General features: G+C 45.1%; 1 pseudogene across 1 annotated transcript; it reads left to right on the top strand.

The window, feature by feature from the left end:
- Nucleotides 1-9,155: 9,155 nt before the first annotated feature.
- Nucleotides 9,156-41,669, top strand: LOC308493229 (large ribosomal subunit protein eL43-like; annotated as a pseudogene). The gene is made up of 2 exons: nucleotides 9,156-9,258; nucleotides 41,329-41,669. The product of its transcript is annotated as a large ribosomal subunit protein eL43-like (transcript).
- The last annotated feature ends 21,108 nt before the right edge of the window (nucleotides 41,670-62,777 follow it).

The following is a 62,777-nucleotide window of genomic DNA, read 5'->3' on the forward strand; positions in this document are numbered from 1 at the left end:
CCTAACCCTAACCCTAACCCTAACCCCTAACCCTAACCCTAACCCTAACCCTAACCCTAACCCTAACTAACCAACCCTAACCCTAACCCTAACCCTAACCCTAACCCAACCCTAACCCTAACCCTAACCCTAACCCTAACCCTAACCCTAAACCCTAACCCCTAACCCTAACACCAACCCTAACCCTAACCCTAACCCTAACAACCAACCCTAACCCTAACCCTAACCTAACCCTAACCTCAACAACCCTACCCTAACCCTAACCCTAACCCTAACAACAACCCTAACCCTAACCCTAACCCTAACCTAACCCTAACCCTAACAACAACCCTAACCCTAACCCAAACCCTACCCTAACCCTAACCCTAACCCCTAACCCTAACAACAACCTAACCCTAACCCTACCCTAACAACAACCCTAACCTAACCCTAACCCTAACAACAACCCTAACCCCTACCCCTAACCCACCCCAACCCCACCCCAACCCCTAACCCCTAACCCCTAACCCTAACCCTAACCCCTAACCCCTAACCCTAACCCTAACCCTACCCTAACCCTAACCCTAAACAACCCTAAACCCTAACCCTACACCCTAACCCCTAACCCTAACCCTAACAACAACCCTAACAACAACCCTAACAACAACCCCTAACCCTAACAACAACCCTAACCCTAACCCTACCCTAACCCTAACCCTAACCCTAACCCCTAACCCCTAACCCTAACCCTAACCCCTAACAACAACCCTAACCCTAACACTAACAACAACCCTAACCCTAACAACAACCCTAACCCTAACCCTAACCCTTAACAACAACCCTAACCCTAACACTAACAACAACCCCTAACCCTAACAACAACCCTAACCCAATGTTAACCAAACTAAACCACAACTTAACTGTAACACTAAACCCTAACCATACACACATTGCAAACCATAACTAACATTCACCCTAACTCTCACCCACCTCTGGAGCTAAATAACCCTCACAGCTCACGGCGCAACAAAACCCACAGCTCTCGGCGCAACAAACCCACAGCTCTCGGCGCAACAAAACCCACAGCTCTCGGCGCAACAAACAACACAGCTCTCGGCGCAACAAACAACACAGCTCTCGGCGCAACAAACAACACAGCTCTCGGCGCAACAAACAACACAGCTCTCGGCGCAACGAACCCCACAGCTCTCGGCGCAACGAACGCCACAGCTCTCGGCGCAACGAACGCCACAGCTCTCAGCGCAACGAACGCCACAGCTCTCCGCACAACAAACCCCACAGCTCTCAGCGCAACGAACCCCACAGCTTTCGGCGCAACAAATCACACACAGTTTACAGTGCAACATAACTGCAACACAGCTAAGGAGCAGAATGAATCCCTCAACCATAGACAAGAAAAGTGTCACCCATTATTCTGGTGACAAATACACCAAGGACTTCAACGCAAAATAAGGCCCACCCAAGACTTTAGGGAAAGATCAGTCAAACTATCACTTGGGACATGGTGACTCACTGTGATTATGGTGGCCGTGTTTACCTTGAGAACTCCTGTGCTCAGGAGACTGATTGCCTTGCTGATGGCGAAAACCTCTGCTCTCCTGAGATTATGGCCATATTTATTATGCAAACCCGAGCTCTGGCTGGATTCAGGCAGCCGTGTTTATAGTGCAAAATACTGCTTCTGACAGTTTATGGTGGCCACGGCTGTCACAAGACTTTCTGCAATCGCGAATCTATAGCTACTTACTCTACAGACATTGGTGACTGTAGTCACCAATATACGCTCTTCATTATCAGGATAGAGCGTGGCATACATCCAGGTATACTCTAGGGACACATAGATGCCCTTAATTTTCCAGTGATCTTTGGACAGACTAAAGCACCTACTGCAAACTATCCTGAAGGGATCCATGAGGCGATTTATGAGCCTTTACCCCTTTAACTAAAAGAATTAAAACAACTGGTTTTGCAGTTTAGAGTCAATTCTCCGCATACCATCAGCCTTCTTAAAAGTATTGCTGATGGCAATCGGATGATTCCCACTGATAGAGAAGTTTTCGCTAAAGAATACCTAACTTCTTCTCAATACCTCCAATTTAAAACTTGGTGGATAGATGGTGCAGAGACACGAGAAAGGAAATCATGCTCGTAATACAGATATTTCTGCTGACCAGCTATTAGGGAAGAGACTTTTGATTGAATCACTGATCAGCTAGATATGAAAGAATTGGCAGTTGAACAATTAAAACAAATTTGTCTAGCAGCATGAAAAAGATTGAGATAGATGGTGAAATTCCCTCCTCTCTTCATAGATTTTACAAGGTCAACAAGAACCTTATTCAGATTTCCGTGCCATTTGCAAGAAGCCTTTAACAAATGGATCCTGCTGTCACAGATATTCTTTTTCACATTCTGGCTTTTGAGAATGCAAACTAAGAATGTAAAAGTGCCATTGCCACACAAAAAGGAAAAACTGATGGTATGAATACCTTAGGCTATGTCAAGAAGTGCGGACAGAAGACCATAAAGCTGCTGTGTTAGCTAATGCCACTAGAGAGGCAATTCAGGGAAACGACAAGTTTTCTGGCACATCCCATAAGTGTGGAAAGCCAGGACATAAACAGTTTTTTCCTTAACAGTTAAGGGAAAAAGCTCCTGGCTGCAAAGTCCTTCTCTGCCGTAGGGTCCTAAACAACCAGAGGTTTGTTCTTGTTGTAAAGAAGGAAACCACTGTGCCTCTAAATGCCAATCTAACTATCATTAAGATGGGACCGGTCTTATCATTAAGTCTGGCCGGCCCCAGACCCAGACAATAACAGAGGCGTTTGTGAGTCAGGCGGCACCTCAAATATACCAGAGGGTGCCTCCTCCTCAAACTTATCAGCTCAACAATTAACCCGTCACTGAGGGAAGCGCTGCATTTAATATCTGCACGGCTAAAGATGTTCTGATGCTTCCAGGGGAAACCCCCCTTTGTGTGCCCACGGGCATAATGGGACAAATCCCTCAAACTACAGCTGGACTTCTCCTTGGTCGCTCAAGCTTAACATCAAAAGGAGTTATAGTCCACACTGGAATAATAGATCCATAGTTCAAGAGAGCCATTCGAATTGAAAAGCTGTTGCCGGCTCTGGCTTTTCCCTTGCACCTGTTTGTGAGAGAACAAAGATCAGTTCTCTCCACTTATCTCAACGGTGCTGTTACAATATGAGACATGACCCTGAGAGGGTACATACCGCAAGACAACATGGGACCTTGCTCTTCGGCTGTTTACAAACAAAGGTTGATTGGAATAAACATTTTTCTGCTATGATGTATGACTCTCAAAGACTATGGAACTATGTTACTTTCTTGTATTTCTATACCTATCATTAAAAACCTCCAGTCGGCCTTATTGTGGGCTCCAGTCCTCTGAGACAGAGACTCCTGGGCTTCCAGAGATTTTAACTGCATTAAGTATGTTTGTTTCTTAAAAACTTAACCCAAGGTACCCCTTGTCACACCCTCACTGCCCTGAGCTGGGTGCGTCGGGTGACGGTGGATCTATGCACCACCCTGCCTTTGAAAGACCATGGCCACTTTCTCTGGTGAGACTGGTGGGCATGCCTCTCTCGTGACCCTCTGATTTCAAGAGTTCCTGGCAACTTGCTTTCTCATCGCCTGTTCTTGGTGGAGGGTGATCTCCCCATTTGTGGCATGACAGTGGCTCTTCCACAGAATTCGTGCAAGGCTGGATCATGAATCTCCATGAGCTTGTTAAACTCACATTCAGTTAGTTATGTGGGAAAATGGTCCGACAGGAATTGCTGACTTTCATTGGACCCAGAGAAACAATACATGGGAATAGTGCAAGATCAGTCCAACCTATCACTTGGGAGATGGTGACTCACTGTGATTATGGTGGCCGTGTTTACCATGTGAACTGTGCTCAGGAGACTGATTGCCTTGCTGATGGCGAGAACCTCTGGTCTCCTGAGGTTATGGCCATATTTATTATGCAAACCCGTGCTCTGGCTGGATTCTGGCAGCCATGTTTTTAACGCAAAATGCTGCTCCTGACAGTTTATGGTGGCCACAGCTGTCACATGACTTTCTGCAATCGCAAATCCATAGCTACTGACTCTAGAGACATTGGTGACTGTAGTCACCAATATACGCTCTTCATTATCAGCTATAGAGCATGGCATACATCCAGGTAATCTCTAAGGAGACAAAGATGCCCTTAATTTTCCAGTGATCTTAGGACAGACTGAAGCACCTAATGCAAACTATCCTGAGGGGATCCATCAGGCGATTTATGAGCCTTTCCCCTTTAAATCACTAAAAGAATTAAAACAAGTGACTTCGCAGTTTGGAGTCAATTGTCCCTATACCATTGGCCTTGTCAAAAGTATTGCTGATGGCAATCCGATGATTCCCGCTGATAGGCATGCTTTAGCGAAAACTTCTCTAACTCCTTCTCAATACCTCCAATTTAAAACTTGGTGGATTGATGGTGCAGAGACACGGGAAAGAAAATCATGCTCGTAATATAGATATTTCTGCTGACCAGATATTAAGAAAGGGACTTTGGACTTAGAGCAGTGATCAGCTAGATATGGAAGAATTGGCTGCTGAACAATTAAAACAAATTTGTCTAGCTGCATGAAAAAGATTGAGATAGATGGTGACACTCCCTCCTCACTTCATAGATTTTACAAGGTCCACAGGAATCTTATTCAGATTTCCTTGCCAGTTTGCAAAAAGCCGATAACAAACGAATCCTGCTGTTGCAGATATTATTTTTCAAATTATAGCTTTTTGAGAACTTAAACTAAGAATGTAATAGTGCCATTGCAAAAAAAAAAGGAAAAACTGATGGTATGAATACCTTAGGCTATGTCAAGAAGTGCGGACCGAAGACCATAAAGCTGCTGTGTTAGCTAATGCCAGTAAAGGGGCAATTCAGGGAAATGACAAGTTTTCTGGCACATGCCATAATTGTGGAAAGCCAGAACATAATAAAACAATTGCACAGTTAAGGAAAAAAAGCTCCCGGCTGCAAAGTCCTTCTCCGCCCTAGGGTCCTAAACAACCAGGGGTTTGTTCTTGTTGTAAACAAGGAAACCACTGGGCCTCTGAATGCCAATCTAAATATCATTAAGATGGGACCCAACTTCAGGGGCTGAGAGCGGGCCAGACCCAGACCCAGAGGATAACAGTGGCGTTTGTGAGTCAGGCGGCACCTCAAATGTACCAGAGGGTGCCTCCTCCTCAAACTTATCTGCTCAAAATTAACCCCTGTCACTGAGGGAAGTGCTGCATTTAATATCTGCACGGCTAAAGATGTTCTGATGCTTCCAGGGGAAACCCCCCTTTGTGTGCCCACAGGCATAACGGGACCAATCCCTCAAACTACAGCTGGACTTCTCCTTGGTCGCTCAAGCTTACCATCAAAAGGAGTTATAGTCCACACTGGAATAACAGATCCACAGTTCAAGAGAGCCATTCGAATTGAAAAAGCTGTTGCCGGCTCTGGCTTTTCCCTTGCACCTGTTTGTGAGAGAACAAAGATCAGTTCTCTCCACTTTTCTCTCCACTTATCTCAACGGTGCTGTTACAAAATGAGACTTGACCCTGAGAGGGTACATGCCTCAAGACATCATGGGACCTTGTACTTCAGCTGTTTACAAAGAAAGGTTGATAGGAATAAACATTTTTCTGCTATGATGTATAAGTCTCAAAGACCATGGAACAATGTTCCTTTCTTGTATTTCTATACCTATCAATAAACTACAGTCGGCCTTATACTGGGCTCCAGTCCTCTCAGACAGAGACTCCTGGGCTTCAAGAGATTTTAACTGCATTAAGTATGTTTGTTTCTTAAAAACTTAACCCAAGCCACCCCTTCTCACATCCTCACTGCCCGTGTTGTACTGGATGCGACGGGTGACCGTGCATCTATGCAACACCCTGCCTGTGAAAGATCCTGGCCACTTTTTCTCGTGAGACTGGTGGGCATGGCTCTCTCGTGACCCTGATTTCAAGAGTTCCTGGCCACTTGCTCTCATCGCCTGTTCTTGGTGGAGGGTGATCTCCCCATTTGTGGCATGATGGTGGCTCTTACACAGAATTCGTGCAAAGCTGGACCGTGAAATTACATGAACTTGTTAAACTCACATTCAGTTGGTTATGTGGGAAAATGGTCCGACAGGAATTGCTGACTTTCACTGGACCCAGAGAAAGAATACATGGGAATAGTGCAAGATCAGTCCAACCTATCGCTTGGGAGATGGTGACTCACTGTGATTATGGTGGCCATGTTTACCGTGTGAACTCCTGTGCTCAGGAGACTGATTGCCTTGCTGATGGCGAAAACCTCTGCTCTCCTGAGATTATGGCCATATTTATTATGCAAACCCGTATTATGCAAAACCTCTGGCTGGATTCCGACAACCGTGTTTATAACGCAAAATACTGCTCCTGACAGTTTATGGTGGCTACGTCTGTCGCATGACTTTATGCAATCGCGAATCCATAGCTACTGACTCTAGAGACATTGGTGACTGTAGTCACCCATATACACTCTTCATTATCAGCTACAGAGCGTGGCATACATCCAGGTAAACTCTAAGGAGACATAGATGCCCTTAATTTTCCAGTGATCTTTGGACAGACTGAAGCACTAATGCACACTATCCTGAAGGGATCCATTAGGCGATTTATGAGCCTTTCCCCTTTAAATAACTATAAGAATTCAAACAAGAGGTGTGGCAGTTTGGAGTCAATTCTCCGTATACCATCGGCCTCGTTACAAGTATGGCTGACGGCAATCGGATGATTCCCGCTGATAGGCATGCTTTAGCGAAAACTTCTCTAACTCCTCAATACCTCCAATTTAAAACTTGGTGGATTGATGGTGCAGAGACACGGGAAAGAAAATCATGCTCGTAATATAGATGTTTCTGCTGACCAGCTATTAGGGAAGAGACTTTGGACTGAGACCACTGCTCAGCTAGATATGCAAGAATTGGCTGTTGAACAATTAAAACAAATTTGTCTAGCAGCATGTAAAAGATTGAGATAGATGGTGAAACTCCCTCCTCTCTTCATAGATTTTACAAGGTCCACAGGAACCTTATTCAGATTTCCTTGCCCGTTTGCAAGAAGCCGTTAACAAACAAATCCTGCTGTCGCAGATATTATTTTTCAAATTATGGCTTTTGAGAACCCAAACTAAGAATGTAAAAGTGCCATTGCCACACAAAAAGGAAAACTGAGGCTATGGAATACCTTAGGCTATGTCAAGAGTGGGGACAGAAGACCATGAAGCTGCTGTTAGCTAATGCCACTACAGGGGCAATTCAGGTAAATGACAAGTTTTCTGGCACATGCCATAATTGTGCAAAGCCAGGACATAATAAAAACAATTTCACAGTTAATGAAAAAAAGATCCTGGCTGCAAAGTCCTTCTCAGCCCTAGGGTCCTAAACAACCAGGGGTTTGTTCTTGATGTAAACAAGGAAACCACTGGGCCTCTGAATGCCAATCTAAATATCATTAAGATGGGACCATGCTTTAGGGGCTTAGAGCGGGGCCAGCCCCAGGCAATAACCGTGGCGTTTGTGACTCAGGTGGCACCTCAAATTTACCAGACGGTGCTGCCTCCTCAAACTTCTCTGCTCAACAATTACCCCGTCACTGAGGGAAGTGCTGCATTTAATATCTGCACGGCTAAAGATGTTCTGATGCTTCCAGGGGAAACCCCCCTTTGTGTGCCCACGGGCAGAATTGGACCAATCCCTCAAACTACAGCTGGACTTCTCCTTGGTTGCTCAAGCTTAACATCAAAAGGAGTTATAGTCCAAACTGGAATAATAGATCCATAGTTCAAGAGAGCCATTCGAATTGAAAAGCTGTTGCCGGCTCTGGCTTATCCCTTGCACCTGTTTGTGAGAGAACAAAGATCAGTTCTCTCCACTTATCTCAACGGTGCTGTTACAATATGAGACATGACCCTGAGAGGGTACATACCTCAAGACATCATGGGACCTTGTGCTTCGGCTGTTTACAAACAAAGGTTAATTGGAATAAACATTTTTCTGCTATGATGTGTCAGTCTCAAAGACCATGGAACAATGTTACCTTCTTGTGTTTCTATACCTATCAATAAAAACCTCCATTCGGCCTTATTGTGGGCTCCAGTCCTCTGAGACAGAGACTCCTGGGCTTCCAGAGATTTTAAATGCATTAAGTATGTATGTTTCTTAGAAACTTAACCCAAGCCACCCCTTCTCACACCCTCACTGCCCGTGTTGTGCTGGATGCGACCGGTGACCGTTCATCTATGCAACACCCTGCCTTTGAAAGACCATGGCCACTTTCTCTCGTGAGACTGGTGGGGATGGCTCTCTCCTGACCCTCTGATTTCAAGACTTCCTGGCCACTTGCTCTCATCGCCAGTTCTTGGTGGAGGGTGATCTCCCCATTTGTGGCATGACAGTGGCTCTTACAGAGAATTCGTGCAAGGCTGGACCATGAATCTACATGAGCTTGTTAAACTCACATTCAGTTAGTTATGTCGGAAAATGGTCCGACAGTAATTGCTGACTTTCATTGGACCCAGAGAAAGTATACTTGGGAAAATGGTTGACAAAGTGTATCCATGTGAAACCAGTCTGAAAAAAGGTGATCAGGAAAATTCCACAAGCTGACATACTGCCTCATCCCTGGCATGCCCTCTCTTCTGAGGCTGAATGATGAGAAGCTGAATGGAGTGATTACGTCTAAGTTTCACCTTACACCTGATCAAGGGCACCCCCTCTACCCTTGTGCTGCCTGAAGCCAAAATGGGAACAAGACTATTGAAATGGTCCACAGGTATAGTATTCTTACAGCCATGTTGTAGCACAATAGAGCTGTTTGCACTGAATAAAGTTCCCATCTTCACTGCAATCCCTATTTAGACATTCCTGTTCACATTTTATTATTGCCAATGACACTAGGTTGACAGCCACCTGATGCCAGAGCCAGATTCGACACACAAACCCTGGGTTCTACAACCTCGACTGGGGACCAGACCATTTGCCCAAAGCAGGAGCAGAGACCCTGAGACAATCTGGAACAGAAACAGGAACCCAAGTTGAGCCATTCCCAAAGCCAGAACACAAACACGGATGCTAGACATCGACCGCCAGAGCCTGACGTGTGATGCTGAAGCACAGGTGCTGGACTGCAGACACCAGACCTTGGAGCCACAGCTGGACGTATCCTACAGATGTGGGCGCGAGGCCTGAAAGTAGCCAACCAGACCTTGAACCTCAGAAACCAGATGTAGCCCGATGGGGGACTGAACCTTGGAATCTGAATGCAGAGACTATCCACGGCTGTTAAGTTTTCCAGGGTTTGGAATTACTGGATAGGAATCTTTTTGGAACAACCATGTCAGTATGATGTCCGGAAAACAGAACGCATCCAAGTTTGTTAGGGGACAAGACCTATGGAGACCCAGCTCTCCCAAAGATGTGACGCTAACTAGAGGCACTGTGGGAAGACTGTGTTAGTAGCCACCGTGCCTTGCGTGATGTGAGACCTGAGATGTGGTAGACATCTGCAGATTTTTATTTCCAGGTTTTCTCACAGCACCACAAACTACAGTAGCCAAAACGGGGTGGCATAGGCTTAAAACCAAACACATGGATCGGTAACGCAGAATGGAGCCCATAATTGAACTCGCATAAATACTGCTAGGAACACTGGACAGCCACATGCAAAACAGCAGTGAGCACTATCTGATACCACAGAAAAACACCAATTCCACAAAACCCTTTCTCTGTCTAGTTTCCTGATAACCGACAACTCTCCACAAACTCTCAGCATACGTTATGAAAAGGAATATTTTCCTTACCTTTGCCGTCTTCGTCCACGTCTCATGGGGAGATACAGAGGTAAAGCAGGTCCAGAAGCATGCTCCATCTTGTCTTTGAAGCGTAGGACCTGAAAAGCAGGTACACAATTTAGCAAGTTCCCTCAAAAAAATAAGCCGGCTGAGTATGTGAGACGTGTGGTGGCGGCTCTGGCCCCTTGGCTCTCTCACACCATTCTTTCCTCTGGCTATCAGGCAAGGCTCTGGCCCCAGGCTCTAAGGTGAGCCTGTGGTCCCTGGCTCTCATAAACACTGCCTGCTTTCTGTGTCACTAGCCTGGTCCCTGGCTTCCCTATCAGACTCACCTTCCAGCTCACCTAGTGATCTGAAAAAGTGGTACAGCGTCATAAAAAAAGGAAACAAGGGGTTGAGCCTCTGCAAATTTCTCCTGGAATTAAAAAATTGAACTATAACTCCACAAAGGACTCGCTGTGCATCACAGTCAACACGAAGAAGCTCACTACTAAAGTTACCTAAAGGTAGGCAAGTTACAAGAGCAGGGGAGGAGGCCAGGGAGAGGTGCAAACTTAAAAGAATCGGCACAAATAGAGGCAACCAAATATATGGAATATTTTTGAAAACTGAGCCTACGATAAAGTGATAATATCCAAAATTTACTGACCTCATGCAATAACAAACAATCCAGCTGAAAAATGGTCAAAAAAACCTGGAGACGTTTCTCCAAAGAGGACACACAAATGTCAAATAGACATGTGAAAAAATGCTCAACTTCACTAATCAGAGAAATGCAACTAAAAACCAATGAGGTATCACTTCACCCCACTTAGAATGGCTACCATCAACAAGACAAGCAGTAACAAGGGTCGGAGAGGCTGTGCAGAAAAAGGAACCTTCATACCCTGTTGGTGGGACTGCAGACCGGTGCAGCCGATGTGGAAGACAGTGTGGAGCTTGCTCAAAAAATTAGAAGAATTACTATGTGACCCAGGAATCCCTCTCCTGGGTATGTACCCAAAAAATTTGATACATAAAGAAAAGTGTGCTTTAATGTTCATTGCAGCTTTGTTCACAGTGGCCAAGACATGGAAACAAAAATGTCCTTCAATAGATGAATGCATAAAGAAGTTGTGGTATACATACACAGTGGAATGCTGTTTGGCGGTAAAATGAAATAGGACCATTAGTGCCAACATGGATAGATGTTGAGATTATAATGCACGGATGGATCTTGACATTATATAACATTATGTATTGATTATTTCGAAAACTATGATTTTATGGTTTCCGTGATTTATACAGAACTACCTAATGTTGACACATTTCATTTTAAACTATGAATACTCATAGTCATCAATATCATCATTTGTCTTAAGTATTTGGAAGTTGTGACAGTCAGTGGCAGATCTTTTGCAAAATTCTGTTTTTCATTTGCAGCATAATTTTACAATGCTAAAAAATGCTGTCGTTTGTTTTACATGAATTTTCTTGCATGCAAAGTTGAGCTTCCAAACCAAATGACCAAACAAGTGCTATTTCTGAAGACAAACAATGAAATTTAAATATAAATCACATAATACTTGTTACACATATTAGAAGACGGGTAATTAAAACTTGAGATGGAATGAAATTACTTTTAGTTCTCCATTAAGGACATCCTGAAGTGAAATGACACATTTTTTAACACTGAATGTGGTGAAGGATAGCTACTAATAACCTCTAGTACCATTTCCTTGATGCATAATGAGTGGCAATAGTTTTAAAGACTATTGCTTTTGCAAATCCAGTTCAATAATGAAAATAATCGGTGCGAATCCAAAGAATGTCTTACATTTGGGATTATCGGTGATAACTAAAATTCTTTCAACATTTCTCTATGGGTAACATGTTTTATAATAAAATATTGGGGGGAAATATAGTGGACAGCAGGACAGATGTGGACTATGATCTATTGTTTGCCAACTCCCGGTAAATTACACTACGCCAATGCATCACTCTCTTGATCTTACAGCATTACTGTGAGCCTTGAGTAGTAGTAGGTCAGCACTTTGTATTGTTCTGCAAACTGGTGTGTCATTTTCATTCCTTTGTTCTTGCATGCATATTTCAGAGTTTGATTACCCACTTCCACATATACCACCATTTATGTATATTGTGGTTAATCTGTTAGGATGTGTCTCCATGTGCCAAGCACTGTGTCTTCATTATCTAATAACTACCCTCTCCCCTTCCTTTTTGCTAAAAGATAACTGTGTTTACTTATTGGTTGCCGATAAATTTATGACACCTCCCTATTCGTGATTCACTAGATGAATGTTGATTTCTTCATGGATTCAACACTTGAGAAATTTATTGAATGCCAAGTGTGAGCCTGCCACGATTATTAGGCACAGAAGATACCTAAGTAACTAATATCCCTTGTGATAAATTCATCGAGGAATGGGAACACAAATGAATGACAGTGATTTTTTAAGGTGTCCGGTGTCTTAGTTTCATAGGCCTACTGTAACAATCACGAGAGTGTGGGCTTTAAAAACAAACGTATTGTCTCAGTTCTAAAGGCTGTACGCCCAAAATCAGGGTGTTGGTGGCATTGGTTCCTTCTGAGGTCAGTGAGTACAGGGTATTTTATAGGCCTGTCTCCTTCACTTGTAGACCTGTTTTTCGTGTCTTCACATCATCTTTACGTGTGTCTGCATAGAGTTCACTTTTTAAAAAAATAAGGACAACGGTGATAGTGGATTGGCGATCTAATGACTACTTAAACTTGATTACCTCTGTAGAGACCCTTTCTCCAAAAAAGGCCACATTCTGGTCTTGGGGGACATAATGTCAAAGCATGAGTTTTGAGAGGACACGATTCAATGCATAACAGGCAGGCATGGTAGAATTAATTTCTTTGTAAGGTGATACACCTAAATCTTATCTTTTTCCATAGAGCTATGTGATGAGAGAACTTTTATCACTGAAAATATCTAAAATGTGATTCCTTATGTAGGTAGGAAAAAGCAGTTGGCCTTTCAAACTGAAAGCCCAAATCTGTGGAATCTCTATTCCATTGCAATATGTCTGTTAAATTCATCTGCTTATACATGCCGTTTGTATTTTGTTTTTATCGGATTCCTGTACAGCTGCTGAAACACGGGCAACATAGTTTGGAATTCAGCTAAGGACCAAGTTAACCGAATCAATTTTTCACTTCCTGCCATGTAACAGGAAAGCCTATGCCATGGGTTTCATCAGTGTCTGCTTAATGAATGGTGAATATTAAGAATATGCTTTGCCTATAGCTTTGGACACTGTGATACTGGGATTTTTTAATTCCTCGGTGCTTTTACGTTCCCCTTCGTAAACTGCCAGATTCCTCAGCTAGATGTGAAGGCTGCAAGCGGTTGTAGAAAATAGTGCAGCCCCTAGATTCTGGATCCAAAGTCATCTGGGTTTGGATCCTGGCTTCCTCTAATTCTATCTGTGCAACCTGAGGAAGGTCACTGAGCACACGAAGTGGAAGGTACTACATAAGAACAGATTTACTGTGAAATTTAAATGAGATGGTGTGTGTAACTCACACATCACTTGATGTTTTAAACATAATTAATTTCTTCCCTTCAAATTCTAATTTTGTCTTAGTAGCTGTGGCATTTTAAGTTATTACATCATCACAATGACAGAGGGAGACAGGACAATATTTGAGAGAGCTATGAGTGCTTTTCTCTGGAGAGATCATGGGGCATATTTACTTTTTCTACAATACCTCATTTTATAACGTGCTATGCCATGTGTCAGGCATTATAATATTGAGACCCATCAAGCGCTAGCTATTTTTTAATTGAAGCTCCACCGTTACTAGCTATGTGAATTGTGGCAAATTACTTAAAACTTCCAAACTCTAGTTCCCTTAACTAGAGGGGGGAGAACAGTATGTTCCTTGTAGGGTTATAGATAATAATCTAATGCAGTAAAGGGCTCAGTAGATGGGGTACCTCATACTCAGCTATTAGTAGGTTTTAAAATCAGCAATGATGGGTACAGCTTATTGACATTCTCTTGGAGATGAAGGTTTTTCCCAACAAATGCCTGATTTTCTGAGTATTTCTTAACATCAGCTTTACTGAGGTACAATTTACAGAGAGCATACTGGGCCCATTAAAGGTGTTTAGCAAATGAATACACATGCAACCACCATCAACAGACACATCGCTCCCAGTGGTTCCACTGTGGCCGTTTGCAGTCCATTGCTCTCCCATCCCCAGCCACAGACAACCAGTGACTTATCTGTTGTCATTATACATTATGTGTTTTACAATGGCATATACAGGAGTCAGAGTGTATTCTTGTGTCTGACTTCTTTTACTTAGATGCTTTTGAGATTTAACCGTGCAGTTGAGTAATTCATTTGTTACATTTTATTGCTCAGTAGAATTCCATTATATAGCTATATTTGTTTATCAATTCACATGTGAATTGTTATACATGACATCTGTCATTTACAGGGACATAGGTTTTCAATTAAAGAATTGGATTTGATTCATATAACTGTATGTTTACTATTTTAATGACATGCCAAGCTGTTTTCCACAAAGGCTGCACTATTTCATAATCCCACCAGCAATGGATGAGGTTTCTATGTGCTCTAGAAGTCTACCTTTTTTTTTAGTTGTGCTACTGGCTGTGAAATACCATCTCCTCGGGGTTTTCATTTGCATTTCCAATGCTGAGCCTCTTTACATGGATTTAATGCACAGTCAATCCTATGTATTCTTTTAAGTGAAGGATCTGGTAACATATTTTGGGTGTTTGTCTTACTACCTAACTTAGGAGTTATAAGGGCTCTTTGTATTATGGATGCATGTTTGTCAGATAAATGTACTGCAGATATAACCTATTCTGTGGCTTGCCTCTTATGTAACTAATGGTGCTTTCAAATGACATTGGGGCTTTTAATTTTTTAACAATTCTGAATAGTTTTCTTTTTTGATTCTTGCCTTTTTGCAATAATATTTCCCTTGACCACTGCCAAACATATTCTCCTATGTTTTCTACATATCGTAAACTTTTGGCTTTCACATTTCTGTTTGTGATGCATTTAGTTATTTTTGTATGTAATGTGTGATACAGGTAGGATTAAATCCATACAAATATCCTGGTATTATGCCATAATTTGATTCAAAACTAATTTTTCAACATTGAATTGTTTGCCACTAGTGTAAAATTTTAATGGGTGTGTACATCAATTTCTGAATTGTTTTATTGACCTATATCCTTATGCCTACATTTCATTAGTGTGGTTCATGTACAGGTGACACAAGAATGGGTGTCATTCACACATAGCACACGAGATGGAAGCAGAGAGCATTTCCCTGCCCACCCTCAAATTGAAAATCCAGGCCCCTGGGACTGAGCTCACTGTGAGAGAAATCCTGTTTATGGCCCTTCACAGTGATAATGGACCGCACTTTAAAGGTAAGGAGATATAGGCATTTCGCTGCAAACATAGCACAGAATGGGGGTATCACATCCCTTATTATCCACAAGCATCAGGCTTGAGAATGGCTGGCTTACTACAAGAGAAATTAAGGAAATTGAGACAAAATTCTTAACATTGGAAAGATAATTTACATATGTCCTTATGACACTTCCGATGGATTGCACCTAGATCCAACCTGGCAGTAAAAGGTCTGCAAATAATGGCTGGAGTAATTGATGCAGATTCTGTTGGTGAAATTCAAGTATTGCTGCCTAATGTTAGGCCTGAAGCCATCACCCTCGATGCACAAGACTGCATTACACAATTATATTCCAATATCAGAAAGGGCAATGGCAGTTAGATGCCCTTCATCCTACAACTATCAGGGCGGAATTATTCAGCTCCAATGAGCTAAAGGTAGGGGCAAGAGTGTGGGTCAAGTGTACCCCTACTGCCACGGCTGTTAAGGCCAAAGTGGTTACTGAAAGAAGTAATAATACTTTTACAGTAGTGTTTCCTGGTCAAGAAAAAATTGAAATTCTGCCCGGTAATCAAATGTTTCTTCAGGAATAAAAAGTGCTCTTGGAATTGTATGGCCAGAGCCTTCCTGATTCTGATTTGATTTGGACGATACCAGCGGAAGAGGGACCCATCTACTTCCAATGTAATGAAAACATCAAGACCTACCTAGCCAGGAATGTAAAATATTTCTAATTTCTGCTTGACTACAGGGACTTGTGTTGAACAAGCTTTACTTTCTTATTTGAAAGCACTGTGCATACCCAGTTGGACTCAAGCTACAGATTTCACCAAAGACCCTGTACTGAGAGGAAAATATATTGATGTAGATCAATTAAGCCTCCATTACCGTTATAGGACATATGATGTGTTTTCTATCCGGGTTCAAAATATGACTCAACTTTGTGGTTGTCTTTTCTTTACCAAATGTTTTAAATGAATTAAGGATATCTCATTTTAATTGTAATATGTTATGGTAGGCCAAGTAATTTCCTATATAAAATTATATTATGGAGTTTTTCACCTGGAGAGAAGACCTATTCTCATACCTTCTGCAGGTATTGGAACCTGAATAGGGCGATTTACTGTATTCATGCCTCAAATAAGTAACACTGACATGATATCCCCTGCAATTAAAGAAAGACAGACTAACTCGAAATTGTGTATATGATCTATCCTTATTTACCCCGCAGATATATTTCCCTTACTTTGTTCTCTCAGACATGTCCATTGCTTTAAATGTTAAGATAAGTCACTTGGAATGTAGCATGGATAAGGCCATTAATGCCATTTCGAAAGCTACGTCACAAATTAATCAAGAATTAGGTGAAGTTAGGGAAGCAATATTGGAGAATAGGGCTACTATTAATTAGCTCCCGCTATGACGTAATCATGGGTGTAAAGAGTTTAAGGGAATGTGCTCTTTTAATCTGATAATACGAGCTAATTAAAGAATACCTCAAGGACCTGCGTGTTTTGTCCAAAACTATTACACAGAGAGAGGGCTTCTTTGGCCTGGATTTATCTGCTATTACAAACTGGATCGGGTCTTGGTGGCCAAATTTTAAAGAATGGATATATTTGTTTATTGCTTTTATTGCTATAGTGTTATGTACCTGCTGCTGTATTCAATTTACCCATTATGTACTCAAGCATGTACTTTGTTATCCTCACCAACAACCATATGAAATATACCCCAAGATAGAAGTCACAAAGGGTCAAGGACCAAATATGAAGTAATCACAATGTGAGTCATGTACCCCCATTGTGCCTTCCACTTGTTACGTCAGGAGAACATGCTGCCCGCGTGGTACCCGGAAACTGACTCCACAGTAAGCAGGAATAAACTTGGGAAGGCCTCGCCAGCTACCCTGGTTGAACAATAGCTGACCCGCCAGTGGAACCCATGAATGGGATCACGTAGGTTACCCTGTGGCCATAGTATCTTCATGTACATTGTGAAAGTGCCGGAATCATGTCCCCCTACCTTCAACCACAGTTAATTACCCAATAACTTCGGAGTCATTGTCCCCATGCTTACTGATTGTAATTGCTATGGCCTAACATTTTCCCGACTGATAATCTATTGGAAAAAAACATAATTAGTTTCCTGGGAGCCCTAGTCGGAACTCTACAACAGGGGGATCACCGGACACACCTGAAGCCAAGACGTTGTCTCAGTTCCCCAGCACCTTGGAAACACTCTTACTTTGCTTTAGTCTCTTTATCTTACTTATTGCCTCACTTAATACGTAGTATTTTGCTGCCTCAAGTCCATCTCAGTGTACATGGGGAATGCGTATTCAACAACCAAAATCTGTGGCCACTTATATCACAGCCCCTTAATGCTACAGGGAGGAACGTGAGACACAGAAAGATCTCTTACAAGCTTGTCATGAGCAAATATGCAGCAAGGTGCATCCTGGTATTGCACACACTAGGACGGAGGCCATAGACAAAATATTCTAATTGATCATAAGGCCGAGCTCTCGGGACATATGAGAGGATGAAAGGAGAAATCAGACAGAGACTAGAAATGTGAGACCCACGAGCACTCATACTAAATAACAATGAGCCACTACCCAAGAAAAGAGTCACAAATATTTTCTCCTTCCAATAAGAACTAGGGAGAGAAAAATATTCTCACCAGTTTGCCTTGAACCACACCCTACAACAGAAGAGTGTGTCTGTGAGTGTGTGTGTGTGTTTGTGTGTGTGTGTGTGTGTGTGTGTGCTGAGGGGGTAAGAATCCTTACCTTAGGCAGACCTGTGTCACATGCCCCAGGATCTCCTGGTCTCCAGCAGCCGATCTCCTGGTCTCCAGCAGCCGATCTCCTGGTCTCCAGCAGCCGTTTGTCTTACACCACATCCTACAATGGAAATCTGGGGGGTTTGTGTGTATGTTTCTGTTTGTGTGTGTCGACGTGGTAAGAATCCTTACCTTACGTAGGCCAGTGTCAGATGCCCCAGGATCTACCAATCTCTAGCAGCCTGGAGGCAAAGTGCGGCTTCCATCCCTCGAGTCTGTTCTTCTTACAGCACCAAGTCTGCGATGAACTTTCCTCGACCCTGTGTGTGTGTGTGTGTGTGTGTGTGTGTGTGTGTGTGTGTGTGTGTGTGGACCGCGTAAGAATCTTACCTTGCGCAGGCCAGTGTCTGTTCCCCAGGATCTCCCGATCTCTCGCAGCCTGGAGGTGAAGTCCGGCTTCCAGCTAGAGAGTCTGTTCTGCTCACAGCACCGAGTCTGCGATGAACTTTCCTCGACCCTCCATGTTCTTCTGGCTACTCTAATAATCAAACAGACACGAGAAAGATTAGCAAGAGAAAATAACCCAATGTAATACATACGAGGTAGGACAATGAAGTTCATGAACTCATCCTACAGAAAATGTGACATCCCTCATTGCTGAATATCGCTATGGTAACCTTCGAAGTACTCCCCTTCAGAAACCATGCACTGGTGCCAGCGCCTAGTCCACCCGTCGAAGCAGTTTTGGAGTTCTTTTTCTGGAATGACCAGAACAGTCATCATGGAACGATACGCTTGATGTCATGAATGTCATAAAAATGTCTTCCTTTCAATATTTCTTTTGTCTTCGGGTAAAGGAAGAAGTCGCTGGGGGCCAGATCAGGTGAGTAGGGGTGTTCCAATAGTTATTCGTTTACTGACTAAAAACTCACAGACAGTGCCGTGTGAACTGGTACATTGTCAAGATGCAAAAGCATGAATTGTTGGTGAAAACTTCAGGTCATCCTTTAAATGCAGCCTTTCAGCACTTCCACATAGTAAACTTGATTAACTGTTTCTCTAGTTTATACAAATTCATAATGAATAAGCCCTCTGATATCAAAAGAGGTGAGGGACAAGTTCGTGAACTTAATTGTCACACCCCAAACATATGTATGGGAACCCACACACAAGTGTCAGAGACCCCACAAGCAGAAGAGGTACAGAGAAGGGGAAGTGCGTACTGAACACATCCTGAGCTAGGGCTGAGCTAAAGTGAACTTGGGGCCTCAAAGAGCAAGGGCACAAAGATTAGAGCAGATGATCAGTGACTATCAGCTTGCCCTGCCCTCTAGGCGGGTAACAGAGATGGTGGCTGATGATCATTATGGGCAAAGCCCCTATTTCCCATTATTCTGCATAACTAAGGGAGGGCCAGAAGTTTATCATCAGCCTGAGGAGAAAATTACCCTTAGCTCTAACAAACCAGCACACCACAATCACATCTTGGAGTGACCAGTACTGAACTTCCGCACTTTTTGAAAATTACAGCCATAGCATGGATAAGATAATGCAAAAGAAGAAATAGACCCAAAACATATTGCTGGCAGGCGAAATAAAATAAGCTGCCCTGTGTAGACAGCCAAAGTTGGCTCTTAATATTTGTGTGAAAAGCACCTCAGGGTTTGTATTCATTCGTCCTTGGCAAGGGAGCCATGGAGGCATGGAGTCTGTGTTTCAAAACCACACTAGACCTCCATGTTTTCAATCCGTCTGTCATTATGAAACATAAATTATTCATTTATCCAATGTGACACTAAATAGATGATTAATACAACTTTGGTACTTAAGGTTAACATGTCTTTTCTTAGTAATCCAGGACCAGATTAAAACACAAAACTCTTAAGACAACATAGGATCTATCACAATAACTCTGAACAAGGACCTTAGGAAATTCTTACAAAATAAATTACCAAGAAGCATCCTTGTTTTTTCCATTCTTTGTTATTTATCTAAATATCATGAACCTTCAGTACAACACATTTATGTATCTCTTACCAAACGGTCCCCCCCCTTTTAATAGAAGTTGATATTGTTTATGTTGTGGGCACTTCAAGAGTTTAAAAAAACAAACTGGAGTCAAAATTGTCAAGCTGGGAGCACAGAAGAATAGCATTTACAGGTGACATCCAAAACGGTGTCATTCCCAAAATGCCCACGAGATGGCAGCAGAGATCGTTTCCTTGCTCTGCATTTCAATGAGAAACCAGACACCAGGGAATAAGCTAACTCCCTGTCAAATAAATCCTGTTTCGGGCCCTTCACAGGCCTCCTCTCACCCACTGCTCCCCTTTTCCACATAAGGCAGAGAGGAACAAACAGATAAATTGGACATCCTGAAAATAAAAAACGTACATGCATCAAAAGGATGCTATCCAGAAAGCGGACACCTCAAATGGAAGAACATAGGTACACATATACCTGCAAGAGTCTTATCCTGAGTAAAGTATTTTTACAACTAATGGACAAAGACAACTGAAATTTTTAAATGACCTGAACAGAAGCTTCTCATAGTCCATAAAAATGGACAACAGACACTCCAAGATGTTAAACATCATTAGTCATGATGGAAATGCAAATTAAAGCTACAATGTAAAACCCCTTCACATGAAACAGAATGGCTATAATCGGAAAAAACAAATGGCAGCAACAATGTGGAGAAATTAGAACCCTTAAATATTCCTTCTGAAAATGTTAAATGGTGTGGCCTGGGTGTACTATAGTTTGGAATTTCCACCCCATAAAAAATTCCTGTGTGGTTCAACAAATCCACTTATAGAAACAGACCCCTCTAAATTGGGAACAGATCTTCAAACAAACACTGATACATGAATCCACAGCATCACTGTTCAAAATAGCAGAGGCCTAAACAATCCAAATATCCATCTTAGTCAGCAGTGAAAACTAAGGAATACTGCAGGGCCACACCAGGTAGATGCAATTATGAACATATTGATGATTTAGAAATATTTCCCCATAGCACACAAAATTTTTAATTTGGCAGAAGACATGTTTACTAGTACACCAATATATTTAGTTCCTGTACAATAGCAAAAAATTGATAAATCTTCAGTAATTAGTGTTTCATTATTTTCTCGTATTTGGAAATAGTCTAGACATTCAATACACATCCATCATTAATTTGGATAACAAAATTTAAGTTTCAAATTACCAAAAACACTTTTTCTATGCTTATGTACAATATAATTATCACTAAAAAGTTTACCTAATACCTTATATTTTCATGGTATCTGTTTTATATATTAGTTAAAAATTTGAGATTTCAAAATTATTTTATAAACCCAGTTAAAAAATATCTTTCCAAGACATGACTATGTGATAAAACCAAACTAAATCCAGCTTTAAGATTAAATATTTCACCAGATCAGCTGATCCTGAAAAGCATGAGTTAGTTTATATTTTATTTACTTATATAAGCATTTAATTTCTTCAAACCAATCAATTATTACAAACTAGTAACAACGTCCAGAGCTACAAAACCATCTTACCACACACACACACTGGTTTCACACAGATCACAAATTAACACAATTAGTAATAACTACAGAGAATACACAAGATGTTTTACCAACAGCTGGTTGTCACAAGAGCTCTATAACACAATTCAAATTTAGAAGTGTTTCCTAATATAGGACCCATCGTCTGTACATGGAGAGTGAGGACTAAATAGTGACACACCAAGCAGCCTCCTTACAGCTCAGGCCAGGAGGCAAGAGGCCCCTCCACAGAACGCAGAGGAAGCAGCCCTCCCATAGGCAAAGGGTCACCCACAAGTGAGAGAAAGCACAGACCTTCGTCACACAGGTGGTCAGGATGGTGGGTTGAACAGGGTGTCTCAATTCTCCCACAAAATGTGAGGCACCTCCAGCCCCAAATCCAATAATCTGTGGTCCCGGCAGGTGCTACTGGACCGTGATGGGTACATTACTAACAGGTAAGGAAGGCTGGGGGGACAGATGCCCCTTATGGGCAGAGGCCCCTCAGGACACATGCCCCTGGGAGCTGGCACAGCCAGGCAGAGGCACACTGGGAACCCCAGCTTCTCCCACTGGCCACCAGACTCCATGGAGTAAGTGCACCTGGCCAATGGTGTGGACCGGAGAGGATTAGCTTCCTAGGTCACAAAGCCAAGCTACTGGGACACAGAACGAGAAGGAAAGAAAAACCTCAAGTGGTTTTTAGATGGGGACCCACAAAGTTTGTCTCCACAGACGCCGGTCTGGGGAGAACCACTTAACTCCCCACCCTGTGGGGTCGGCTCTAGTGACAGGATTACGGGAACCTTTGCCTGTGTTCTGTCCCCATGGTAGTTCCTTTTTATGACAAAGGACATGCAAGACAGCCACAGAAAAAATGAACATCTCTGGGAGGAAAGAATAAAAACGCTACTCTCCAGGTCCAAGAAGTGAGCCTCCGCCATGCAGGGTGTCATGCAGCGTCTCTAGTCCCACTCCCCACACAAGAACACAGGATATGGTGAGGCCAAAAATGCACACCAACGGACCACAGATAGGGGAGTCATACCACTATTCTCGCTGGCGGCTGGGTTGGAGACGGGGAGCAGGAGCCACACAATCCGCGGCCTGCTGTCGAGCGGGCGACTCTTCTGGCTGCGCCATTTTTCCTGTGGGGCGGCCTGCGGGGTCTGAGCTCCCGCTCCACAAAGAACACAGGATATGGCTAAGCCAAAAAGGAACACCCATGGACTTATAAGTAGTGGAGTCATACCACTGTATTCTCTCGCGGGCTGGCGAGACCCACGCAAATGCCACACGACGCGGCACTCCACCGTTCACATCTCTGCCTGACAACCAACCAACCAACCAATCAACCAACCAGTTACATCAGTAGCCAATTGGCTAATCGGTTACAGCTGATGGCCAACCAATCAGTTGATGGTCATGCACCACCAGAGCCAGCACCTCCCCACGTGAGGCCGAGAGCCTGGATACTGCTCTCTGGGACTCTGTCCCCACCTACCGTCTGCTTCTCTGCCAGCCAACCTCACTTGCTAAATGCAATCCATGTTAACAGCAATCCACGCAGGCTTGTTTAGCCAAGTCAGTTACGTTAGTGGCTAATGGCTAACGGGTACCACCTGATGGCCAACTAGTCACAGCTGATGACCATCTACTATCAGGGCCAGTACCTTTCCAGCCTGGAAAATGCTCTGGGACTCTGTCCCCACATCTCACATTTTATTCTGCAGATCTAAATTTAGAAAACATAGAACTTGCACCCCTAACTTCAACCCAACTGCAGAGACCAGGAATTGTAATACATGCACACCAAAAATTCACACAACCATGAAATTTCCAAAGAGTGAGAAGAAATCATGTAAATATGACATTTTAGACAAGGGTGGGATTGGGCTCTTAATCTTTACATGTGCAAATGACAGATTTACAGATAATTCAGGAAAGCTGAACACATGTGGCAGGTAAATTTTGTGAAGCTCCTGCATGGAGTATTCCTGTCTAATGCTAAGGGGACTGCTCCGGGTTTTATTTTTGCTTCAGTTTTTGAGGTAGGAAAAGGGGAGCCAGGCTGCACGAGAGGCTTGCAATGTTAAAAGTACCCCTTTTGGAGTTTTTATTTTATTTACCACAGCAGACGTGGGGCAGTTATAGCTGTTTCCATTTCAGATCTACTCAGCAGAGTGCCTGGGCAGATGCTGACTTTCTAATTTCCATCAGACTGATAAAAATCATCTTCCATTTTTTTCAATTTTCTGATTGGTTATTAAATCCTTTAATACTGTAAACATACCAGTTCTCTAAATCTTAAATCTCCGGAAAGATTTTTAACATGTGCTCATCCCTTGATTTTCCCTTCTGCCTTTTTTAAACCTTATATTGATTTTAGTATCTGATAGGACCCAAGAAGATAAATAATTCATTGAAAAGATTAAGAATAGTTCGATTTCCTTGTATGCCTTTTATTAAAAATGTGGTCATGAGAGTTGTCTAACACATTTTCCAAATTAGAAGTTTTTCCAATTCAAAGGATCCTGTCTAGCCACTGATGGTACGATTTTTAATAGCTACTCAAACCAATGAGCCTTTTCAATGCTTACACAAGGAAGCCAAACCATTTCTGTCCCTGTGCTATTTCCTTATGACAAATGACACAAGAGAAAGACACGAAAAATATCCCATCTATGGTAGGCAACATTCAATAAAGAAAACATGTCAGTCGCTATTTCTGAGAAGCTAGCTTGACAAATATATTTTCTTGCCAATCTACATGTAAAAGAGAGGAAAACGACGTGACGCACGTCTAAATTCTCCCAAAACCATCAGAAATAGACCAGAAAGGCTGACAGGGTGAACAAAATTGCCACTTACCTCTGCTGGCAGAGGTCCCCGAGGTCTCACCTGCAGCAGTTTCCAGGAGCTAGCAGTGCCCCGGCCAGTAATTTTTATCGCAGGCTTGCCCAATACTGTGGGAGCCTTAAAAAATTATTTCTTTTGCTCCAACCGGTAAGTGTGTTATCGGCGAACAAGGCAGACCCATCATAAGAAGGCATTCCAGGATGTAGGAACAACGCCTCATAAACAAAGGCAAGCAAGCAGAGGAAATATAAAAAGACAGAAAATATATCCACAAAACGCAAGCATGGACCAACCCAAAAGTAAAAGCAACTGTGCTGCAACAAAGAAAATTTAGGTTTATATTGGAAACAGGGCGGGAAATGTTCAGGGGTGGAGTCCCGAGGTGATCCAGGGAGTTTCCAGGGACCTCCCAGGGTGTCTTTGAAGCCAAAGCCTTCCCATTAGAGCAGGGATTGCCTTGTAGGAACTGTCCTGGGACACCAGGGGTGTAGATTTTTCCCTGCCTGTAATGCTAATGATGGAATAACCCATTACAATTAGCTGTAGCTGCACCTTTTCTTAGAACTGATCTCATCTCCTCTTTTCTTTGTTTCCCCTCAAGTCTTCCTTCCTTTCCTCCCCCCTCTCACCTTGGCCCTGTTCTCTCTGCCTATAATAACAACTTCTAGCTGAGCTGATCATAAATTAACAGAATCAGAAGATAACATCGAATTTTAACATATGCGAATGGAGAATTCACATACATGTAAAAATTCAAAAGGCAGACAGGTCAGATTGGGTAATTTGCAGGTAATTTAGAAAGTGTGGCACACTCACAGAAGTAAATTGTTGTTAGGCAACCAGAACATAACTGGACATGGGGCAAGGGTTGTCAGCAGGATCCACTGGGCCTGTTCACACCTTATCCTAAGGAGTTTATGCCAAAGTTGTTTCCCTAAAGCAGGGATGAAGTAAGGTCTCTTGGAGACTGGAAAGGGTCTCTGCAAGGTGAAGACAAGAGCATGAGGACAGAAAAGGGGCCAAGGTTAAACCTTACGAGCTCAGGAGACTGAAAATAACCACATAGGATGGTGTGAACATAAGAATTCCTAACTAGGGTGGGCCATGGCAGGAAGTCACATCCATGTCCGCAGCTTCCTTGACAAAGGTCAATCTTTATCATAATTGAGCCTGTCTGTTGTGTTTCTTGCAACTGAAACTCCCTCACAGAGAGTGCCCTGTGAGCTGGTACACTGTCGTGATACAAGAGCCCGAACTGTTGGTGCAAAGTTCGTGTCGTCCTTTTTCTACAGACTTTTCAGCACTTCCACATAGTGAACGTGGCCAACTCTTTGTCTACTTAGTACAAAGCCACAGTGAGTAATGCCTCAGATATCAAGAGGTGAGCGACAAGTTCCCGAACTTAATCGTCAGATCCCCTACATCTGTCTGGGAACCCTACACACAAGAGTCAGAGACCCCACAAGCAGGAGAGGTAGAGAGATGGAAGGGGAAGTGCGTATTGAACACATCCTGAGCTAGGGCTGAGCTCAGGTGACCTTGGGGCCTCAAAGAGCAAGGGCAGAAGATTAGAGCACATGATCAGTGACTATCAGGTTGCCCTGCCCTCTAGGCTGGTCACACAGAGATGGTGGCTGATGATCTCATTATGGACAAAGCCCTTATTTCCCATTATTCTGGATAGTTAAGGGAGGGCCAGAAGTTTATAAAATGGCTGAGGAGAAAATTACCCTTAGCTCAAAATAATCTGAACTCCCTCAGCTTTTTTTGAAAATTACAGCCATAGGATGGATAAGAGAATGCAAAAGAAGAAATAGACCCAAAACATATTGCTGGCAGATGCAATAAAATAAGCTGCCCTTTGTAGACAGCCAAAGTTTGATATTAATAATATTTGTGTGAAAAGCACTTCAGGTTTGTATTAATTCGTCCTTGGCAAGGCAGCCATGGAGGCACAAAGGAGTCTGTGCTTCCAAAACACGCGAGTCCCCCATGTTTCCCATCCCTATGTCATTATGCAGCAACAAAAATTATTCATTTATGCAACGTGACACTCAATATATGATTAACACAACTATGATACTCAAGGTTGACGGGATTGTTTTCTTCACAATCCAGGACGAGATTAAAACAGAAAACTCTTTTAAGACAACATAGGATCTTTGCTTTGTAGACAGAAAACTTTTCATACCATCTCTGGAGCTGGATGATGAAGGAAAATTTGGCCTTTAACAAAGTCAAACAGCACCAAACTCCGCTGCTACGGCAACTTAGTTTTCATATTGAAGTTCATTTACTTCATTGAAAGTAATCCACCCTTATCTGGCTTGACCATACATAACACTTCTTTTCTCAAGATTTCTCTGTCCAGTCTACCTTCAGATTCGGGTCCAGTGTAACCTGTTTCCCATTCTGAAATGACCAGCCTCAAAGTTAACTGCCTTTCCTTGAAAAACATCTCCACATCTCACACCTTTTTTCTACACCCAAGACATATCCTGTTTTTCTTATATACACCATTCATTTTCCTATTAATTTTTATTTCCGTGACTCTCATTTACTACCAGAAGTCTTAATTTTAAAAAAAAAGCCTTCATCTCCAGTGATTACAAAAAAAAAGCCCTGTGACTATTACACGAGTATTCTTTAGATTGACATTCATGAACAACTTTAACACTTTCTACAAATACAACTAGAGTCTGGAGTTTCAGCCACAGTGTGCTTTTAGTTGAGTGACAGTTGCAGAGGATGGCTCTGCTGGAATTAATACAAAGGGCTGGTGAACAAGAGAATGATGCTGAGAGTAGGGCAATCTCACAGTGATAAAAAAGCATGGCCAATAGCTGAAAACACTGTCAAGAGAAGATGCTACATCGGTTAGTGAGAGGTGTAAACGCAAGGGAAAGAAACAGCAGTGGAGAGAAAATGATTGACTGGCTGAGGGACTTGTGGACGGAGAGGACTCAGAGCCAAACCTAAACCTGGACTCACTCCAAAGAGAAAATGGTGGCATACAGTATGAGTTCACTTTATCTTTTAACAAAAGAAAAACAATTGTAAAACAACTGTCTCCCCCACCGGCTTGCAGTCCTTCCTATCGGGGTACTGTTAACACACTCCACTGGGAATAGACACGAGGTGGGGTACTTCAAAAGAAACAGAAAAGTTATTGGATTCCCTTAAAGATGAGAAATGCCCAGTGATACTCTGGATAAAAACGCTTAACTAAATTAAAATTAAAACACATTTTACAATATAAGAGTGATCAGGTTGTCTTCTAAATGTAATTAAGTCAGAGACACGTTAAAAAAAAAAAAGACGAAGCCTCACAACCTAGTTACAATCCAACTGCTGAACCCTCTCTAGGTTATGTTACAACAAACAGGAGAAATCACACTCGGTATCCCATGTCACCGTCTACTGAGGTCCCAGCAACTCTCAACAAGGGTCTTAGTAAATTCTAACAGACAAAACATCAACTTCACAAGAAGCATCCTTGTCGTTTCTCATTCTTTCTTTCCTTGTTATCTAAGGAGAATGAACGTCCAGTAAGACACGTTTATGTATCTCTTACACAGCGTTGCCCCCCTTTAATTGAAGTTCATATTGGTGACGTTGTGGGCATTTCAAGTGTTTAAAGAAACAAACTGGAGCCTAACTTGTCGAGCTGGGAGCAGAGAAGAGCAGCATTTCCAGGTGACACCCAGACGGGTGTCGTTCCCAACGTTGTCCACGAGGCGGCAGCACAGAATCACTTTCCCGGGCGACCAGCACAGGGTGCGAATTCCAAAATGCCCACGAGATGGCAGCAGACACGGCTTCCTCGCTCCGCGTGTGGATGACAAACGGGACACCCGGGAAGAAGCTCCATCGCTGAGAGATAAACCCCGTTTCGGGCCCTTCGCAGGCCTCCTCTCACCCAGCGCTCCCCCTGTCCAGATGAGGCAGAGACGGTTCTTATCTCCGTGTCACAGGGGACGTGAACGGGACACTGATTCTCACACAGTCCTGAGTCCAGGACAGAGGCCAAAATGGGCCCTTAGGGCGAGCACACAGGACATGCTGGACAAACAAGAGTGACCCAAACAGTCCTGGCAGCGTTGGGTGTAATCCTGGTCATTCCACTGAGGAAAATCTGCACAGGAGATCAGGGTGCATTGGGCCAGGCGCTCCCCGGGCTGGTTTTGTGGTGGGACCTGGGCAGCTGCTGGGGACAGGGACAGGGGGGAAGGGAGGTGGTGGCCAGGCCCTTCACAGGAGGACAAGCAGCACCAGGTCCCTGTGACAAGGACTCCTCCCACCCCAGATCTAAGCGATGCCTGTGCATGGGCCCATCACATCTCACCCTTACCAAACCCCACAGGAAAGTTGATACATGTGCAGGAGGAATTCACAGAGGCAGGAATGTTCTACAGACAGTGAAACGACACATGGCATAGAGGACATTTTGGAAAGGTCTGGGATGTACTTCTAGATTTTATTGACAGAATGGGCACTCTGCAGGACATTTGGAAAAGCTCAATACACGTGGCAGGTACATTGTTGGAAGGCAACCCAGAACATTATGGGACATGGGGGAAATGTGGTCAGCAGGCTCCACTGGGTGTGTTCCCGCCTTATGCTAAGGAGTTTATGCCAAGGTTCCTTCCCTAAACAGGGCTTTCCCTAAACCTGATTAGGACAGAGGGAGGGTCAAAGCTTCTTTCTGAGTCATTCCTTTCCCAACAACCAGATTAAAGTCCAACTTGCCCAAGGGAAAACTTTTGGTCCCATTCATTCCCACCTTTGAAACCTTAATAAAAGTTTTGCATCCATCAGTTCCATAGGTTCAAGTTCACCTTTTTCATTGATCTAATCATTCAGTCCTGAGAATAACTTAGTTTAGTTACATTGTCGAATCTTATTTCAGGACCCGGTGATGTAGATACACTCCCATATTTCACCTTTTATTAAATATCTGACTACTTCCTTATGTAGGACACTAACAGACTTTCTTCTACCCCCAGGCTTCTGACTGTTGTAATAATCAAATACATATGAAATTGATAAGCAAGAGAAAAAAAGCAGATCTATCGCAGACACATGCGAATCCATGCACGGAGGGGAGAGTAAGGGACCCCACATACAAGACAGGTAGGGAGATAGAAGGGAACAGGGGTAGATAAGGCATCCTGAGCTAGGGATCAAGTAAGGTCTCTTGGGACTGGAAAGGGTCGCTGCAAGGTGACGACAAGAGCATGAGGACAGAAAAGGGGCCACAGGTTAAACCTGACAACCTCAGGAGACTGAAAATAACCACATAGGATGGTGTGAACATAACAATTAGTAATTAGGGTGGGCCATGGCGGGAAGTCACATCCTTGGCCTGCAGCTTCCTTGACAAAGGTCAATCTTTACCTTAGGTGGTCCTGACTGTTCTGTTTTTTGCAACTGAAACTCCCTCACAGACAGTGCCCTGTCAGCTGGTACACTGTTGTCATACAAGAGGCCGAACTGTTGGCGCAAAGATAGGGTCCTCCTTTTTGTACATCCTTTACAGCACTTCCACGTAGTGAACGTGACCAACTCTTTGTCTAGTTGGTACATGTTCACATTGAGTAATGCCTCAGATATCAAAAGAAGTGAGTGAGAAGTTCCCGAACTTAATTGTCAGACGCCCTACATCTGTATGGGAACCCCACACACAAGAGTCAGAGACCCCACAAGCAGGAGAGGTACAGTGATGGAAGGGGAAGTGCGGATTGAACACATCCTGACCTAGGGCTGAGCTCAGGTGACCTTGGGGCCTCAAAGAGCCAGGGCTGAAAGATTAGAGCACATGATCAGTGACTATCAGCTTGCCCTGCCCTCTAGGTGGGTCACACAGAGATGGTGGCTGATGATCTCATTATGGGCAAAGCCCCTATTTCCCATTACTCTGCATAAAGGGAGGGCCAGAAGTTTATCATCAGCCTGAGGAGAAAATTACCCTTATCTCAAAACAACCAGCACACCACAATCACACATCTAGGAGTGACCTGTACTGAACTCCCTCAGCTTTTTTTGAAAATTACAGCCACAGCATGGATAAGATAATGCAAAAGAAGAAATAGACCCAAAACATATTGCTGGCAGATGGAATAAAATAAGCTGCACTGTTATAGACAGCCAAAGTTGGCTCTTAATAGTATTTGTGTGAAAAGCACTTCAGGTTTGTATTCATTCGTCCTTGGCAAGGGGGCCGTGGAGGCTTGGAGTCTGTGCTTCAGAAACACTAGTCCCCCATGTTTCCCATCCCTATGTCATTATGAAGCAACAGAAATTATTCATTTATCCAACGTGACAATCGATATATGATTAACACAACTTTGGTACTCAAGGTTGACAGGATTGTTTTCTTAGTAATCCAGGACCAGAAATAAAACAGAAAACTCTTTTAGGAGAACATAGTATCTTTGCCTTGCAGACAGAAAACTTTTTATAACATCTTCTTTGGAGCGGGACGATGAAGGAAAACTTTCTTCTTTAACAAAGTCAGAAAGAACCAAAGTCCGCTGCTAGGTCACCTTAACGTTTACATGTAACTTCACTTATTCATTGAACGTATTCCATCCTTATCTGGCTTGACCATACATAACACTTCTCCTCTCAGGATTTCTCTGTTTAGTCTAACTTCATATTCGGGACCCGTGTCCATGTTTCCCATTCTAAAACAATCAGCTTCACTTAACTGCCTTAACAGCTTCACTTTAACTGCCTTTCCTTCAAAAACACATCTCCAAATCTCACACCTTTCTTCTACACACAAGATATGTCCAGTTTTTCTTATACATACAACTCATTTTACTATTAATTTTCATTTCTGTGAAGTTCATTACCTACTAGAAGTCTCGGCTTTTAAAAAAGTCCCTTCATTTCCATTGAATACTAAAAAAAAAGACCCGTGACTATTACATGAGTATTCTTTAGATTGACATTCATGAACAACTTTAACACTTTCTACTAATACAACTAGACTCTGGAGTTTCAGCCACAGTGTGGTTTTAGTTGAGTGACACTTGTAGACGATGGCTCTCCTGGAATTAATACAAAGAGCTGGTGAACAAGAGAATGATCCTGAAAGTAGGGCCATTTCCAAAGAGGGAAATCTCAGGGTGAGAAAAAATAGCCGGACACTAGCTGAAGACTGTCAAGAGAAGATGCTACATCGGTTAGTGAGAGGTGTAAACGCAAGGGAAAGAAACAGCAGTGGAGAGAAGATGATCGACCAGCTGAGGGACTTGTGGATGGAGAGGACTCAGAGCCAAACCTAAACCTGGATTCACTCCAAAGAGAAAATGGTGGCATACACTATGAGTTCACTTTATCTTCTATAAAGACAAAACAAACCATAAAACAACCCTCTCCCCCACCGGCTTGCAGTCCTTCCTATGGGTGTACTGTTAACACACTCCACTGGGAATAGACACGAGGTGGGGTACTTCAAAAGAAACAGAAAAGTTATTGAGTTCCCTTTCAGATGAGAAATGCCCAGTAATACTCTGCATAAAAACGCTTCACTAAATTAAAATTAAAACACATTTTGCAATATAAGAGTGATCAGGTTGTCTTCTGAATGTAGTAATTAAGTCAGAACACATTTAAAAAAAAAAAGAGGAAGCCTCACAACCTAGTTACAATCCAACTGCTGAACCCTCTTCTAGGTTATGTTACAACAAACAGGAGAAATCACACTCGGTGTCCCATGTCACCGTCTACTGAGGTCCCAGCAACTCTCAACAAGGACCTTAGGAAATTCTTACAGACAAAACATCAACTTCACAACAAGCATCCTTGTCTTTGCTCATTCTTTGTTTCCTTGTTATCTAAGGAGAATGAACGTCCAGTAAGACACGTTTGTGTATCTCTTACACAGCGTTGCCCCCCTTTAATTGAAGTTCATATTGGTGACGTTGTGGGCATTTCAAGAGTTTAAAGAAACAAACTGGAGCCTAACTTGTCGAGCTGGGAGCAGAGAAGAAGAGCATTTCCAGGTGACACCCAGACGGGTGTCGTTCCCAACGTTGTCCACGAGGCGGCAGCACAGAATCACTTTCCCCGGCGACCAGCACAGGGTGCGAATTCCAAAATGCCCACGAGATGGCAGCAGACACGGCTTCCTCGCTCCGCGTGTGGATGACAAACCGGACACCCGGGAAGAAGTGGCCTCGCTGAGAGATAAACCCCGTTTCGGGCCCTTCGCGGGCCTCCTCTCACCCACTGCTCCCCCTTTCCAGATAAGGCAGAGAGGGTTCTTATCTCCGTTTCCCATGGGACTTGAACGGGAGACTGATTCTCACACAGTCCTGAGTCCAGGACAGAGGCCGAAATGGGCCCTTAGGGCGGGCAGACAGGACATGCTGGACACACAAGAGTGACCCAAACAGTCCTGGCAGCGTGGGGTGGAATCCTGGTCATTCCACTGAGGAAAAGCTGCACATGAGATACTGGTGCATTGGGCCAGGCGCTCACCAAGGCTGGTTTTGTGGTGGGACCTGGGCAGCTGCTGGGGACAGGGACAGAGGGGAAGGGAGGTGGTGGCCAGGCCCTTCACAGGAGGACAAGCAGCACCAGGGCCCTGTGACAACGACTCCCCCACAGCTGTGTGATGTCTGTGCTGGGCCTTTTAAAATCTTTGTCCTCAGCACAGAACACGGCTCTGCTTCTGCCCAGGCTCCCTTCCTCTGAGGTCACAACTGGCTGCTCAGAAGGGACTCTGCGGTGGCACTTGCCTTATGGGGGGGGGGGTCACTGAGCCTCAGATGGTGCAGAGCTGATGACTGTCCCCTCCAAGTACTACCTGTGCGACTTCAGGCAAAGACAAAGAAAGTCAGTCTCCTCGCTTGGCAGGTGGGGACAACCGCTCCCTCTCAGGTGGCTGAGAGGTCAGTGAGGTGATGGAGGTCGGCTCCTGCCCCACGTGATCGGCCCTAACTCCCCCTCCGTCTTCCCTTCTCAGTCCTTTCTCTGCCTCCATGGGATGGAAGGATCGTTTAGCAGATAGTCTCCTGGTGGCAGAATGAGCTCTCCTGTTGGTGTCCACACAGCCACAGTCCCCTGAGTGCTGACTCTGGCACCTGTGCCAGCTTCGTCCACAGGGCAGCGCTCACCACAGCCCCTCCCGGGTCTTCAAACCCTGATCATCTCCAAATTCAGGGCCCTTGTCTCAGCTCAGGCCAGAGCGCCTCTCACCACTCTTCTCACTGGTCTCCCTGCTACCGTCCTTCCCTCGTCCAGTGCAACCTCCACACTGTGACCAGCTCCACCTTTCTAACTAAGTTAGAGATCTAATCCAGTCATTTCCTGTGCCTACAACCACCAGCAGCTTCACTTGGGCTAGAGAATAAAGTCTCATTCATCAGCACAGTGTTGAGACTTTATCAGGCCTCATGTTCTTCTCCTGGTCTCATTTCCTATCCTAACACCCCAGTTCACTCACCAGGTACCCCAGCTGTCAGCATTAACCTGTCTGGTGTCGGCTTTAACAGACAGAGGTGCCAGCAATGAGACTGAACCTGCATGCAGGAACCTGAATAAAATACAGACTTTAGTGAATAATGATGCATCAACATTGGTTCATTGATTCTAACAATTCTGGAAGAGACGAGAAAGTAAAACTAAAATACACCTATTGCATCAAAATGGGTGATTGCCATTAACAAAATGGACCCTCAAATAAGGAAAATACTAGCAAATTAGCCATCCAGGACCTCTTCCTCCTGCTTATTGTTGTCGCATTGCTCTGGGATTCCCTCTCCTGGGACAGGGAAGGAACGGGGACAGAGCAGCTCAGAAGTTCCCCTAAAATCTCCCCCACGCAGGAGTCTTGATTCTGATATGTCAGGTAGAACTGGAAGGTGAGACGAGTTCCCTGGAAGCTGAGGTTCTGGACTTGGGCCAGAGAACAGATGCTGGGTCAGGAAAGCAACAGATTCCACATCGCTGAGCCCTAACCCTAACCTCAAACATAAAACCTAACCCTTCAAACATAAACACTAAATCGTTAGCCCTAAGCGTAAATATAAACCTCAACATAAACTCTGAAAACCTTACAAACACAAACCATAACCATCTCTATAAAGCATAACCTAAACCCTCACCACAATACTAAATTATAACCAGAAACCACATACTACAAACTATGAACCATATCCGTAAACCATGACTATAGCCATAAACCTTAATCCATAAACCATAACCAAGAGCACAGCCATAAACCATAAACAGAATCCATAACAATCCCATAAACCATGTAACATATATGTAGCCGTAAACAATAAACGTAAACCATAACCAAACTGTAACCCACAACCTTAACCTTAACCCCTGACTCAGTACCACACCACCTCAGCCCCAACCCTAGCCCCGTAGGACAATAATACCCCCAACCAGTCAAATCAGAAGTAGGTCACAAAAACAGAATCTATATCCCTTATAGAGATGTAATTATGTTCCATATCATAGTTAAATGACAAAATATCAATACACAGAAATCTGTTTTATTTGTATACACTACCAAGGAATAATCTCAAAAGGAGTTTAAGAAAACAAGTCCATTTTAAATAACATGAATGTTGATAAAATACTCAGGAATACTTTTAATCAAAGTGCAAGACTTCTACACTGAAAATTACAAAACAATGTCTTTCTTTGCTGAAAGAAATTAAAATTCAAGAAAACCTACATAAATAAACGGAGGCCATCCCTGGGTGATGGAAATTTTTCAGAGGAAACAGAACAGACTGTGTGATGTACGGATGCAGTGTCATTCCTGTGAAAAGGCCCCAAGGCCTTTGTGGGATAATGCACAAGGTGATCCTAATATTCCCAGCAAATTTCCAGGGGAAAAGAGCCATAAGAATCTTTAAAAACCAAATCAAGTTGAGGCTGACCCTTCCCACACGTGATTCTTAGTACACATCCCCAGTAAGGAAAACAGGGTGACACAGGCATAGAAATATACACGGAGATCAACAGAATAGTATTCAGGGCCCAGAAATAAACCCGTCCTTCCAAGTCAGGTGATTTTTTTTAACATACACATTTAACTTCTTTGTCATTGTCATTTACAGCTTTATTTTATAAAACACAGAAGGACATTTTTTTCTATTTTTTCTTTTTCTTTTTTTTTGTTTTTTAAGGAGGGTGCAGCTCACGGTGGCCCGTGTGGGGACTGAACAGACCACCTTGGTGTTCTCAGCCCCACGCTCTAACCAAGTGAGCTAACCGTTCACCCCCAGAAAGACACTTTTAAGAATGCTCTATCACCAGAATTTAAACACTAGAAATATTAGTTTTTTAAGTGTAACTTATATAAATTACAATCCAATAATTGGAGATTTTTCTCAATATGGTTACTATACAAATGAAATAAATGACAAAAACACTTAATAGCAATATTTTGTCATCTACGTATTATTAGATACTTTAAGACATAAGCAAAGATTCTGAGTATTCAGACTTCTTTTGTTGTGTTTCATATTTAAATAACTCCCTACCTGTATTCTCACTTGAGCTAATTGACCAAAAGGTGTGACTTGAGAAAGCATTTAGCTTTATACCAAGTTTCCAGCACTAACAGATGAGTAAGGTTATGGGGACAGATGCCCCTTATGGGCAGAGGCCCCTCAGGACACACTCCCCTGAGAGCTGGCACAGCCAGGCAGAGGCGCAAGGGAACCCCAGCTTGTCCCACTGACCACCAGGTACAATGGAGTAAGTGCACCTGGTCGATGGTGGGGACCGGAGAGGATTAGCTTCCTTGGTCACAAAGCCAAGCTCCTGGGACACAGAATGAGAAGGAAAGGAAAACCTCAAGCAGTTTCTAGACAGGGACCCAGAGCAAAGTTTATCTCCGCAGACTCCAGTTTGGAGAGAACTGCTTAACTCCCCAGCCTGTGGGGCCGGCTCCAATGACAGGCTTACGGGAGCCTGTGCCTGTGTTATGTCCCCGTGGTAGTTCCTTCTTAGGGCAAACGATACGCAAGACACAGACACAGGAAAAAGTGAACATCTGTGGGAGGAAAGAATAAAACCCTAGAGTCTCTAGGTGAAAGAAGTTCACAGGTATTTTGTTTCTGCCAACCTAAAATAAGAAGAAAAGCTTCGCACCCCTTAAAACTTCTACCCAACTGCAGACAGAGACCGGGAATTGTAATACATATGCACGTAGAATTCACATAATTACAGGTAATTCAGGAAACGCTGAACACACGTGGCAGGTAAATTTGGTGAGGCTCCAGCATGGAGTCTTCCGGTCTTCTAAGGGGATTGTGCTCAGGCTTTTATTCATGCTTCATAGTCTTTAATGAGGCAGGAAAAGGGGAGCCAGGCTGGATGAGGGAGGCTTGTGTTGTTAAAAGTGCCGCTTTTGTTTTACCTCAGCGGGCCTGGGGCAGTTGTGAGCTCTGTTTACATTTCAGATGTACTCCGCAGAGGGCCCGGGGGTGATGGTGAGACTTTATCATTTCTATCAGACTGAGAAATCAGCTTCCATTTTTTGTGAAGTTTCTGATCGGTTATTAAATCCTTTAAAACGTGTTTCAACATAACAGTTCTCTAAATCTTAAATCTCCAGAAAAGTTTTTAACAGTTGCACATCACTTGATTTTCCCTTCTGCCTTTTTTAAACCTAATATTGATATTAGCATTAGCATCTGATGTAACGCAAGAAGCTAAATACTCATTGAAAACATTAAGAATAGTTAAATTTCCTTATATTCATTTATATTGAAAATGGGGTCTTTCTCTAGGGACCAATAAAACAGCTGTTTGTCATAAGAGTTCTCTGACACATTTTCCAATTTAGAAGTTTTTCCAATTCAAAGGATCCATAGTCTGACCACTGAAGATAGGATTTTAATAGTTACTCGAACCAATAAGCCTTTTCACAGCTTAACCAAAGAAGCCAAAGGCTTTCTGTCCCTGTGGTATTTCCTTGTTACAACAAACGACACGAGAGACATAGACACAAAAAATGACCACCTCTGGGAGCAGAGATTCAATAAAGAAAACGTGTTAGTCGCTACTCCCAAGAAGCTAGCTTCACAAACATATTTTCCTGCCAATCTACATGTAGAAGAAGGGAAAAGGACATGCAGCACTTCTAAATTCTCCCAAACCCCGCAGAAATAGACCAGGAAGGCTGACAGGGTGAACAAAAACATCGCTTACTGTGCCGGCAGACATCCCGAGCTCTCAGCAGCAGCGGTTTCCAGGACCTAGCAGTGCCCCGGCCAGTAATTCTCCTCGCAGGCTCCCCAATACTGTGGGGGCTTAAAAAATTAATTCTTTTGCTCTAACCTAGTAAGTGTGTTATCGGGGAGCAGGTCAGAGTCATCACAGGAAGGCATTCCAGGATGTAGGTTGTAACAACGCCTCATGAACAAAGGCAAGCAGGCCGAGGAAGTATTAAAAGAAAGAAAACATATCCACAAAACGCAAGAGTGGGCAGGCCCCGGAGGAGAGCAAATGTGGCAAAATTTAGGATTATATTTGAATGAGGGCGTGAAATATTCAGGGGTGGAGTCACAGGTGCTCCCAGGGCGTTCCCAGCGTGTGTCTTTGCTGAGAGTCCTGTTCTCCTGGAGGATGACTCGTCCCACCTGGAGGACGGATTCCCATGTAGGAACAGCCTTGATGACACAGAGGATGGAGATTTTTCCCTGCCTGCAATGCTAATGGTGTTATAACCCATTACAATTACCTGTAGCTGCACCATTTCTTAGGAATGATCTCATCTCTTTTCTTTGTTTCCCCTCACATCTTCCTTCCTTTCCTCCCCGCTCTCCCCTTGGCCCTGTTCTGCCTGTAATAACAACTTCTAGCGGAGTTAATCGTAAAATTAACAGAATCAGATTAAATCGAATTTTAACATATGCACATGGGAAATTCACAAACGTGAAAATTCCAAAGACAGTGAGGTCAGATTGGGTGCTTTGCAAGTAATTTAGGAAGAGTGGCACACTCACAGAAGGTAAACTGTTGTTAGGCAACCCAAAAAAGAGTGGGACAAGGGGGAAGGGAGGTCAGCAGGCTCCACTGGGGGTCTTCCGCCTTATGCTAAGGAGTTTCTGACAAGTTTCCCTCCCTAAACCAGGTTTTCCATCTGAATCTCTGAAGCAGGATGAGGGAGGGCCAAAGGTTCTTGTGAATCTTTTGTTCCCCAACAACCAGCTTAAGGTCAACTTGCCCAAGAGCCAAACTTTTGGTCCTCTACATTCTTGCCTTTGAAATTTTAATAAAAGTTTCACATCCAGAAGTTAATTTGATAGATTGCCACATATTTCATTGATCTAATCGTTCAGTCCCGACAATAACTTAGTTTGGTTAAATTGTCCAATCTTATTTCAGGATCCAGTGATGTAGATACACTCCCATATTTCACCTTTTATTAAACACCTGATTACCTGCTTATGTGGGGGAGAAAGACTCCTCTACCTCCAGACTTCTGACTGATGTAATAATCAACTCGATCATAACCCAACTCAAACCCGAACCCGAACACAAACCCGAACCCGAACTCGATCACAAACCCAAACCCGAACCCGAACTCCAACCCGAACTCGAACCCGAACTCGAACTCGAACCGAAACCCGAACCCGAACCCGAACCCGAACTCGAACCCGAACCCAAACTCGAACCCGAACACGAACGATTTGAACCCGAACTCGTACCTGAGCAACCCGATCCTGAACCCGAACATGCCGAACTTTAATCCCACCCCAACCCGAACATCCTGAACCCGAAAACGAACTCGAACAACCCGAACGCAAACTCGAACCAAAATCCAATATTTCCATACCAAAGACATGTAGAAAACCTTTTCAATGATTATGTACAATATAATTATCACTAAAAAGTTTACATAAATCTTTTATTTTTATTGTATCTATTTTATATATCAGCTTAAAATTTGAGATGTCAAAATCAATTATTAGCGTAGCTATTTTCTTGATACATTTTATGACACAGGTAACAAACTTATTTTTAGAAGCCCAGTTAAAATATATATTTTTTGTTAATAACTTTCAAAGATATGACTGTGATAAACCCAAACTAAAACCAGCTTTACTGTCAAATACTTCACCACATTATCTGATCCTTAAAACCATTAGGTTAGTTTGTATTTGATTCGCATTTAATATAATTTAATTTATAGTATAATTTATATAAGCATTTAATTTGTTATAACCAATCAAATATTACAATCTAGTAAAACCATCCACAGGTACAAAACATCTTACCACACACAAACACAAACTGGTTTCACACAGATCAAATTGACAGAATTAGAAATAAACTGTAGAGAACACACAAGGTAGGTTACCAAGAAAATAACTGGTTGTCACAAGAGCTCTGTAACACGATTTAAATGCAGATGCTTTTCCCATTCCGGGATTCATTGTCTGTCCGTGGACAGTGAGGACTAAATAGTGAGACACCGAGCAGCCTCTTTACAGCTCAGGCCAGGAAGCCAGAGGCCCCTCCACACAGAGTGCAGAGGAAACAGCCCTCCCAGAGCCAAAGGGTCACCCCAAAGACAGTCAGAGACCTTCGTCACACAGGCAGTAGGGATGGTGGGGTGGACAGGGAGGGTGTCTCCCCACCAATTGTTAGTAAAGTTACATAGGTTTCAGGTGTACAATTCTGTATTTCATCATCTATAAATCTCCCACAAAATGTGAGGCACCTCCAGCCCCAAATCCACTAATTTGTGGCCCCAGGGAGTGCTACTGGACCGGGATCTGTCCAGCACTAATGGGTAAGGAAGGCTGGGGGGACATATGCCCCTTATGGGCAGAGGCCCCTCAGGACACACTCCCCTGGGAGCTGGCACAGCCAGGCAGAGGTGCACTGGGAACCCCAGCTTATCCCACTGGCCACCAGGCACAATGGAGTAAGTGCACCTGGTCGATGGTGGCGACCGGAGAGGATTAGCTTCCTTGGTCACAAAGCCAAGGTACTGGGACACAGACTCCGCAGACTTAGGTCTGGAGAGAGCCGCTTAACTCCCCAGCCTGTGAGGCCGGCTCCAACGACAGGCTTACGGGAGCCTGTGCCTGTGTTCTGTCCCCGTGGTAGTTCCTTCTTAGGACAAACGACACGCAAGACACAGACACAGGAAAATACCAACATCTCTGGGAGGAAAGAATATAGAAAACTATGACATCTCTAGGTACAAAAAGTTAGCTGCACAAATATTTTTTTCTGCCGATCTAAATTCAGAAAAGAGACAAAGGCCTGGCACACCTTCTACCCAACCCCACAGACAGAGACCAGGAATTGTAATACATGCGCACCTAGAATTCACATAACCATGAAATTTCCAAAGAAAGTGAGGAGACATCAAGTAAATATTACATTTTAGACAAGGGTGGGAGTGGACTCTTAGATTTTAGATGTAAAAATGGGAGATTTACAGGTAACTCAGGAAAAGCTGAACACCCGTGGCAGGTAAAGTTTTGTGAGGCTCCTGCGTGGAGTCTTCCTGTCTACTGCTAAGGGGATTGTGCTCAGGGTTTTATTTGTGCTTCAGTCTTTGGGGAGGCTGGGAAAGGGGAGCCAGGCTGCAGGGAGGAGGCTCGTATTGTTAAAAGTGACCCTTATGCAATTTCTTTTCCTTTGCTCAGCTCTATGGCCTCAGGCAGTTGTGGGCTGTGCTAACATTTCTGATCTGCTCCGCAGAGGACCTGGGGGAGATGCTGAGACTCTAATTTCTATCAGACTGAAAAGCAGCTTCCGTTTTGGTCAAGTTTCTGATCAGTTATCACATTCCTTAAAACTTGTTCCACTTTTCTGGGTTCCGGCCTGCTTTGAGGCGACATAGCGAAACGCACCTAGAAGGTGGGACTCGTCGGTAAGTACGGGACGCGTCAAGGCGCCTCCCTCCGGAAAATGGTGAAGAAGATCGAAATCAGCCAGCACGCCAAGTACACCTGCTCCTTCTGCGGCGAAACCAAGATGAAGCGGCGCGCCGTGGGCGTCTGGCACTGCGGCGCCTGCCTGAAGACGGTGGCCGGGGGCGCCCGGACCTACGACACAACTTCTGCTGTCACAGTCGAGTCTGCCATCAGAAGACCGAAGGAATTGAAAGACCAGCAGAAGCTCCACAATTGAACCCTTGCTAGCCTACAATAAATGGGTTAATTCATGTAACAAAAAAAAAAAGAACTTGTTCCAACACACCAATATTCATCATTCATCATATTAGATCGAAATACAGTTTTTAAAAATTTGCACATCTCTTGATTTTCCCTTCTGCCTTTTTTAAACCTAACGTTGACATTAGCATTTTTAAGACCCAACAAGCTCAAGAACTAATTCAAAAGTAAAATTTCCTTGAATTCGTTTGTATTAAACATGTGGTCTTCCTCTAGGTTCCAATAAAACAGCTGTTTGCCATGAAAGTTCTCCAACACATTTTCAAAATTTGAAGTTTTTCCAATTCAAAGGAGCCATGGTCTGACCACTGATGATAGGATTTTAACAGCGCCTCCAACCAAAAAGCCCTTTTACTAGCTTAACCAAGGAAACCGAAGGATTTCTGTCCCTGTGGTATTCTTTCTTATTTTTTTAATTAGTTTATTGGAGTGACAATTGTTAGTAAAGTTACATAGGTTTCAGGTGGACAATTCTGTATTACATCGTCTATAAATCACATTGTGTGTTCACCACCCAGAGCTAGTTCTCCATATATTTGATCACCCTATGTTTGATCCCCTTTACCCTCATTTACCACCCACCTCTCCCCTTGGTATTTTCTTTTGATTACAAACGCACAAGAGACAGACACAAAAAAATGACCACTTCTGAGAGGAAAGAATCAATAAAGAAAACATGTGAGTCGCTACTCCCAAGAAGCTAGCTTCACAAACATTTTTTCCTGCCAATCTACATGTAGAAAAAAAAAGAGAAAAAGGACATGTAGCACTTCTAAATTCTCCCAAACCCCACAGAAATAGATGAGGAAACAATGACAGGGAGAACAAAAACACCGCTTACTTCTGCCTGCACGTCCTTGAGCTCCCAGCTGCAGCGGTTTCCAGGAGCCACCAGTGCTCCAGGCAGTAACTCTCCTCGCAGGCTCCCCAATACTGTGGGGGCTTAAAAAAATTATTTTGCTCTCATCTTGTATGTTAGAGGAGATCAGGTCCTTGTATCATCACAGAAAGGCATTCCAGGACATAGGAACAATGCATCATGAACGAAGGCAAGCAGGCCAAGGATTTTCTAAAAGAAAGAAAATATACTCCCAAAATGCAGGAGTGCACATGACCACCAGGAGAGGGACTGCTCTAAAACAAAGAAAAGTTAGGATTATATCTGAATGAGGGCGGGAAATATTCAAGGTGCCGTCACAGGTGATCTCTGGGCGTTTCTGGGGCGTTCCCAGGGCCTGCCTTTGTTGACGCCTCCTTCCCACCAGGAGGAGGGATTCCCTTGTAGGAACTGTCCAAGGGGTGGAGAATTTTCCTGCGGCAATAGTGTTATGCCCAATTACAATTAGCTGTAGCTGTACCTTTTCGTAGGAATTTTTCCCTGCCTGGAATTCTGATGGTGTTATAATCCATCACGATTAGCTGCAGCTGCACTATTTCTTAGGAATTTCTTAGGCATTTCTGTTTTCTTTGTTTCCTCTCACGTCTTCCTTCCTTTCCTCCCCCCTCTCCCCGTGGCCCTGTGCTCTCTGCCTATGGTAATGAGTTTTTCTAGCTGAGGTAATCATAAAATTAATACAATCAGATTAAGTTAAAATAGAATTTTAACATATGCGCATGGGGAATTCACATACGTGTAAAAATTCCAAAGGCAGCGAGGTCAGATTGGGTGCTTTGCAGGTAATTTAGGAAGAGTGGCACACTCTCGGGAGGTAAATTGTTAGGCTACCCAGAAACTAATGGGTCATGGAGGAAGGGTGGTCAGCAGGCTCCACTGGGGGTCTTCCGCCTTATGCTAAAAAGTTTATGCAAAGTTTCCCTCCCTAAACCAGGTTTTCCATCTGAATCTCTTAGGCAGGAAAGGGGGAGGGTCAAAGGTTCTAAATGAGTCTTTTGTTCCCTAACAACCAGCTTAAAGTCAATTTGCCCAAGGGCAAAACTTTTGGTCCTCTTCATTCCCACCTTTGAAACTTTAATAAAAGTTTCACATCCAGAAGGTAAATTGGTAGATTGTTACTTATTTCATTGATCTAATCACTCAGTCCTGAGAATAACTTAGTTTAAATTGTCGAATCTTATTTCAGGACCCAGTGATGTAGATACATTCCCAAATTTCACCTTTTATTAAATACGTGATTACTTGCTTATGGGGGGGAGGAAGACTTGCCTCTACCCCCAGGCTTCTGACTGATGTAATAATCAAATAGACATGAAACAGATTAGCAAGAGGAAATGAGCAGATTTAACACATACATTTGGGAACCCTGCACAGAGAGTCAGGGACCCCACATGCAGGAGACGTAGGGAGACAGAAAGGGAACAGGGGTAGGTAAGACATCCTGAGCTAGGGATGAAGTAAGGTCTGTTGGGGGCTCGAAAGGGTCACTGCAGGGTGACTTCAAGAGCATGAGGACAGAAAAGGGGCCACAGGTTAAACCTGACAAACTCAGGAGACTGAAAATAACCGCATAGGATGGCGTGAACATAAAAATTCCTAACTAAGGGGGGCCATGGCGGGAAGTCACATCCTTGGCCTGCAGCTTCCTAGACAAAGGTCAGTCTTTACCTTAAGTGAGCCTGTCAGTTGCCTTTTTGCATCTAAAATAACACACCCTTTGGAATGTCACTAATCCCTCCCTCCCCCCCCCCCCACCAGAGCAGGAAACTGTAAAACCCTTTATTATTCTTGTCCGGATTACGATCTCTTTGTGCTGTGAAAAGTGAACTATTAACTGTCCTGTACCCACCTAGGTGTAAGAAGTACCTGTCTCTCCAATTTACTTCAATCACAGAGATTTCCCCGCTTTGTTTTCTGCTTCCCCATTAATCTACCACCAGTGGATTTCATGTAACCTCCCCTTTTGATTCTATGTATAAAATAAGCTGCAAACTGCCACTTTGTGGAGCGTTTTCTCAGTCCGTTGAGATTTTGCTTCCCAGCAATTGGTATTGGTTTGGCACAAATAAACTCTTTATAGGCTTTCTCTTAGGCTGAATGTTTTCTCAGCATCAAGCATGTTTTATGACTATCTTGAACCCAATCAGACAAAGACAGATGTTCACAGAGACTGAAGGAGAAGGTCAGACGTGGACAGAATTAGACAAAGAATGTGGGGTGTGGGGTGCTTAGCTGCTACCAGCCCAAGGTCGCTGACGCTGTGCATGGCCTATGGGTTTGGGATCTCTCAGGGTATCCTTGGCTGACTCTGCACTGTGTTCCCAGGTCTTCCGGACATGCCTTTATGCTCCGCATGCCTCGAGTTCCCACACCAGGCATCCCTCTAGACCTGAGGGTGAACCCAGCCTTGGACAAGACCCCTTATGCCAGGAACAGCTGAGGGCAGGTCCAGCTACCACAGCTGTGCAGGGGGATGGCTGTTCCAGCAAAGCTGCCTGAGAGCCTGGTGTTCAGCTCCCCCTGCAGATGCTGCACCTGGAGTGGCGTCCCCAAGGCCCCTTCAGCCCCAGCACACAGGCCAGAGCCTGGGATCCCACAACAGCCGGCCTCCCCAGCGCTCCCTGGGGGCTGCAGTCTAGCCCTGCAGGCCTCCCTGTGGTCTTCCATACCCAGGCTTTTGGGTCTCAGACCTGCGTTCCTTTGGGGTGGTCCTCCTGGGCTGCCTCTTTTACGTGCAGAATAAATCTTTGCTTTGCACCCACTGCCCCCAGATGTGGCGACTTACAGAAGCTCTCTGTGCACACCGTGAGTTGAAAAACGACCCTGGGGATGGGCAGGATACAATGGAGAGGGTGGCATAAGGCAAAAGAAGAAATAGACCCAAAACATGTTGCAGGCAGATGCAATAAAATGAGCTGCCCTGTGTAGACAGCCAAAGTTGGCTATTAATAATATTTGTGTGAAAAGCACTTCAGGTTTGTATTCATTCGTCCTTGGCAAGGCAGCCAGGGAGGCATGGAAGGAGTCTGTGCTTCAAAACCACACTAGTCCCCCATGTTTCCCATCCCTATGTCATTATGCAGCAACATAACTTATTCATTTATGCAACATGACACTCAATATAACACAAGTTTGGTACTCAAGGTTGACGGGATTGTTTTCTTCCCAATCCAGGATGAGATTAAAACAGAAAACTTTTAAGACAACATAGGATCTTTGCTTTGTAGACAGAAAACTTTTCATAACATCTCTGGAGCTGGACGATGAAGGAAAATTTGGCCTTTAACAAAGTCAGAAAGCACCAAACTCCGCAACTTAGTTTTCATATTGAAGTTCATTTACTTCATTGAAAGTAATCCACCCTTATCTGGCTTAACCATACATAACACTTCTTTCCTCAAGATTTCTCTGTCCAGTCTACCTTCACATTCGGGTCCAGTGTAACCTGTTTCCCATTCTGAAATGACCAGCTTCAAAGTTAACTGCCTTTCCTTCCAAAACACATCTCCACATCTCACACCTTTTTTCTAGACCCAAGACATATCCTGTGTTTCTTATATACACCATTCATTTTCCTATTAATTTTTATTTGTGACTTTCATTACATACCAGAAGTCTTAACTTTAAAAAAAGCCTTCATTTCCAGTGAATACTAAAAATTAAGCACTTTGACTATTACACGAGTGTTCTTTACAATGACATTCATGAACAAATTTATCACTTTCTACAAATCCAACAAGCCTCTGCAAGTTACTCCAAAGTGTGGTTTTACTTGAGTGACAGTTGCAGACGATGGCTCTCCTGGAATTAATACAAAGAGCAGGTGAACAAGAGAATGATGCTGAGATAAGGCAATCTCACAGTGATAAAAAAGCATGGCCAATAGCTGAAAAGACTGTCAAGAGAAGATGCTACATCGGTTAGTGAGAGGTGTAAACGCAAGGGAAAGAAACAGCTGTGGAGAGAAGATGATTGACCGGCTGAGGGATTTGTGGGTGGAGAGGAATCAGAGCCAAACCTAAAACTGGACGACTCACTCCAAAGGGGAAATGGTGGCATACATTATGGGTTCACTTTATCTTTTAACAAGAGAAAAACAACCATAAAACAAACTTCTCCCCCACCGGCATGCAGTTCTTCCTATGGGTGTACTGTTAACACACTCCACTGGGAATAGACACGACGTGGGGTACTTCAAAAGAAACAGAAAAGTTATTGGATTCCCTTAAAGATGAGAAATGCCCAGGGGCCAGCCCGGTGGCTCAGGCAGTTAGAGCTCCATGCTCCTAACTCCGAAGGCTGCTGGTTCGATTCCCACATGGGCCAGTGGGCTCTCAACCACAAGTTTGCGGTTCGACTCCTGCAAGGGATGGTGGGCTGCGCCCCCTGCAACTAGAAAACGGCAACTGGACCTGGAGCTGAGCTGTGCCCTCCACAACTAAGACTGAAAGGACAACAACTTGAAGCTGAATGGCACCCTCCACAACTAAGATTGAAAAGACAACAACTTGACTTGGAAAATAATTAGTCCTGGAAGTACACACTGTTCCCCAATAAAGTCCTGTTCCCCTTCCCAATAAAATCTTTAAAAAAAAAAAAAAAAAAAAAAAAAAAAAAAAAAAAAAGATGAGAAATGCCCAGTAATACTCTGGATAAAAACGCTTTACTAAATTAAAATTAAAACACATTTTGCAATATAAGAGTGATCAGGTTGTCTTCTGACTGTAGTAATTAAGTCAGAGATACATTAAAAAAAAAAGACGAAGCCTCACAACCTAGTTACAATCCAACTGCTGAACCCTCTCTAGGTTATGTTACAACAAACAGGAGAAGTCACACTCGGTATCCCATGTCACCGTCTACTGAGATCCCAGCAACTCTCAACAAGGGTCTTAGTAAATTCTAACAGACAAAACATCAACTTCACAACAAGCATCCTTGTCGTTTCTCATTCTTTCTTTCCTTGTTATCTAAAGAGAATGAACGTCCAGTAAGACACGTTTATGTATCTCTTACACAGCGTCGCCCCCCTTTAATTGAAGTTGATATTGGTGACGCTGTGGGCATTTCAAGTGTTTAAAGAAACAAGCTGGAGCCTAACTTGTCGAGCTGGGAGCAGAGAAGAAGAGCATTTCCAGGTGACACCCAGACGGGTGTCGTTCCCAACGTTGCCCACGAGGCGGCAGCACAGAATCACTTTCCCCGGCGACCAGCACAGGGTGCGAATTCCAAAATGCCCACGAGATGGCAGCAGACACCGCTTCCTCGCTCCGCGTGTGGATGACAAACGGGACACCCGGGAAGAAGCTCCATCGCTGAGAGACAAACCCCGTTTCGGGCCCTTCGCGGGCCTCCTCTCACCCAGCGCTCCCCCTGTCCAGATGAGGCAGAGACGGTTCTTATCTCCGTGTCACAGGGGACGTGAACGGGACACTGATTCTCACACAGTCCTGAGTCCAGGACAGAGGCCGAAATGTGCCCTTAGGGCGGGCACACAGGACATGCTGGACACACAAGAGTGACCCAAACAGTCCTGGCAGCGTGGGTGGAATCCTGGTCATTCCACGGAGGAAAATCTGCACAGGAGATACTGGTGCATTGGGCCAGGCGCTCCCCGGGCTGGTTTTGTGGTGGGACCGGGGACGGCTGCTGGGGACAGGGACAGGGGGGAAGGGAGGTGGTGGCCTGGCCCTTCACAGGAGGACAAGCAGCACCAGGTCCCTGTGACAACGACTCCCCCACAGCTATGTGATGTCTGTGCTGGGCCTTTTAAAATCTTTGTCCTCAGCACAGAACACGGCTCTGCTTCTGCCCAGGCTCCCTTCCTCTGAGGTCACAACTGGCTGCTCAGAAGGGACTCTGAGGTGGCACTTGCCTTATGGGGGGGGGGGGGTCACTGAGCCTCAGATGGTGCAGAGCTGATGACTGTCCCCTCCAAGTACTACCTGTGTGACTTCAGGCAAAGACATGGAAAGTCAGTCTCCTTGCCTGGCAGGTGGGGACAACCGCTCCTTCTCAGGGCAGGTGAGAGGTCAGTGAGGTGATGGAGGTCGGCTCCTGCCCCACATGTGATCGGCCCTCACTCCTCCTCCCTCTTCCCTTCTCAGTCCTTTCTCTACATCCATGGGATGGAAGGATCGTGTAGCAAACAGCCTCCTGGTGGCAGAATGAGCTCTCCTGTTGGTGTCCACACAGCCACAGTCCCCTGAGTGCTGACTCTGGCACCTGTGCCAGCTTCGTCCACAGGGCAACGCTCACCACAGCCCCTCCCTGGTCTTCAAACCCTGCTCATCTCCAAACTCAGGGCCCTTGTCTCAGCTCAGGCCAGAGCGCCTCTCACCACTCTTCTCACTGGTCTCCCTGCTGCCGTCCTTCTCCCGTCCAGTGCAACCTCCACACTGTGACTAGCTCGATTTTCTAACTAAGGTAGGGATCTAACCCCGTCACTTCCTGTGCCTACAACTACCAAGAGCTTCACCTGGGCTAGAGAATAAAGTCTCATTCATCAGCAAGAGAGACAATATTCTCATTGATGATAAGGCCGAGCTCTCGGGACATATGAGAGGATGAAAGGAGAGAAATCAGACAGAGACTAGAAATGTGAGACCCACGAGCACTCATACTAAATAACAATGAGCCACTACCCAAGAAAAGAGTCACAAATATTTTCTCCTTCCAACAAGAATTAGGGAGAGAAAAATATTCTCACCAGTTTGCCTTGAACCACACCCTATAAAAGAAGAGTGTGTGTGTGTGTGTGTGTGTGTGTGTGTGTGTGTGTGTGCGCGCGCTGACGGGGTAAGAATCCTTACCTTAGGCAGGCCAGTGTCACATGCCCCAGGATCTCCTGGTCTCCAGCAGCCCTTTGTCTTACACCACATCCTACAACAGAAATCTGTGTGTGTGTGTGTGTGTGTGTGTGTGTGTGTCGACCACGTAAGAATCCTTACCTTGCGCAGGCCAGTGTCCGTTCCCCAGGATCTCCCGATCTCTCGCAGCCTGGAGGTGAAGTCCGGCTCCCAGCTAGAGAGTCTGTTCTGCTCACAGCACCAAGTCTGCGATGAACATTCCTCGACCCTCCAGGTTCTTCTGGATACTCTAATAATCAAACAGACAAGAGACAGATTAGTAAGAGAAAATAACCCAATGTAATACATACGAGGTAGGACAATGAAGTTCATGAACTCATCCTACAGAAAATGTGACATCCCTCTGTAAGAGTAGGTTAGCATAAGAAAGGAAGCCATTTTCTGGATGACCTTAACAGGGTGTGGACCAGATGTCCTGTTTGAAAAGAGCTTATCTTGTTAACTGCCGACTGGGTGGGGTATAAGCCAGCTTATCTTGTCAAATCCCCAGAATGTGGAACAAGCCCATGATATGTATACTCTTTGAAGCTATGGAAAATTACTGGATGCTTTAAAGATGCTATATAAACCCTTGGCTTTGAGTGCTCGGGGTCCTTGTTGAAACCCGCTGCGTCGGGCAGATACTTGGACCCCGGCTAGCTGGAAATAAACCTCGCTGTGTGACTTGCATTATCGCGTGTGTCCTCTGTCCAATTGAGGGGCGGTCGATTCTAGACCTTAAACCTCATTGCTCAATATCGCTACGGTCACCTTCGAAGGTCTCCCCTTGGGAAGCTAGGCACAGAGGCTAGCGCCCAGTCCACCCTTCAAAACAACTTTGTGGTTCTTTTTCTGGAGTGACCAGAGCAGTCGTCACATGACGATACACTTGATGTTGTGAATGTCAAAAAAATGTCTCCCTTTAAATACTTTCTTTACCTTTGGGTAATGAAAACAGTCACTGGGGGCCAGATCAGGTGAGTACAGAGGATGTTCCCATACAGTTATTTGATTACTGAGTAAAACCTCCCTCACAGACAGTGCCCTGTGAGCTGGTACACTGTCGTGATACAAGAGCCCGAACTGTTGGCGCAAAGTTCGGGTCGTCCTTTTTGTACAGACTTTTCAGCACTTCCACGTAGTGAACATGGCCAACTCTTTGTCTAGTTGGTACCTGGTCACAGTGAGTAATGCCTCAGATATCAAAAGAGGTGCGCGACAAGTTCGCACACTTAATTGTCAGACCCCATGTTACAGAGCGAGTCCCCAAGAAATGACCACGGAGCCGAATTGGACAAATTAACAAGGCCTTTATTACAGATTCGAATCTGGGCTCAAGCCTCCACTGACATAGCAGTGAGCGAGAGCCCTGAGCACTGTTTCCCATCCCTTTTTATGTGTCTTGGAGACAAAAAGGGGTGCTGTGTTTTTTTTTTTTTTTTAAGGGGATGTTCTCAGGGGTAGATTTCCTTAAGGGGATGTTCCCAGGGGTAAGGGGATGTTCCCAGGGGTAGGTTTTCCTTAAGGGGATGTTCTGCTTATCTTTGCTGCAGCAACAGGATATCTAGTTTTGGGGTAAGCTTAACTGGGTACATGTTTTTAACGGAAAATATGTGCGGGTGGCCGAAAATTTCCCACAGCACTTTTGCTCTGACCTGCTTATCTTCCATTGTTAGGTAGCTTGCCTAAGCTGAATCGAGGCACAGGGTTGTTTTTTTTTTTTTTTCTTTTCTTGACCTCCTTGTCACACCCCATACATCTGAATGGGAACCCCACACACAAGAGTCAGAGAGCCCACAAGCAGGAGAGGTACAGAGATAGAAGGGGAAGTGCAGATTGAACACAGCCTGACCTAGGGCTGAGCTCAGGTGACCTGGGGGCCTCAAAGAGCCAGGGCAGAAAGATTAGAGCACATGATCAGTGACTATCAGCTTGCCCTGCCCTCTAGGTGGGTCACACAGAGATGGTGGCTGATGATCTCATTATGGGCAAAGCCCCTATTTCCCATTCTTCTGCATAGTCAAAGGGAGGGCCAGAAGTTTATCATCAGCCTGAGGAGAACATTACCCTTAGCTCAAAACAACCAGCACACCACAATCACACATCTAGGAGTGACCTGTACTGAACTCCCTCAGCTTTTTTTGAAAATTACAGCCCCAGCATGGATAAGATAATGCAAAAGAAGAAATAGACCCAAAACATATTGCTGGCAGATGCAATAAAATAAGCTGCCCTGTGGTAGACAGCCAAAGTTGGCTCTTAATAGTATTTGTGTGAAAAGCACCTCAGGTTTCTATTCATTCATCCTTGGCAAGGGAGCCATGGAGGCACGGAAGGAGTCTGTGCTTCAAAACCACACTAGTCCCCCATGTTTCCCATCCCTATGTCATTATGAAGCAACAGAAATTATTCATTTATCCAACGTGACAATCAATATATGATTAACACAACTTTGATACTCAGGATTGACAGGATTGTTTTCTTAGTAATCCAGGACCAGATTGAAACAGAAAACTCTTGTAAGAGAACATAGGATCTTTGCTCTGCAGACAGAAAACTTTTCATAACATCTTCCTTGGAGTGGGACGATGAAGGAAAACTTTCTCCTTTAACAAAGTCAGAAAGAACCAAAGTCCGCTGCTACGTCACCTTCATATGTATGTTCATATGTAGCTTCATTTATTCATTGAAAGTATTCCATCCTTCTCTGGCTGGACCATACATAACACTTCTCCTCTCAGGATTTCTCTGTCCAGTCTACCTTCAGATTCGGGTCCCGTGTCCCTGTTTCCCATTCTGAAACAACCAGCTTCATTTTCAAATTTAACTGCCTTTCCTTCAAAAACACATCGCCACATCTCACACCTTTTTTCTACACACAAGACATGTCCTGTTTTTCTTATATATACAACTCATTTTCCTATTAATTTGTATTTCTGTGGCTCTCATTACCTACTAGAAGTCTTAACTTTAAAAAAAAGCCTTCATCTCCAGTGAATACTAAAAAAAAAGCCCTGTGACTATTACACGAGTATTCTTTAGATTGACATTCATGAACAACTTTAACACTTTCTACAAATACAACTAGACTCTGGAGTTTCAGCCACAGTGTGGTTTTAGTTGAGTGACACTTGTAGACGATGGCTCTCCTGGAATTAATACAAAGAGCTGGTGAACAAGAGAATGATGCTGAGAGTAGGGCCATTTCCAAAGAGGGAAATCTCAGGGTGAGAAAAAATAGCCGGACGCTAGCTGAAGACTGTCAAGAGAAGATGCTACATCGGTTAGTGAGAGGTGTAAACGCAAGGGAAAGAAACAGCAGTGGAGAGAAGATGATCGACCAGCTGAGGGACTTGTGGATGGAGAGGACTCAGAGCCAAACCTAAACCTGGATTCACTCCAAAGAGAAAATGGTGGCATACACTATGAGTTCACTTTATCTTCTAACAAAAGAAAAACAACCATAAATCAACCGTCTCCCCCACCGGAATGCAGTCCTTCCTATTGGGGTACTGTTAACACACTCCACTGGGAATAGACACGAGGTGGGTACTTCAAAAGAAACAGAAAAGTTATTGAGTTCCCTTTCAGATGAGAAATGCCCAGTAATACTCTGCATAAAAACGCTTCACTAAATTAAAATTAAAACACATTTTGCAATATAAGAGTGAGCAGGTTGTCTTCTGACTGTAGTAATTAAGTCAGAGACACATTAAAAAAAAAAAGACGAAGCCTCACAACCTAGTTACAATCCAACTGCTGAACCCTCTCTAGGTTATGTTACAACAAACAGGAGAAATCACACTCGGTATCCCATGTCACCGTCTACTGAGATCCCAGCAACTCTCAACAAGGACCTTAGGAAATTCTTACAGACAAAACATCAACTTCACAAGAAGCATCCTTGTCTTTGCTCATTCTTTCTTTCCCTGTTATCTAAAGAGAATAAACGTCCAGTAAGACAGGTTTAGGTATCTCTTACACAGCGTTGCCCCCCTTTAATTGAAGTTCATATTGGTGACGCTGTGGGCATTTCAAGTGTTTAAAGAAACAAACTGGAGCCTAACTTGTCGAGCTGGGAGCAGAGAAGAAGAGCATTTCCAGGTGACACCCAGACGGGTGTCGTTCCCAACGTTGTCCACGAGGCGGCAGCACAGAATCACTTTCCCCGGCGACCAGCACAGGGTGCGAATTCCAAAATGCCCACGAGATGGCAGCAGACACCGCTTCCTCGCTCCGCGTGTGGATGACAAACTGGACACCAGGGAAGAAGCTGCCTCGCTGAGAGATAAACCCTGTTCCGGGCCCTTCGCAGGCCTCCTCTCACCCACTGCTCCCCCTTTCCAGATGAGGCAGAGACGGTTCTTATCTCCGTTTCCCATGGGACGTGAACGGGACACTGATTCTCACACAGTCCTGAGTCCAGGACAGAGGCCGAAATGGGCCCTTAGGGCGGGCACACAGGACATGCTGGACACACAAGAGTGACCCAAACAGTCCTGGCAGCGTGGGGTGGAATCCTGGTCATTCCACTGAGGAAAAGCTGCACATGAGATAATGGTGCATTGGGCCAGGCGCTCCCCGGGCTGGTTTTGTGGTGGGACCGGGGACGGCTGCTGGGGACAGGGACAGGGGGGAAGGGAGGTGGTGGCCTGGCCCTTCACAGGAGGACAAGCAGCACCAGGTCCCTGTGACAACGACTCCCCCACAGCTATGTGATGTCTGTGCTGGGCCTTTTAAAATCTCTTCTCCCTGAGCACTTCTGTTAATAAAGTAAATTACATTCATCAATTTTCCCGTTAATTTCATCATACATTCCTAGGATTAATCCAACTGGGTCATGATGGAGCATCTTCTTTGTACATCGTTGGATATTTTGTTTCACATTTTTGCACTTGTGTATTAATAAGATTGGCTTACATGTGTTCTTTCTTACGCTCTAGGATGTCCTAATCATAAACTAATTTGGGGTTCAAGGTTTTGTTATCCTCGTGAGTTGCAGAGGCTCCCTCTTTCTACTCTAAAAGAGTTATGTGAAATGACTTGTCTATTTCTTGAATGTTTGGCAGCGGTTACCAAGAAAACCATGTCAGCTTGATTTTCTTTCTTTTTTTTTTTTTTTTAGGATGGATGATTTGTACCTGCTGATTCAACACCTTTTAATAGTTACAGGATACATGGCACTGTTTTTTTAACTTGAGTAGGGTGGAAGCTCTATCCCTCTCAGGCCAAGGAGCCTGGGCCTTCTCCTAGTGGGTGTAAGGGTGATACTAGTGGCACCCAGGCTTTCTTCTGTTTCACTCTGAACTCAGTATCTCTGCATTCCCTGTGAAGGGCCCTTTTTTGAGATAATGTCGGGGAGGTTGCTAATTATCTCTCCCTTCCAGTGTTCCTCCCAAGTGTCCATGAACAGAGTTGGGCCAGGCTGTAAAGCTGCAATTTCCCCAGAGGTTGCTGGAGTGGACCAAGAATGTTGAAGGTCCCATGAGTCTCCTGGAAACGTGAATCATCTACAGGCACCAACCGTTCATCCTCCCACTGTCCACAGATTTCCGGGTTGCAGGGGGGCTGACCAGGCCCAGGAAACTAGCTCTTCCCTGGACTCCTCTCTCCTTCCTTCCTCTGCCCTGACCCCAATCTCACCAGGCAAGGCAAAATGCTGAGAATGGCTCTCCACAAATTGTAAGACTCGCACCTGGGAAAGACATGTGCTTCCCTTGACTCTAGGACCTGCTGTCACTTGGTCTGGGGGAAGCTGGAAGAGATGCTGGCTGAGGGAGCCACCACACACCGAATGCAAAGGGTAGCGAAAGCATTTCAGATGAAGTTGCCTCTGAGAGGTAGGGGGAGGGTGATTGATCAGGAGTGAGCATGGCCGGCAGGTCGCTGGTCACGGCCTCACCCCTGCACCCCAAATCCTGCTTTTCAGGTTTCTCTGAGCATCTGCCCCAGGTGTGTGTGGAGTTTGCACTACTAAGCACTCATATGCGCACTGTCTCTTGCTGAAAGTAAAACCCACTTCCCCATGTTCAAGGCTTGATGCAAAGAGGAAAGCCAGATTCCTCTAGGTTAATTCAATCATTCAGGCAACAAGTGTTCTTCAAACATACCGCAAGGAGAGAAACATCACTTCCAAAGGCCCCCTATTCAACTTCTTTTGGACCGTGCCTCAGTTCGTTCAGCATAGGAGTGGGAAAGACAACACGCAGACATTCCTGTCACTCCCCTTACCCCCTCAGCCACCACCATATGGCATGTGGGATCCTGGGATCTTCGGGGGGCCCCAGGGCCGCCCACTCCCTCCCCCAGGTGTCCTGGCCATTCCCAGCTGTTGTCCAGGCCAATAATAGACTGACATGGACAAGCAGCCGGAAGCCCAGGCTTAGCTGAGGACTCCCTCGCAGTTTCCCCACCCCTCAAATGCTTCATTCCTTGGAGACCAAAGGACACTGAAGAGGACACCTGAGAAGAGGCTCCTAGAGGAACAAGGAAGAAGGAACCGGCGCCAATCACTCTCACCCTCACTGTGACCTGCCCTCCACCTTCCTCAGAAGCACTGAGGGGCCGGACGCCTCCAAACCAACCCAGACGCACAGGCCACTGCTCTTGTTTTCCCAAAACTCCTTCCTGGCATCTAATCTGAGACCCTCAAACTGCAGCAATCATTCATGTGGCCTTATCTGTGCTTCTGGGGGGATGGGAATCTCTACCGTATTCATTTTTTAAAGTTAGCTCTCAGTTTGCCCCTCTGTGTCCGTGGCTAAGCCCTGCTTGTCTTCCAGGCTACAAGCCGGAGCTCCTTCCCTCAGCTTTGGCCCTGTGAAAGGCAGACTTTGAGTGTAAGGGGCTCAGACTTTATAACAGAAGCCAGGCAGGACTTGAAGGTACACATCTGGGACCCCTAAAGTTGAGTACAGACAGAACATCAACCGCCAGATTCCTATCACCACCACCCAGACCCAAAGGAGACTTGGAGCAAAGTCCACGGGGCCATGAACTCTGCCTCCCTGCGTGAACTTGGACCAGTGACCTCTCACCCTGAGTCCTCAGGGTCCCACTGTACAGTGGGAAGGTTCAACCAGATGACCTACTAGCCACCGCCAATCACTGAACGCCCTTCCCAGAAAGAAAGGAGAGCAAGAGAGGGCCAGCGCTTCCATTAGACTTAGGTATGAACCCTCGCCTGCTCTCCTAAGCACGAGGCCCCTTTCAATATAAGGCTGGAGCTGAATATGGGCATCACTCTGTGGCTCCCTCATCCACCTCCCCCCCACACACACACACAGAAAACGTGTCTTTCTTGGCCGAGCACAATGTGGATTTGCCCTTTATGCTGGAGCCCCTCCTGACACAGGACTCAGAGCCCCCATTTCCACCAGCAGCCCCAGCTGGGCCTTCCTCACACCCCCACCCACCCTGCTCCACATTGGCAGGGGGATTCACAAGGCCAAAGCCAGCCAGCGTCTGGGCGTGACGACCAGGCTGGGTCCAGAGCATCCCTGGAATGGCTCAGAGGTGTCTGGCCTTTGGAGGGCGTCCAGATATCCACTCCCCAGCTGGTAGAGAGATCTCCCAGAGCAGCAGGCCCCAAATGCCTTCAGACAATCTCTTTCCAATCCTTTAATCCAGTGGTAGGAGCCATTTTCTATTAAGAGACAGTGACATCAGTGGAAAAAAAATAGTCATCTGAGGACCATACAATGACATAAAATCACTTAATTTAGGTGTAGATGCTGCTGCTACCTCTTTTTAACAAGAGAGATGTATAAAGCCTTCAACACACGTGGTTTTTAGAGGAAGTCAAAACTAAATAATCAATATTTTAAAATGCCTTTATTCCAAATTTGGGGTAGTTGAGATGATATGATTTGAAATAATGTGAAAGAGAGCAAGAGCAAGACATTGTGGTGGGGGATAAAAAAACAAAGATGAAAGGGTAATGGAGAGAGAAGGGTCAAGGCAGTGGAAAGAAGCGGGGGAGAGAGATGCTGTCAGGCGAGAACGAGGGAGGCCCCTTAGGCTGTCAGTCTCTCGGCTCCGTGCTCCTAACCTTCTAATGCTGCTCTTTAGGTTACTACCTGGATTACAGGCCACCATTTATAAAGAATCAACATAGTTGGTGCTTACTTCTAGTATAAAATTTAGTCTTCGCAAGAATTCTGAAAATTAGATACTTTATACAAGAAGAAACTAAGACCCAGGAAAGTTGTCCAAGTTCAAACACCACAACTAATTACAATCAGGACTCAGACCCATTCCTGGGCCAAAGCCCCACACACTCCACTGCCCCTTGTTGCTGCCTCGCCACCATCTCACTATTGAACGAGCTCTTGATCGTCTGCTCATCGCCCCCTGTTCTCCAGGACCCACTCTTTCCTTCCTTCTGTTCCTTTTACCCATTAAAACTCATCCCGTCTCTCTCCCCAACCTTAAAGCTTTGTCCAGTCCGACCCCCTTCCAGACTGCGCAGGCCCAGATGGTCCCATGGCCACCTCTGCTCATCCTTCAGGACAACCCTAAAGTCCCACTTCTTCAGAGAGCTCTTACAACCACTTCCCAGGCACACGGTCACATGACTCTGACTTATTTTTATCATGGCACTTACCACGATCTGGTTTTTTTCCTTGTTTATTATCCTTCTCTCTGGGTTAGAACAGAATCTCCATGTGAGCCAGAACGCAGCAGCCTGATTCCTCTGTCTCCAGCACCTGACACTATTTCTGGCACGTAGCAGATGCTCGTTCATTGCTTGGTGGAAGGGTGGGTGTGTGGACAAACTGCACTCTATCCCTTTATAGATTCTGCTCGTAGTAGAGATGTGCATTTCCTCAGAGAACCAGTAAAATCAAGCCCTGGGCAGCATTTCCCACATCAGTTCAAGTTTCCCCTCTACAACTTGAATCAAACTTCATCCGTTCCACAAGCGTGAGCAAACTCCTTGCTGAGACTGTGGATGGACCTGAAGGAGATTTCACCCCAGACTCAAGACTGGATCTTCTGCAGTTTACAGAATCTAGAAGGGTCACAGGCATGCCCACAAAATATTGTCATTGAAGATTAAATGAGCCACAGTGATGAAAAATGAACAGAAAAAACAGGCTCAAAGGAAGGAGATATGGCCCTTGATGGATGATGGGGGAGACAGAGGGGCCAGCATGAGCCTTGAATGTGGGTTCCCACATCCCTCGTCCTTGGGGGCAGAGCGTCACCCAGGCAGGAACAGCCAGGACCCCCAGGGCACGTCCACACTGGGCCAGGCACAGGGCCCAGGAGGAGGCAGCGTGATGAAAAGGTGGAGGGAGAGGGACCTGACTGAGCCGGCGTGGGGACTGGCCACAGCCACGGGAGATGGGAGAACAAGCTGCATGCGCACAAGACCCAGAGCAGCCAGCCCCTGGGCAGCAGCCGGGGTGCAGGGAGGGTGGTTGCTGGAGGGCCTCGCCTGCAGTCATGAGGGGCTGACCGCGTTTCTCTGTGAGAAGCTCCGTGAAACAGATTCCTCTCTCTTCTTCAAGCAGTCTGAGTACAAGCTGGTCAACACACACAATTTCTCAACAGCAGGAAATGAAGCAATAGTTTTTGAGGCAACATCCCGCCTTAATGGAAGGCAAGCTCCAGGCTCTGGTCATTTTGCTGTCAAGTTAGTCTTGTTTTTAGAAAACAATTCTCCTGCTAAGGGTGCTTGCCCCTCAGGGAGGGGTGGAGACCTGAGGGTTTTCACGTGAGGGAGGAATAGGCGGGCTCCATGGTTCCGGCAGAGGCTCTGATGGGAAAAGCCTGGGGTGTGGAGGGAAGGGCGGGAGCTGGGCCAAGGGCACTCGGGGAGTCCTGAGAAGCAATGCCAGGTCTGGACTAGTTCCCAGGCTCTGCATCTTTTCTCTCCATTGTCGACGTAAGAAACAAGCAACACTGTGAAGAATTTTTATAAGAACTTATTTGAAAAAAAAAAAAAAAAGAACTTATTTGATCCAAACTGTGGACAATTGCCAGGAAGAAAGGTCTCAGAGAAGAATAGTTTTGTAGCTTCTTTTATGCATTTGCCACGTGGGGATGGATTACAAAACAGTTAACAAGATTATGTGTTCTCTTGAGGGTGTCATGCAGGGACTCATGCGGGGTCTCTGGTCCCGCTCCCCACATAAGAATGCGGACATGGTGAGGCCAGAAAGGAACACGCACGGAGCCATAGGTAGGGGAGTCACACCACCATATTCTCGCAGGCGGCCGAGGGAGACACACGCAGTAGGACCCACAGGATCCGCTGTCCGCCATTCTCTTCTTCGGCCTGCCAACCAACCAACCAATCAACGCGGCCCTGAAGTTATATCATTAGCCAATTGGCTAACGGGTACCTGACGGCCAACCAATCACAGTCCACGGCTATTCACCACCCCAGCCAGCACCTCCCCACGCGAGGCCGAGAGCCTAGAAACAGCTCTCGGGATTCTGTCCCCACAGGGTGGCTATGCTTAATTCTTGTTCTTGTTGTTGTTGTTGTTGTTCTTATTTCAAAAGTGTGTGTACCAAGATGCACAGAAACAATATGCCAGGGCTGCTCACGGCAACGGAAAAACTTTTCACAAAGAAAGTTACAGGCCTGGGGCGGGAGCACCCACCATGACCAGCCCAGTTAGGGACCTATGATCAGATCCCCCTGTGAGGTTCCTTTCCATAGAACCTACTTTTGTCCACACCATCTTCCTGAGGCCCACGGCTCAGCCATAAGCCCAGTTTCGGGAACCTGAGACTGTACACATGTCTTCAGAGATGGGCCTTGTCCTGGGCCCATCTCTGTCACTACCTGGTCACATCGTGCTGTAATTATAACTGCTCCTGCATCACTCTGACTTCTGGGGGCTGGAGCCCTGGTGTCCCTGCAGGTTCATAAACGTTTGGCCGAACAAGGCACTTGCTGCCTCACCTTCCTGGTCTCTCCACCTCCACCTGGTCCGGAATTATCAGAATGCCCGGGGGCTTGGACAGGGCCTCCTGCCCCTCTCTACTCAGGTGACCTTCTCTACTCCCATGGCTTTAAGTCACAGCTTTACGCTGATGACAGCCACACTTAGGTCTCTCCAGCCCAGACCTCCCCTCTGAACTCCACACCCATGTACCCACTGGCCTTCTTGCTCTCTCCACTCACACGAGGCATAGACAGCTCCTCTGCACTGTGCCTGCTCCTCACAAAGAGAACCCCTCACTCTAACACCGGTCCCCACCCCAGGGCTCCTCACTTTAGAAAATTCCCATGACCCTCTCCACACTGCCGGAGGCAGAACCTTATGGACAGCCCCTTAGGAAGCCGTATTCTTCCCTCTGTCCTCTGCTGGCCTCTCCATCTCTGGCCCCACAGCCTGGCCCAAGCCACCATGACTCCTGCCTGGACCCTTTAACAGCTATGTACGTTCTCACTTCTTCCACGCCTGTCCCTCTCTAAACCTACTCCACAGAGCAGCGAGAGCCATTAAACAGCACAGATCCTGCTGTGGGCCCTGAGGAAACGTTCCGTGGCGTCCGATTGCACTTAGAGCAAAACCCTGCACGGTTTACAAGTGCCCCAGGCCCTCCTGAGCTCTCCACTCAATCTACTCCAGCCACACGGGCCTTCTCTCCCTTTTTTTTTTCAATACCCAAAGCTGTTTCTCATATGCTGTCCTCTACCTAGGTCATTCCCCCTTCTTGACATGGCTAAGCCCTCTAGCCCTCAGATTCAGTTTCAAGCCACCTCCTCACACAGGCCTCCCTACCATCCAAACTAAACCCCACTCCTCACCCCGCCCGGCTCAGCCCAGGACTTGGCACCTAATAGGTGCTAGGAACCATCTCCTAAAAGAATGGGTTGGGGACAGCCAACTCCTGTGAGCCCTTTCCTTCCTGTGTCTACACCCTCCCCTTATTTTTATACTTTCTCAAAACTGCCCACACGAACACCACATTGCAGGGTCTCTTCTCTTCCAAAATTAGCTGTAGAACTGGACAATTCTTTGGCTGCTTCTTTTAGTTTCAGGGTTTAAGAGCTGGTCACTTCAGGGTAAGAGTAGGGAAAATAAAAAGTCACCAACAGGCAGAAGTGGCAGAACCTAGAGACCGACCAGCTTCCTACGGTCGTGGCCGTGCCCTGCAGACAGCTCCCAGCTTCCTTTCTTGGCGAGATCTTACCAGTTATCTAGCACAGTCCCAATTCCAACTGTCCTGTCCTATTGTCTGACGATGGATCCTGAGTTTCCTTATAACGTGGTCACCCTTCTCCTGCCTCCCCCCACAGGGCTGGCCTTCCTGAACCCAGCTGCCTCAGCACTGAAAAGGCCACCGTCTGCTTCAAGCCTTGCTCTACCACACAAAATCCACGTGGCTTGGGGCAAATCACCTACATTCTCCCAGCCTCTGTTTGTTCCTCTATAAAATAAGAATAAGACCAATACGAGGATTTGGCAGGGGGTGACTGGCATAATATGTGTCGAGCATTTGGCACCCATAAAATGTCTCCTCTTCCCCTTAGGATGGATAAATGGTGTGAAGTTGTTCAGCCAAAAGACTCCTGGGCTCTAGTGAACCATTTCGTGCTTTAACCAAAAAGTCTGCAAATAACAGATCTGGTGTTGGGTGGCTGGCGTGTTCTCTCGGTTCTCTTGTGGTCTGAATGGTGAGCCAAGTCACACCGAGCTTGGTCTCCCTGAAGACAGAGGTGACCATTTCCAGTCACCAGGTCATGGGAAAATCTTTATTGGACACCAGAGCTCAGAAGAGGGCCTCCCATCTCTTGGGAGCAAGGGTACATCTCTGAACAGGAGTGGTCAGATGGCGCCCTCCCTGTGGGTTCGGGGGACAGCACAGCTCAGAGGGGAGGGCCATTCACCCATCTGTCAGTGTGCCCTGGGGCCTCACCTAAAGTCTTATTTGAATGTCTGGGCTCAGACTCAGCTCTGCAGAGGGAGCGTGTGCCAGATGCTGGGCCAGGCAGTTAAGGGACAACCAGTGTCCTCAAGGCCAGGTTGGTGACGGCCCCTCGAGGAGAGGTGCATCTTGGTCACTGTGGGGCAGAGCAGATATCATAGGATCCCCGCTGCCCAGATGTGGGAATTCTTCTTCCTGTGCCAGTCGAGGGCTTAGATGGGCACTAGCCTGTATTAGCTGCAATGGTAACCACCTCTTTAACAATCGGGCCGAGGTCTGGGGGTTTGCTCTTGCTGTGCTCACGTGGGTGATGGCTGCTGGCCCCAACATCTCGCGTGGCTCCGCACCCAGCTTTCTCTTTCCAGTCCAATGCCCAGAGAACACAGACGCACAGAGAGCCACCGCTGCCTGACAAGGGGGCCCCTGACACGGCCATCCCAGAGATGGTGCCTGGGCCAAGCTGTCTGCT

This window comes from Rhinolophus hipposideros, assembly GCF_964194185.1.
Source record: "Rhinolophus hipposideros genome assembly, chromosome: 26".
In the NCBI taxonomy this organism is placed as follows: domain Eukaryota; kingdom Metazoa; phylum Chordata; class Mammalia; order Chiroptera; family Rhinolophidae; genus Rhinolophus; species Rhinolophus hipposideros.